Source organism: Cupressus sempervirens, chromosome 10, assembly GCF_028749045.1.
Source record: "Cupressus sempervirens isolate cs-2001-9-10 chromosome 10, ASM2874904v1, whole genome shotgun sequence".
Classification (NCBI taxonomy): domain Eukaryota; kingdom Viridiplantae; phylum Streptophyta; class Pinopsida; order Cupressales; family Cupressaceae; genus Cupressus; species Cupressus sempervirens.
In genome coordinates, this window is record NC_143127.1 from 119033375 (window position 1) to 119105463 (window position 72089).

The window sequence follows — 72089 nt, forward strand, 5'->3', positions numbered from 1 at the left end:
GGGAGAATTTGTAGAGATTCTGAAGAAGAAGAACTTGGTCTAATATCAAAGAAGTAGAGTTTGTTGACAGAGAGAGAAACTTAAGGTAGAGGGAGTTCACATTGATAGAGAGAGTTCTCTTGGATGAGAATCATAATAAAAACAAGGATATTATCCTTACTATTATTTTGATCTAAAATTTCATTTTATTATGACATGTTTTATTGCCATCAATACCAAAGAGGGAGATTGTTGAATACAATTGGTTAATTTTGTATTATCTTTGATGTTACAAAAAATGTCATATCTTTTCTAGTCATGTATGTTGAGTTCACTCAAGTGATGAAGACAGTTTCCTATGTTTTCCAAGCATTTCAATGTCTTCCAAGTTTAGATAATAATGTCTACTAAATTCACTCCAGTGATAAAGAGAATTTCACAAAAAGTTGAGTGTTAACCAAGTTCACTTAGTTAATGAAGGAAAATTTGGTCATAACCAATGTTAACCGAGCTCACTTAGTTACCAAAGGAAGTTTTTGAAGATGTAGTGTTAAGTGAGTTCACTTGGTTAACATAGGGAAATCATCTTTGAGTTTGTGTCTACCGAGTAGGGTTGGCTAATGAAGGATTTCCTTGTTTTGGCATATTGAGTTTAATAGATTTGTTCATTGGTTCTAGTTGACTGAGGTGATGAATATTAATTATTGTAAGTTTTATTCAAGCTGACTTGACAATGTGTATGATATAAATATAAGGTCAAGTTAAGGGTTGAATGTATGGTAGTGTATGCAAGAATAGAAGATGCTTAGAGGAAGCAAGTAAGAAGGATAAGCATAATATGTTAGAAACAATAGGCCACCAAGATAACTAGGGGGGTAAATCAGTTATCCAACAATTAAAAAATTTATCAACCTTAAAAAATCTTATTCATTCAGCCAAAGTAAACAACAACCATAACAAGATGCACATAGACAATTACACCAAATATGTTAACTAGGGAAACCCTTGATCAGAGGAAAAACCTTGGTGGGAATGATGCGCACAAGATAATGTACTAATATAAATATTCTTTGTTAGAGGATGGACCCTATTAGGAGTCTATTACAACATTTAGTACATATGATTCCCTATTAGGAGACTTTGAATCCCAGCTAGAAGATTCCAACTCTATTAGAAGCTGTAGTATAATGTGTGCAAGAAGACCCACTGCCCAAACATGCAATTTTAATTACAAGAAGAGATCACTACCCAAACAAATAATTTACTATTAAATTCCTCTTTCCTTTGTTTTGTCAACCAAATCAATCACTATAAAACTATATAGACTAGGTCATGAACCTCAGATCTAAATATCAAACCTTAGATCACACAATTAAACCTCAACAATGAAGTTTCCTTCACTTCTGCTCTACTCTGCTCAACTTTGCGTTCCACTCTCTTTGCTACTTACAATCTCTTCTCAATGATACACATGATAAAGGAAATTGTCCTTACTATATCAAATCTATAAAAAAATTCCTTGAGTTAGCTGTTAGACCTTCTTTATTAATTATTATAGGACCACATTAAGAACACACTACACTTAGCGATAACATTAATCTTCTGCCTTGCAACTTGAATATATTTTCATACACACAATATTATGATGAGTGAACTTAGAAACATCATTGTCAACATGCCTTATTCACATCACCAACCTTGATTCTTTGAATAATAATTTTTCTAAGAGATACAACAAGTTTACCAGAACATGCCTCAGTAAACTCTATCTCAAAATAGTGTTTACCAAAACTTGCATAACTTCTTCCAGAATCAACATTTCTTCATTTGAAATTTATTGCATATACTAGATAATCAAAATTATCTCCCATAACATTGGATAGTGAGAATAATCAACTAGCTAGCCCTACCAACTTGATCTTTCCATTGTTCTTCTATCAGATACCACAAAAGACTACTATGTTGACATCAATGACAAAGACAGTCATGAATGTAACATATCATCATAGTAATATATCTACAATACGGCCCCATAGGAATATCATCAGCATTCATGCTTCCAAAAATCTCCCTCTTTGGCATGTATGGAAACATAGATGAAAATCATCTAGTTCCAAGAATACCAACTACAAAATATGGTTAACCTTTCTTTTTAAATTCTTTTCATCAATAATTCTCCCCCATTGATATACTTCTCCCAAACTATTTTCATGTAGTACTTCTCCAAACATGTTGTACTTGTTCTTGCTTGTTTGTGCTTCTCCCCCATGATGTTTTTCATGTAGTTCTTCTCCTCCATTGACATTAATGTCAAAGGAATTTGCAACCAACAATCTCTACAACAACTAATTCTTACTAGGTCAAGTGTTAAGAGAAACTATTCAAAACAACATCCAACAAGAGTCCTAGATGACTTTTTCCATCACAAGTACTCCCCCATATAGGAAGCATCAACATTTAGTCTAGACAAACAATGGTGCACTATTACACTAGACTGATGTACTCTTGCATCTACTATATTGATTAGGAAGGACCATAACCCCTAGCATACCTCACAAATCCTCAAAAATCTCTTTGGGAAGAGGCTTAGTGAAAATATCTACAATTTTCTCTTTAGTGCTCACATACTCCAATCTAATTTCCTTTTCTAAAAATTTCTCTCTCAACATGTGATACTTGATAGAAATATTCTTGGTCTTTGAATGCAACACTAGATTCTTAGACATACTTACTATGCTTGTGTTATCACAATGTATGACAACAGGTTCACTGATTTCTATGCTTATATGCTTCAACATCTACTTCATCCAAACAAATTGATTGCAATTGTTTTCTACTGCAACATATTTTTCTTCCACTATACTTTGTGAGGTACAATCCTACTTCTTGCTTAGCCAAGAAACCAATCTTCCTCCAACAAAGAAGGCTCCACCACTGGTGCTCTTTTTATGTTCCATACTACCTACCAAATCAACATCAATATAAGTACTTAGAGTAAAATCATTAGATCTTTCATACCACAATTTGAACTATGGTGTTCCTTTCAGATATCTAAATATCCTTTTGATTATTGCATAATTTGCTTCTCTAGGATCAGCTTGGAATCTAGCAACAATTCCAACTACATTTTCTATATCCAGCCTTGTGTGAGTAAGATATTGCAATCCTTTGATCATAGATATGTACTTTACTCAATAGTAAGTGTCTCATCCTTTGTAGATAACTTGTGTCTAGTTACCATAAGTGTTCCAATAGACTTACATGTCTCCAAACCAAATTTTTTTAGTAAATCCTTTAAATATTTAGTCTGAGAGATAAAGATTCCTTCTTTATCCTATATAATCTTTAATCCTAGAAAATATTTCATCTCTCCTATCATGTTCATTTCAAAAAAATTATTCATTTCTTTTTCAAATTTGTCACATTCATCATCATTTCCTCCAAATATGATATCATCAACAAATATTACTAAGATCATTAATTCATTATCCATTTCTTTCCAATAGAGATTTCTATTTGCCATACCTTTTCTATATCCAAGCTTTGTCAAATGCTTGTCTAACCTTGCATACCAAGTTTTGGGTGCTTTCTTTAAGCCATACAATGCTTTCTTCAGTCTACATACTATGTCCTTTTCATCTGTCAAAGGACAACCTTTAGGCTGGTCTATGTACACCTCTTCTTCAAGTTCTCCTTCCATAAATGCTGACTTGACATCCATCTGATACACTTTGAATTTCTTATGTGATACATAGGCTAAGAATAACCTTACTACTTCAATTCTAGCCATAGCAGCATAGGTCTCATCTTAGTCTATTCCTTCATGCTGTGAGTAACCATTACATACTAATATTTCCTTGTTCCTTACAACTTCTCCTTGTTCATTCATCTTGTTCTTCTATACCCATTTAGTTCCTATCACATTCTTGTCTACCATGTCTCATTCTTTACTATCTGATCCAATTCCTCTTTCATATCTTTTTTCCAATGATCATCTTTACATGATTCATCTATATTCTTAGGTTCAACTTGAGATATCAAACATAGTTCTTCATTTACTCTACTTCTTTTCATCACACCTTCATCTTTTCTTCCAATGATCTGCTCAGGCAGATGATTCTTTTTTATATTCTTTCCTAAAGTAGGAGTTTCTATTTCAACTCTTGGCTCTACTAAAGGTTTCAAGCTTTGTTCCTACCTTGGTTCTCCTTCATTATGCAAATAATTATTAGTCTCAAGAAATACTTCATCATTCCTTGGTTTAGTAACATCATCATTTGAATTGTAATCAACTAATCTTTCTTGTAGGCTAAATCTCTCATCAACTCTCACATTTTGCACTTTCTATAATAGTCTTACTTCTTAGATTATAACATCTATAAGCCTTACTTTTTAATGAATAACCAAGAAATATACCTTCATCACTTCTAGCATCAAACTTACCAATATCATCATCTCTTTTGATATAACACTTACTACCAAAAATTCTAAATACTTCACTGTAAGTGAATGACCAAATCATAGCTCATAAGGGGTCCTATTTGTGTCTTTCCTAACGTGCACTCTATTCATAGTGTATTCTATTTTATTCACAACTTCTCTCCAAAACATCTTGGATACAACATTCTCATCTAACATAGCTCTTGTTGCTTCTATAACTGACTTGTTTCATCTCTCTACTATACCATTCTATTCAGGGGTTCTTAGAGCTAATAACTATCTTTTGATTCCATTTTCTTCACAAAAGATGTTAAAATCATTTGAAGTAAACTCTCCTCCTCTATCTAATCTTAAAAATTTAATCTTCATACTAGATTCATTCTCCATATATTCTTGAATATCTTGAACTTATCAAATGCCTCATATTTCTCTTTAAGAAATGCAACCCAAATAATTCTAGACAAGTCATCAACTAAAATCATGAAATACCTTTCACCACATAATCCTTTAGTATTCATAGGACCACTGAGATCTATGTGTACAATCTCCAACTTTGCTATAGTAGTAAACTTCTTGCTGGGAAAAGAAGTTCTGTTATGCTTTACCAAAACACACTCCTTGCTAATTATGTTAGTAGGTTTTACAATCTTAAGAAAATCTCTAAATGAAAACATAGTACTAGTCATCACAATATTATCAAAGTTTATATGAGAAAATATCTTATGCCATAACCAACAGTCATCTACCTTTGCAACCAAACATGTCATTTCAATAGGATTCAACTAAAATACATTACCCCTAGATTTGGTTCCTATTCTAATTACCTTTCCATCGTTGTCTTTAATGATGCATGTCTTTTTTGTGAACTACAACTAATAACCTTTATCCACTAGTTGTCCAACACTTAGAAGATTGTGTGTCAAACCATCAACAAAATATACATCCTCATTATTAGTTTTACCATCAAGAGTTATAGATCCAATACCTTTAACTTGGCATGTTGCATTGTTTCCAAATCTAACAATGCCTCTAACCTGACTTTTGAAGTCAAAAATCTTATTCACATCACTAGTCATATGATGTGAACAACCACTATCAATTATCTAGTTAGATTTATTTTCAACCCGTGAAACCAGAGCTACTTTCTTTGGACTTTATTCTTTAATTAATACAAATCCAATTTCATCATCTCTAGCACTTACTACTTGTTCATCAAAATCATCTTCTTCATTTGCATACAAACACTCTCTATCTCTTCCAGGTTTGAAATTTCTTCTATATTTTTTCTCTCTTTTAGGACACTTAGATGCATAATGACCAAATTCATTACAAGTCCAACATTTAAAGATTTTCTTACCATCTTTTTTCTCTTCTTACCAGAAGGGCTACTCCTTCTTCAATCTTTCTATCCTCATAAGATATGTTGCTGCTATAAAAATCTCCTCTAGCACTTGTGCTCCTTGATAAACTAGGTCAAAAATTCAAGGCACTAAAAGTTGTTTCAATTTTGGTTAATTCTTCAGACTATCTATGCTCATTCTCAACTACTTCAAGTCTTCCAAGCAATGTCTCCTTTGTGAAATCTTTGGTACAAGATATCAACAACTGTATCATTTGAACTACTAACTTAAATGGTGGTGTTAAGCTCTTCAATATCTTCCATATCACCTCATCTTCTTCTTTGGTTCCTCCTTGAGATCTAATACCTACAGTGATTTCTGATATCCTTCCTACATATGTTCTTAAAAATTCATCTTCCATCATTTTAGCAGCTTGAAATGCACAAATACAATTTTGTAGCCTCAACTTCTTAGAATGTTTGTCACCTTCAAAACTAGTTTCCAAAGCTTTCCAAATAAAATATGAAGTAACAAGTGACTTTACCTAATTTTATTCAATTTCAAGAAGTATAGTCGATAGTGTTTCTCTATCTCTCATATCACACATAAAAAGATCTCTTTATTCCTTAGTACAAGTTTTCAACTATTTTTCAGCAATGATTGTCTTTGTTGATTTTGTCAACATCCAATATCCCAAACCCATACAAAATAGATGTGTCTTAATCTTTTCCTTCTAGCTGTCATAATTTGTTCCATCAAACTTTGGACTATCTTTCCCAGACATGCTTTCCATGGATCTCCCAAAGTTGTTAAACTTTATCTTCAAGGACCTAATGCTCTGATACCAATTGTTAGAAACAATAATCTACCAAGGTAACTAGTGGGGGGGGGGGGGGGGGGGGGTGGGGGGGAGGGTGAATTAGATATCCAACAATTAAAACATTTATCAACCTTAAATAATCTTAACCGTTCAACCAAAGTAAACAACAACCATAACAATATGCACATAGACAATTGCACCAGATATGTTAAACAGGGAAATCCTTGATCAGAGTGAAAACTCTGGTGAGAATGATTCTAACAAGATGATTTACTAATATAAATATTCCTTGTTAGATGATGGACCCTATTAAGAGTCTATTACAATATTTAGTACATATGAGTCCATGTTAAAAGAATTTGAATCCCTATTAGGAGTTGGGCCAACCCTATTAGGAGTTTTAGTACAACCCTATTAGGAGTTTTAGTACAATGTATACAAGAAGAGCCCATTTCACAAACATGTAATTTCAATTACAAGAAGAGCTCACTACCCAAACAAGTAATTTACTATTAAGTTCCTCTTTCCTCTATTCTATCAACTGAACCAATCATAGTCAGACATTGTAGACTAGGTCATGAACCTTGAATCCAAATATCAAACCTTGGATCACATAATAAAACATTGGCAATGAAGTTTCCTTCACTTCCACTCTACTTTGCTCAACTTTGCATTCCACTCTCTCTACTGCTTACAATCACTTCTCAATGATACACATGATAAAGAAAAATTTCCTTCCTTTATACCTATAAGAATTTTCTTTAGAGAAAAATTCACCTAGGAACTAAGAACTCAAACACAAGCACAACTATAGACTAGAAAGAGAGAGTATGATCAAAATGATGATATATTCATTCAATATGCATTATAAAAGTACACTAGGAGTGCCTATATATATAGCTACATGATAAGTCATACAACCAAGCACTTGTCCACCAGATATGGGTTATCTTCCATTAAGCATAGAAGTAAGTATGATGATGAGAGGATAAGCCTACAAGGGTGTGACATGCAAATCAATGTTGTAGACACCATGTGCTAAAATAGAGTTTTGTACTTCTGTGTTGTCAACATGACAACTCAAAAAGGTGCACAAACTCTTAAGTGTCTCATAAAATAAAATAATAAAATAATGCAAAATAATAAAATAATACATTAACCTAAGTAAACTTAAGTAAGTGTAAATAGTAAATACGTATTTACACCAACAATACCAAATCCATAAAACAATTCCTTGAGTTGGTTGTTAGACCTTAATTAATTATTATAGTACAACATTAAGAACACATTACACTTAGTGATAACATTAATCTTCTAACTTGCAATTTGAATATATTTCTATAGACACAATATTATGATGGAAGGAACATAGTCACATCATCATCAAATGTCTTCTTCACATCCTCAACCTCGATCCTTAGAATAACAATTCTTCTAAGAGATATAACAAGTTTACTAGAACATGCCTCAGTAAACTCTATCTCAGAACAATCTTTACCAAAACTTGCATAACTTCTTCCAGACTTAAAATTTCTTCATTTGATATTAATAGCATATACTAGATACTCAAAAGTATCTCCCATAACCTTGAATAGTGAGAATACTCAGCTAGCCATTCATACCAACTTGATCTTTCCATTGTTCTTCTGTCAAATACCACAAAAGGCTACTATGTTGACATCAATGACAAACATAGTCATGAATCTAACATATCATCATAGTAATATATGTACAATACTCTCCCACAAGGATATCATCAACACTCATGATTCCTATAGAATATCCTCATGGAGTTGCAAAGATACATTTGATCAGAAAGGATCAAGTATATAACCCAAAATTGAGATTTGTAATCAACAATTTAGTTGCATCAAAAATTAAGTCATCTCATTGTTACTCTCTAACCACTGTAGTAGTGATCTAAATCTATTAACATAGTTGGCTTAACAACTATTTGTAAATCCTCTAACAAGGTGGCATTTCTAGATTGAAGTGTCTAAAGACCTCTAACAAGGCCGCTCCTAATAGGGTGATTAAATTGTCTAATAGGGTCATACCTAACAGTGTGTTTTGTAACCTTTAAAAAGGTTGGCTCCTAATAAGGCTCACTTCAGAAGAGTGAAAATCAGTAACTAGTTGTAATTGGTGGTTTTTTCCCAAATTGGGTTTACACATTAAATATTGGTGTCACTTGTGTTCATGCTATTTCTTTTATGTTAATGTAAATAAGTTAAGTAAGGTTAATCAAAGATAATATCTTAAGATTTGCATGTTAAACATTTTCCAAGTTACAGTTTCTATTTCAGTGGTTACCAAGTTACAACATATTATTAGTATTAGTCAAGTGCCTATGTGTTTTCCAAGCATTAGTATTTTTAGTAGTGTTTATGGCCCGTGTTGAAATCTAAGGGATTTGAAATTTATTTTAGTGGTAATTGATTCAATCCTCCCCTCTTAGTTACTCCTCTTATATTTCCAACAAAAACTTGAGAAAAAGAGGTGTAGATGTGTCTGGCTATACATAAGAGTTTCAAAAATTAAGCCTTAGGTACAAAATAAAAGAAGTTGAGAGCATTAAGGTGGCTAGGCATTTGGATGGCCTTAGATGGAACATTAAGGACAATTAGAGTAATTTTTCCCTTACAAAACTACATACAAAACTACATAGTTGTTATCAAATGGCTCTTAAGGTGGAGGAAAAAATGAAGAAGAAACAAGAATATAGAAATAATGGTAAAGGAAGAGGTAGAAATTCTAGAGGTGGACATAGAGGCAGTTCTACTGGAAGAGACAATGAAAATAGAGGCCAAGGGGACTCTAAGATAGGTGAACAGACTCATGACTCTAGTAATAGAGTAGGTTATGGTAGAGGCAAAGGTTTTTATAGTGGTGGAAGAGGAAAATTAGGAGGATTTGGGAGAAGCAAACACTTTTCTTTGATGAAGTGTTACAAATGTGGACAATTGGGTCACCCTGCCTATAGGTGTCTTAACAAGCCATCATCTTCACAAGGAGAGAATAAGATCACATATGTGCAAGAGGAGGATTGTAAACATTTAGAGATAAGCTTGAACTCAAAGAAAGGTGAAAATATGATGTTCAAAAGAAAGTTGATAAAATAACTTGTTAAGGATGAGCATAGGCAAAGGAGGGATCTCTTTAGGGTAAAATGCAAGATATTGGGAAAGGTGTGTAGAGTAATTATTGACTTAGGATCCACTGATAATGTTATCTCAAAAGAGGTAGTTCAAAAGTTGAAACTTACCAAAATATCTCATGTGTGTCACTACAAGGTCACTTTATTGAACAAGGGGCAACATAGGCTAGTTAATGAGCAAGTATGGGTTGAGTCTTTCATAGGCAAGTATCAGTTAAAGATACTCTGTGATGGCTTACCAATGGATGCATGTCATCTGTTGCTTGGGAGACCATAAAAGTATGACAACGAAGAATTCCATTATGATAAGGAGAATAAGTATTCATTCAAAAATAATGGAGTCACTTATAAGATACAATCATTACTAGAAGAAGAAATTGTAGAAAAGGTAGAAGCAAATATACTCTTGATGAGTGCAAAAGAGTTCTCAAAGGAATTAAAACAAGGAGAAGGAATTGGTTATGCAATCATAGTGAGTCCAAAGGAGGAGTCACCAAAACAAATACCTATACTTGTAGAAGTACAACAATTGTTAGATCAGTTTAAGGACATAATATGTGATGGAGCACCACCTACATTACCCCTAAAGAGAGAAATAAGTCATCAAATTGACTTTATACCAAGTGAATCTTTGCCAAATAAAGCTGCATAAAAAATGACACCTGAGCAAAAAAAGGAGATTCCAAGGTAAGTCTAGGAGTTTCTTAACCAAGGGTTGATCAGAAAAAGAATAAGCCCATGTGTCGTTCCAGTTGTCTTGGCCCCCAAAAAGGGAGGTAAGTGGAGAATTTGCACAAATTCTAGGTCAATAAATAGGATAATAATAAGATATAGATTTCCTATTCTTAGGATAAAAGACCTAATGGATTGTCTTGGTGGAGCTAGACATTTTTCAAAAATTGATCTTAAAAGTGGATATTATCAAATAAGGATGGAAGAGGGTGATGAGTGGAAATCTTCTTTTAAAACCAATGAAGGACTCTATGACTAGTTGGTAATGTCATTTGGTCTTACCAATGCACCAAGTACATTTGTGAGGGTAATGAATGAAGTCCTAAAAGACTACATAGGTGTGTTTGTGGTAGTATATTTGGATGACATCCTAATATTTAGAAAGACAAAGGAAGAACATATGAAATACTTCAAAATTATGTTGAGGAGACTCCAAGAGGACAAGTTGACCATAAATCTTGAGAAAAGTGAATTCCTGAAGGTGGAACTGGTTTACTTGGATTTTTTAGTTTCACAAGGAAATTTGAAAATGGACATGAGTAAAGTGGAGGCAATATTAAGCTAGCTTACTCCTAGGATTGCTATTAAATTGAGGAGTGCCCATAGGTTAGTCCAATTTTATAGAAAATTAATTAGGAGATCTAATGAGATTTGTACTCCTATGAATGATAGAATGAAAGGAGGCATGACGATAAAATTTGTATGGACAAAGGTAGTAGATAAGAGTTTTGAAAGACTAAAGAAGTAAGAAGCCACTCAATCAATATTGGTTTTGCCAAGTTTTGAAAAATTGTTCATTATGGAATGTGATGCAAGCAACATTGTAGTTGGAGTAGTGTTAAGCCAAGAGGGGAGGCTTGCAATATTTTTCAATGAGAGGCTCAATGAGACAAAGACAAGATATTTTGTCTATGACTTGGAACTATATGCATTGGTTCAAGCCTTCAAGAAATGGAGGCACTATTTGTTACCAAAGGAGTTTTTTGTCTATACTGACAATTAGGCACTTAGTTTTATATACACACATGAGAAGCTCAGCCTTAGGCACATTAAGTGGATGGAATTCTTACAATCCTATACATTTACCACAAAGCACAAGAAGGGGCTCAATAAAAAGATGGCTAATACCTTAAGTAGAAGGTTGTTGACTATTCAAGAGGTCAAATTGCAGAGTGTAGGAATTGAGGAGTTCAAAGATCTGTATGGAGGAGATGTTGATTTTGTAGAGGCATATAAGGTATGTAGCAATTTCAAAAACCACTTTTATAGCCAATTTTATGAATTTACTTTATAGAATGGTTTGTTGTTTAAAGGGAAACAGTTATGTGTGCCAAGAGGGTCTATGAGGAAAAATGTCATTTAGGAAAAACATAATGGGAGCATGAGTGGTCATTTGGCCTCAATAAAACCCTAGATCTAGTAGAAATATTCTACTATTGGCCCAAGATGTCGAGAGATGTAAGAAGGTATGTAGAATAGTGTGGGATATTCCAAAAAGCTAAAGGCACTTCATCTAATGTAGGAATCTATCAACCATTATCTATTCCACATAGGCATTGGGAGTGCATTAGTATGGATTTCATAGTTGGCCTACCTAGAACAAAGATAGGATTGGATACAATATTTTTTGTGGTTGATAGGTTTAGCAAGATGAGTCATTTTATAACTTGTAGAACCACACATGATGCTAGTCATATATCTCATATTTTCTTCAAAGAGATAGTTAGAATACATGGTTTTCCAATGAGTATTGTTGCAAATAGAGATGTCAAGTTTATCGGGAATTTTTGGAAAACACTTTGGAAGAGGTTAGGCACTAATTTGGCTCACAATTCTACCTATCACCTCCAAACATATGGGTAGGAAAAAGTAATCAATAGGGTAGTTGGTAATCTATTAAGATGTTTGGCTAAGGAGTATGGACAAGATTGGATGCAAGTTATTCCCTAGGTAGAATTTTCCTATAATGAAAATAAGAACAAAACCACAAGACTGAGTCCTTTCCAAATTGTCTATGGTGCACATCCAAGGTTCATTATGGAGCTTAGAGAGCTACCATGACATGATAGGATCAATTAGCATGCAAATAATTTTTCTCAATCAATGAAGGAGATTAATGATCAAGTGAAACATACATTGATGGAGCCACTCAAATATTGAAAGAAAAGAAACACGAGGGAAGAAGAGATCTCTAGTTCTAGATAAGATACTTGGTAATTATGTTTTTGAATAAATCTCAATTGAAAAAGGGCATTCCAAGTAAACTTCAAATGAAGAGGATTGGACCATGTAAGGTGTTGGAGAAGTAAGGTGAAAATGCATATAAAGTTGACCTACCCAAAGACATGTTAATCTCCCCCATCTTTAATGTTCAAGTGTAATGCCTACCCCTAGTTGAATTTTTTGCTGTATTACCAGATTCTTTTAGGCCAGCTTTCTGAGTGTGTTTTATGATTATTGATACTTGGATACCAGATTTGTTTATATGTCATTTCATACTTAGTTGATTTATGTGATGAGTTGTTCAATTATTTCATGTGTTTATGTTTATCCTTACAATGATGATATATGTATGTTTAGTTAGTGATTTTAGTTATCTCATGATGGTTAGTTAGAGGAATGATTTATATGTAGTTTCTATGGTTACTTACCCCATACTTGCATGTGTATGGTGTACTTGTCTGTTTTACTTTATGTATGATGTTTCTAATGTGGTTGAGGAAGGGAGTCATAGTCACCTACTAGTTAGGATCTACATGATGTACCACAACCTACCATTGTCTATCTAGTTTAGATTATATGTGTACATACATGCATGGATTTTATGCAGATTGAAGGTACCGAGTATTGACTTCCTTGAGTTACCAGGATAAGTTTTCCCTATCGTAGTATCTCAATGGTACAAGTGGGGAGATAATTCTTAACTTCAAATCCTAAACCATAAGCCAATTGTCCTAGAAAGTAGGAGATGTATCTGAGTTAGTTTACCCATTCAAATTTGTCAAGTGATGTTAATTCATGATTTTGATCCTAGAGTATGTTTTGGTATTCTGTACTTTATGATGAGTTTTTGTATTTCATCTTGTGGGTCTGTGATGATTTTCTATTTTAATAAAATAAAATTAAAAGATAATTTAATAATTTAATTTAATAGAAATTTTATAAATAAAATTTGATATTTAATTATATTTAATTAATTGAGAAATAAATAAAATAAAATAATTAAATTTAAAAGATTTAATTAAAGTTCTAATTTTGGCGTATTTATATTTATTTAGGAGTTTTATTTTTAATAATAAACCCTAAATAATATTATTAGTTGAGTAATAAATAGTATTTGATTAAAAAGAAAATATTAAAATATGTGAATATCTGATTAATTACAAACTAATTAAATTTATGCTTTAAATAAAAGTCTAAAATTAGAAGTCTAAATTTAGAGGTCTAAATCTAGAAGTCTAAATTTAGAAAATTGGTTAAAGAGAAATTAAAATATGATGTTATTTAATTACATTATTAAATATGTACTTCAATTTAAAATATTTATTTTAAAAGTCTAACTTAAGAAGTTGGATAAAAATAGAATTAAAATATGAAAGGATTAAAGATTTAATATTTTTTATTATGATTATTTAATTAATAATTATTAAGTTAGAGTTACATTTAAATAACAAGCTTTAATTATTCTTATTAATCTAAATAATAAACTATGATTTAAATAGTGCTTGCACTAATTAATAAAGTGGAGGAAAAGAAAGTATAAAAGAATATTTTAATTAAAAAGTTCTTTAAATGTGCATGGAAGAATTAAATCATAAAGATTTGATTTATATTCATTTAATTTAATAATAATTTATTAAAGATTTTTATTTTTAATAAACTCTAAATAATATTATTAGTTAAATTAATAAATAATATATTAAAAATGTCACATGATTTAATAAGGGAGAGAAAGCTTTAATTTAATAAAGTTTATTTTAATTAAATTTCATAAATTGTGTGCATGAAAATTAAGATTTAATAATTAAAGACAAAGAGTTTTCGCATGATTGCATGATCAAAGTCCTAATTTGGGAGAAAAAAAACTCTTTATTAAGGAAATTATAGCTCATTTCTAGATACATAGGTTTGAAGGAGCCAATTTCTGAAAAGAGGGTTTTCGAAGGAAAAGGAAGATTCTTGCGTGTTTGTGCATTCATTGTTTTAGCATCATATCCAAGTAGGATCTTGTGGGTTTGTGCAGTAGTTGCTCATTCTTCGGATTCATGTCTTCTCCATGTTTGTTGTGTTTTCTATTTTGAGAATTTCTCTAGGTTGAAACCCTTGTTTGAAATTTTTTATTTCCATTATAGAATTATCCATGATTTAATCTGAAACCTCATTGTGAATTTATTGTCTTGTGTTTCAAATTCTTGTGTCCCAAACATAAAAATGAAAATTGAAACCCTATAGTGAAATTTAAAACTCTATAAATAGTAATACTTGGAAAAGAAAATCAAAATCTTGGTTGTTATTAAATCTTTGTGTTTGAAAATGAAAAAGAGAACTTGAAAACATATAAGTTGAAATTAAACCTTTGTGTTTTCATAACCTAAGGTATTGAGAAAGTTATAAAATAGATGTACTTTATGTGACATGTGATTTATTAGTGTTGGGATTTTCAGGTTTTACTTAGCTTTAACCAGTTAGGATGTTTACTAGAGGCTTGGGGGTTTTGTCCTGTGATGTCATGATGATGTTTTATACACAATCTTTTATACCTAACCGTGGTGTTGCATTGTGCGTGTGCTATGAAGAATTTGATTAGATGTTTTGATGTGCTTTCTAGTTTCTTGTGTAGAATTGAGGTGAATGGTATGACTTTTCTGATATAATCTTTTTTGGGTCTTCAATTGTCTTTAGATTTCTTTCCAATTTCTTATATAAGACTAAGGTGATATTATGATTTGTTTTGGTGATGTCATGCGATGTCATGGGTTGATATATGTATACTTGATTTTAGATAACTTATGTTAGGATGATCATATTGGTGAAATCTATGGTTTTGATCAGTGATATTTTAGTGCTTTCCAATTGCTTATTTAAGAGCTGATGTGTGGTTTATGGTAATTTGAGATCTTTTTCTTTTTCTTAGCTTAGGGTAGTTTATGTAATGTTGGGAAGTGGCTTGCAGTGGAGGCCAAGGTTGTAAAGAGGCTGGTAGGTAACCCATTGTAGGTTATTTTAATAAGTAATAACATTTCATTAAATGGGTTTAAAATGAATTAATAAGATATTGGTACCATAGAAAGGACTTCACTAGGGGGCCAGAGCATTAAAATACTACTAGGGTAACCTTAGAGTTGACTTGTTAGTATGCCTTGTCTGTATGAAAGGATACTAACATCACATAGAGAAACTAGGGGGCAAGAGTATTAAAAGATTGCTGGGTAATCTTGGAGTTGGCTCATGTGATGACACTTTCCCACTTACATAGTTGATTTCCTACATGTCTTTGTTGCCTCTGGGATTAGTTGATACTTGTGTCTTGGTACCCTTTGAGATAGTTTACTTTTAGGTGATTCCTTGAACCTAAATGTTGGTTTTGACTTTTAAGTTTGTTATTCATATGGGACTTGAGTTTATCTCCTCAACACAGTGGGATTTGGCCATTTAGGTTCCACAAGGTCAAGTGGTAGCACATTTTCTTATACCATTGAGATCAGACTGTTAGATGTCATTGCTAGATGTGTTTGTGTGGATGTTCCCTTCTATCTGATCTTGTATTTCTATGATGGATGATTATACTCTAAGTGTATTGTATTTGATTCCATAGATCTTAAGAGATGTTGTAATCTATTTTATGATGTATATTCTTTCAGCCTCTCATACCCTATGACTTGTATAGTGGATAATTGTGCATTCTATTTATTGCCAAGTAGCATCCTGTAATTTTATATTATTTATATGGATTCATACATGTAGTTATTCCATAATGTGGAATTGTTATGTGTTAGATTTAATATTAATTAGACTTAAATTTGATTCAACATCATGGAACCCTTAGGAGATGTAATATTTTTTATGATATGTGTTTATGTGAATGTTAATTCTTTCTCTATATTATATCTATTGTTAAGTTATTATCTTTCAAAAAAAAAATGTTTGGTAAACTTAGTGAAACTTTAGGTTAATTTCTTTTGGGTCCTCTAGAAAGGCATTACATCAAGACCTAAAACCATGTAAAGGTCTAGATATCAGTGAGGCACAATATCAGACAGGGCTAAATAAGGATGTGGTAGAGCTACAAGTACATGTGAGGTTACAACCTCAAGTTGAAGGGATACTAGACTCTAGAGTTGAGTACTAGAAACAAGGTCTCAAAAGAGCATCTGGTCAAATGGAAAGACACCAATGAAGTTGAAGCAACATGGATTGTAGGGAGCAACTTCAAGAAACATGGAATCAACCTAGAGTTCCTTTCACCACAGGTAACTTAGTCTCTTTCTTGTAGGAGAGTATTGTGTAGGAGCACCTTAGGGAAGGGAAATCCCTAGTAGGAATTTTGGCTTGTAAATGACCTAGACAACCATTGAATTAATAACTACTAATCATAAATTCCCAAGGTGTGATTAGAGAGTGTGTAAAAAGGTTGAGTTCAAGTATTGTTCATGATCCACTTGTTAAGACCTAGTTATTGCTATAAGGTCCTGACAGGGTCAACTATGATCAAAGTTGCAAAATATCTCAAGATTGAAGGGTAGGTGTTAAAATATAGTCCATACATGGTTTTGGATAAAATTGGACAAGTTTGAAGTGTTAAAAGGTCACCTTTAAAAATATTGCAAAAGTTGCTCATGACAACTTTGCAATTTTATAAAGTTGTCATGACAACATTTCCACACTTTTAGGAAGAAGAATTAAATAGGTCTAGGATTTAAAATAGGGGTCTAAGTAGTTGAGAGTAAGGTATATAAGGACAAACCATGTTATTTTTGAAGGGTTGGTGATTGTCTTGTATAGATTGTTCATGAGTAAGGAGCAAAGTATTGACATAAAAATGTTATTTTGGTGTGAGATCTATTGTTTTGGATTGATACTCTAATTATTTGCATGGATTAGCTACTTAGAAACATGTAACTACACTATGCATACTTTTTTGAGGAATTTGGATACATTTTGATAGGTTTTGGAAATTAACTAGTTTTGCTTTTTTTGTTGGTCTATACATAGCAATCTAAACAAGAATGTCTATAACTTGAATTTAAATGGTTAAAATATAATGGTCTTTGGGATTCAAGTAGTAGCCTTTTTAAATTATGTAAATATGCATTTTTGTGGTTGTGTGAAAAAGTTTGGTATTTTTGCAAGCAAGCCCTAGTAAAGCTAGGAGTGGTTTGGCTAGGAATTGGAACACTTTTAGGTTAGTTTTATGGAGTTGGCTTGATTGGTATGAGCCATTATTTCTTGTGGAAATGACGTTGAACTATTCAAGTGCCTAGATGCCAGAGAAGAAGGTATGAGAAGAATATCTCAGCATATTGGGAAGGAATTATAGTCATTTCCCTAGAAACCCTCAAAAATAATATTTTCTAGAAAAATACAGTATAAACATTTTGGAGGGCTAAAACCTAGAAAATACTTGAGTCTAGGTTGATATGAAAAAAAAAATAGAAGGTGTACCAGGGGATTGTTAAGGAATTTTTGGAGTTATTGCAATTTCCTTGTTTTTAGGAGGCCTAATTGGGGCTCATAGGGGTACAAGGCCTAACTATGCTAGTTTGTGATTTTGAAGCCCACAACCTTGAAAGAAGGTACATAAAGGTTAGTAAATATTGAAGCACCATATGAGAGTGGAAAAAATATTTAGTTTCCTTGCTGGGGACCCTTGGTGATCTTGTCTTCTTGTTTAGCATAAAGTTGCATATTGGGGTTTTGAAGGGTTAGGGGAGTGACTTCAATTGAATAGGTGAGTTTCTAGGTTGGAGAGGATTAGGAAGAGATCCTCTAAAGTAGGGTATAGAGAAAATACCCTAGGAAGGCTAGGAGAAAGACTTGGATAGAGAAAGAAGGCTCTAAGTGTGAGATACTCCCCATCACAGCTCTAAGATTGTGAGAATTGGAAAAGCTTGTAATTCCCAAGAGTGGGAAAACATGCTTCAGTTACTCACTGAATATAGAGATGTCATCGTATGGAGTTATGAAGAACTCAAGACATATGATCCTGACATCATCATTCATAATATTCCTTTAAAGCTTGAAGTTAAGTTGTTTTAGCAAAGATAGAGACTAGTAAATCCCATTATTGAACCCTTGATAATGAGATAAGTCCAGAAGCCGCTAGATACCAAGATTTGTTTTCCTATTTGACACTCGTCATGGGTCTCCAACTTGGTACCAGTGAGGAAAAGGATCAAAGAGATTTTCCTTTGCATTGTAGACGTCCAAAATTTGAATGAGGCATCCCAAAAAGACAACTATCTATTGCCTTCACTTGACGAATACAAATTGCGAATGGGTTTAAGATGATGTATTTTCTAGATGGATACTCAGGATATAACCAAGTGTTGGTAGACAAGGAAGATAGATTAAAGACAATATTCACCACCAAATGGGGGATATTTTCTTAAGAAGGATTCCCTTTGGTTTAATCAACACAAGAACTACATTTCAAATAGTGATGGATGGAGCATTTAAGGGGTTGGTAAAAAAATACATAGTTATCTATATGGATGACCTCATAATCTTTTCAAAAGAAATGAGTACCCATATTGCTGACCTAAAACAAGTTTACAACCAATGCCAAAAAATATGGTATATCTCTTAACCCAAAGAAATGTTCATTCTAAGTTACCAAAAGGAAGCTCTTAGGTCACATCATTTCGAAAGTTAGTATTTCAATTGATCTTGAAAGGATAGAAGCAATTCTAAACTTGTTTCCTCCCCATAGTCACAAAGTGCTTAAATATTTCTTTGGGAAGATTAATTTTGTACAAAAGTTCATTAGTGGGTTTTCTAAATAGTTCACCCCCTCAATGACTTACTAAAGAAAGGAGAAAAATTGACTGAGACTGCTTTGGAACTAATGAATCCTGATTATGAATTTCCTTTCAAAGTCTATTCTTATGCTTCAGAACACTCATGTGCATGTAACCCCACAAAAAAGAAAAATAAAGAAGATGAAAGAACCATCGCATTTATGAATTTCCCACTAAAAAATGTCAAATTAAATTATCCCAATTTGGAAAAAAAATCATTTAGCCTAGTAAAAGAAATCAAGAGATTTTTACATTAAATACTTAGGAGTAAGGTATATGCTATTGTACTAGATCTTGCAGTCAAATAATTGTTAATGCTGAATGAGTTAGGGGAAAGAAGAGGAAAATGGATGCCTATCTTACAAGAGTTTTATTTAGAAACTTGACCATTAAAGCTAGTAAGAGGAAAAGAGTTAACAAAGATGATAACTGAAAATGAAGAACAAATTGTAGTGTCTCAAGTACACACTAATGAAGGAACAATCACAGATGTTTGGTGCCAAGACATTGTATTCTACCTCTTGCAAAATCAATTTCCTTAGTGGATGAATAGTTCCCAACATAGAGGAATGAAAATGAAATGTGAGTCTTATCTACTTCAAGGTAGAAAACTCTACAAGAAAAACTATAAGGGAATTTACTTGAAGTGTTTAGGTTGTAAAGAAGAAAGAGAAGTATTAGAATAATTCCATGACTAGTACAATACTAGACATGGATTAGTAGAGGCCACTACCCATCAAATTCTAAGATCAAGATGCTTTTGGCCTACTATTTTCAAAGACACTTATGAAAATGTACATTCTTGTCACATTTACCAAACAAGTGCCAATAGGGAAATAAACCCATCCATGCCATTACAACTAGGTTTTGAGGTTTCTCCCTTTGCCAAGTGGGGGCTAGATTTTATTGGGTTTATAAAGCCACCATCATCAATATGGAATATGTTTATTTTAATAGCTACAAATTATTGCACATGGTGGATTGAAGCTAAAACTTTCAAAAATTGGACAACAAAAGTGGTCATTGACTTCTTAGAAGAACAAATTATAACTAGGTTTAGAATGCCATTCTTCTTTGTATGTGATAATGGGTCATCTTTTATATAAATTTTTCTTACTTTATGTGTATTGGAGAATCAAGTAATAATCAAATTCTCATCCAACTATTATCCATAATGGAATAGCATACTTGAGTCCACCAACAAGAATTTGATAATTGTTATAAAACACTTGCTCATAGAAAATCCAAAATATTGGCAATACCTAATTGAAATACACGTTATGGACATTCAGGTCTAGGATAACTAATAATTTAGGCACATCCCCATATCTACTAGTCTATGACCAAGAACTAGTATTTCTACTCAACCTCAAGATTCTAAGGCTGAAATTTATGAGAGGATACACTGAGGATGCTGATAGGGTCCAAATAAGATTAATAAATTTCTTGGAATTGGATGAGAAGATGACAATGACATTAGAACATATGTCAAAACATCAGCTATGATAAAATTTTGGTTCAAAAAGAGTGCCATAATCAAATCTTTTAGAATCTTAGACCTTGTCCTTAAGTGGGATAAGGCAAAAGAAAAAACTAGGTAGTCATACCAAGTTTAAATGCTTGTGGATTGGTCATTATCAGATTGCAAAGATTCTAGGGGAAAACACCTTTAGGCTAAGTACTTTACAAGGGGGAATTCATTCCATTACTAGTTAATGACCAGTTTTTGAAATATTATTTTGAAGCCTATAACAAAAAAAATGTGTTTGTATTTAGTTGTGTGTTTTCTTTTAGTTGTGTGTTTTCTCTAAGTTATGTTTGTTTGTTTTAGTTTGTTTTGGGGTTAAGGTGTGACCAAGATTCTCCTTGGTAACCAAGATCATCCCAATCGGTCTCAATTTTAGGGAAGAGGTACTTCTTTGTCAAAGAATTTAGATAAATTTTTTTCTTGTACCAACTAAAATATAGGTGTCACTTGTAGGCATAAAATAATTTTAGCCTTATGAGTTAGAATATAAGTTGATCTCTCTCTCTCTCTCTCGACATTGCAAATTTAAAAGAATTGATCATCTAGGCTATCTTCAAATCTAAGTTGATGGTAGCAAGGGAAAATTCAAAAATTATTGGTTAAAATAAAGGGTCTCTTCAAAGACTTGTGAAGATCACTATTTGGCATACGAGCTTACCAAAAATTCATTAAAAGAGGAACGCAAGAGTCATCAAACTAGAAATTGATCTAGAAAAGGAACACCAATGCCTTGGCCACACAATCTAAATATGGGAAAGGTAAGAAGAAGAAAATAAAAGAAAAAAATTATAATGGTGTCACACACAAGATTCCAGATACTTGCAAGGGTAATCATATATAGAACTAGCATTTTAGTTGTTATCCTATTCAGCATGATGAACAAAAGAATTCAAGGAAGAATCAAGTGGAAACATGCAAGCTCTAAGAAGTAAGTTAAGAAGATTACCAAAGATTCAAAGACGAAGGAATTGACAACTCGTTATAATCGCTATGAATGGATTCTCTCATCTAGTCATACAATGAAGGATAATAGGTTTATGGGGATTTCCAATGTCTATTTTGATTAACAAAAGATTATTTCCATGTTCCTAGAAACTCATGATTAATGGCACCTAGATACATCAAAAGGAATTGAGACACTAAACACACATTGGCATAAAAATTTGAGATTCCAAGATTTTGGTTTCCAAGTACTTAAAGGCCACTTATAACATATGAAATAAAGTTGTAACTCGACAGAAATTAGAAGAATATTTTCTGATGACGAAATTATTTTTTCATTTCTTCCCTTTTTGTCGAGGCTATTTGTTGTGGTTTCACAAGGCATGACCCATTTTGGACTCAAAATGGGGACCCCTTCTTTCAAAGCATAAGATCCCTTTTAAAGTACCTAGTCAGGAGACTCTATGGATTAGGATCTCCCTCTCAATCTAACCATTTAAAAGTCTCTATTTAGGCAAGTTCAAGTAGTGCTAGAAGGTCAAAAAAATAATTTTTTTCTTCAAAGTATAAGAAAAGTGAATTTTTGCACTTGCGTACTATGTGCACATGCACATATGTACTAAGTGTGCAACATGCACACTCACCTCCAACCTAGGAGGTGCACATGCACATATGCACACCCTCAGAGGTACACACTCCTTGAGCACCCCACCTATAAATAATACCCCTTCCTTTCTAAACATTTATTCACCTCTTTGACTTTGAGAAGTGCACCTTCACACCCCTCTAAGCCTCTACATGTCCACAAAAGTGCACTCCCACATATACACCTTTTTTAAAGGTAAAACACAAATGAGAAGGTGTACACGTGCACACATGTGCATGTTCACACCCTCACAACATGCACATTATGTGTAGAGACACTTAGCCCCCCATATGCACATGTGTGCTAAGTACAAAAAATGAACAATTATATTCATTGCATTTTATAACCCGTGGAAGACATGCATTGGGCACCTTGCGCACATGTGTAGGTGTGCAATGTATGCTAGGTGTACATATGCATATTTCATGCACTCTTAGGGTTTTCATCTTTTTTTTCATAGTTTTGTTACTATTAGGTCACCTTTCTAAGGTTATACTAGTTTTTTATTGTTAATACATACTTTTCACTCTTATGTAGAAAATGGTGTCATCTTCATCCTCTACGACTGCAAATATTGCATCAAAAATAGTTGCCTTCAAATATAAGGGAGAGCCCAAGAAATCCTTATTTGGTGATAAGAATTCATGAATCTAACACATAGAGCTATGACATATCAATTGGAATGCCTTCCTACTACTATGCAAAAATCCTATGGAGAGGCCAACTATGGTATTTGCATTGATCCAAAGTGGAGTAGTGAATGTGGCTTCTCATTTGGTATTAGTCCAATCATTAGAGATGATCATGACCCTAGCACACTACTATGTACCAAAAGAGAAAGTGATTAAAAGTGTGACCGAGGAAATCATGACATCAAGAAGATATTCTATCTACCCACAGCTAGATCAATACTTGAAAATCTCTTATGACATGGTAGATAGATAGTATATAGAAAATGAGTCTGAAGAAAAAGAAATGGTACAAAGAAAGTACCTCATTGACTAGACACCATTGAACTAGAGAAGTGGAAATGTTAATACGACTCGTGTTTACTGATAGATGACATTGGATACTCTATAGTCCTTCTGAGTAGAGCCATGGGCCTCCCTATAGATGGTCACTTAGAAATATGAATGGAGAACTTAATAGAGACTATCAGAATGAGGAAATTTAGTGATAATATGGATGAGCAACTATTTTTAGTGAAGAATGATCCCCACTTCTACATGACCTCTTACATTGTATATCATCTAGTGACAAGACCAACAAATTAGTTAGGTTTGGTCAAGAAGGGGAGTATGTAGGATAAAAATTCTTGGTCATACAAAGTCTATCCTCAACTTGTGAAGAAGAAGCATCCTTAGGGAGACTTGAATATAGGCTGGTCAATGATGGATTCATCATTTCCATTATTCAATTTATAGAAAAAGATTACGCCAAGAGAATATTGGCAGAAGCAACAACATAGATAACACATATTTGAGCTCATTTCATCCAATTCAACATATTTTCTTATATTTAGGTAGTCGGTACTCTCGTGTGCCTTAAGAAGCTCCCATAATATCCATCAGATAGACTACTTCTATTAGAGATAGAAAGGCAATTGGCCTTAGCTTACGATAGGGTGAGAAAACAACATAAGAAGAAATGGGTTTGGCCAATCACCATTGGGGCTTTTGAGGTCAAATAGAAGTAGGAAATTAATAATTTTGACTTAGAATGGGACTAGTATCCTCTAGAGGATTATAAATCAGCTTGCCCATACTTCAACAACATTGGAATGGTACAACATTTGGTAGGGAAAAAGTTTGTACTTGAGATGACACTTAAAGATCATTGGATGAATTATATAGATGACTATGATGTCTAGATTAGGGACTATTTTAGAATGAGTATGATGTCTAGATTAGGTACTATTGTAGAATGAGTCTACAACTTGTAGTAAAGGTGCTTAACCTAGAAATACCCTTCAAAGCATGGAACAATAGGGATAAGATATACAAGTGGCTCATTATGAAAATAGAAATTAGGCAAGAAGAGAATGATGATATTCATCATAGGGCTACACATGTTATAAAGTTAATAAGGGAATGGGTTAGGAAACCTTTTTGTTTGGACCTAATTCCTCAAGCCCCAACCCTAGAACCCACTACTATACCCAGTAAAGGAAACAAAACGGAGATCATAGTTCCTACATAGGTTGCCAAGTCATTGGTAAGGTAAAAAAATGGTGCATTAGCATGAACAAGAGGTAGAATACTCTCAATTAGAAAGAGTGAAGAGCAAGAAGAGAAAGAGGGTCACTTGCATGAGAGACCAACAAGAGCAAGCCCAAGATGAGCTAATCACACAAGCAAAATCTCAAGAAGAGAAAGAAGAGGCTCAACCCATAGAAGAAGGGGTATTGATACAAGAAGAACCTACACTCTTGATAGATTCCTCCTTATTAGTGCCTTGAAGAGATCAAACTAAGATGATGGTGGTTGGTGAATAGAGAAAGAAGTTCAAGAAGAAACACACACCTTCACCTTAGGTTCTAGAAACCATCTCTAAGGTACAAGATGAGGAAGAGGGGGAGAAAATATAAATTGTCCCATTTAACTAGAGGACCCACTCAACAAGGGCTTTAGAAGAAGAAAGGAGGAATAGTTTGACTCAAATACCATCATCTATTTCCTCAGAGCTTGTACATGTAGAGGCCTTAGAAGAAGAAAAATAGGGATGGAAAATAGATATGGGAGGAAAAGGAATTGATGTCTTTGAAATTTCAGAATTTGATTTCATGCCAGTGTGAACTAAAATGGTAGGGCAGAAGATAAAATATGCTCCTCAAAATGTGTCATTAGGAGAAGAATGGGAATAGTGTCCTCCTTTACCTAAAGGGCCCCTCAATATACCTCCCATGCCATTAGAAGACCTTCCATACATACTTCTTTAGTTGGATCAGTAATCAATTACCCTACCTCCTTTGATAGTAGAGACCAAGAGCCAGACCATAGAGGAAGGACAATATGTCCAATTATATATAGATGAAATATCAGAAGAAGGACAGATTGTAGAGCAAGAAGAACAAGCTCTTCCTAGGATAGATACTAGGTCTTCAACTCACATAGCTATAGAAGCTTAGTCCAAATTCCTCCCTCTACACAAGAAAACTTCAGAATGAGGTGATAAAGGGAAAAGACTAGCATCAAAACCAATGTCTTCTGCATAGTATATGTCATATATGGGAATGACTCTAGCATGGTTGAAAAAAATAGGTTTTGATTTGACAAAGGAGACTTATAGAATTCACTAAAGAGGAGGGAATGATAGATCAGTTGATAAAAGTAGTTAAGATGCCAAAACCACCTAAGGAGGATGCTAAAACATTGACTTTCATCATAAAGAACCAAAATGAATATATTTTGGCACATATTACCATTCCGCCTCCACATGGTGATAAAAAAGAAATAACGCTAAAGGATTACTGGATGAAAGAGATAGTGCTAGGTAAGCCCACAATGCATACAACTAAGGTTTTAATCACCAGAGGCCTTAAAAAAGTATTCTCACACCTAGATAAAGGTGAGCCAAAAATCTTGGTTTTAAGGAAGAAAAATGAGTTGTTAAGGGGATACATGAATGGACTAGTAGGTCCTATAGACCCTAATCACCTAAAGCTTTCTCTAGGGGCTACTTTGGAAAGAAAATAGACTAAACAAGTCTCGAGAGAAATTAATTTATTTTGGGATGCTCACAAAAGGTGGTGTCACAATTTTGAGGATAGAGGGGTATGAATTATAGAAGGTAATTTGAACATTCTATGCAACATTTTGAGTAATGTAGACAAATTGGTTACAATAATAAATCAAGATTTTGGGCTAATGGATGAAGTACATACCTAGGCCAATGATCTACAAGCACTAAAAGCTATCAAAGGGTAGAGGTACAAGATGTTGGTGGAAATATATACGGTAGAAGAGTTTGACAAGATAGATGATTGAATATAGAAGGTTTTGGTAGGTAATAAAGTGGTGGAAGGATTTCATGAGGATAGCCAAGAAATAAAGAACAAATCTCAAGGGCAGTTTTTGGAAGTGGATAAGTATTATAATACCGCTAACCATGAGGTTTTTGAGGATGAGTCAAGGACTTAACATGCTTTAGTACAAATAAACATGAAATAATTCAAAATATTATTTGAGGCTGCTTCATCTAAAGATGATGTTAGATGGGTCTTCAAGATAGAAGAAGCATTACTGAAGTTAAATTCTAAATTTGAAGATTTTGCAGATACTAGGATAGAGATAAGTAATTACTACTAGGTGGTGCATGATAAGTATGAGTCATTGGATTTACCAAAAGCTAAGGAAATCACAATAATTATTGAAAAGTTCAAGAACAAACTTCCAAACATCATTTTGGTTTGAAGGGAAGAAAACCTAGATGCTGGAAATTGAGCTTTGACACTTAGCAGAGTTTTAATATTTTTTGATCTTGTCAGAAGGTGTGCTTTTCTAAAGGAATTCTTTTGAAAAGGTGTGCCAAATCAAGAGGTGCCAATTTTTTTTTGAAGATGAAGCAGTGTGTTGATAGTTAATCACCAATTGCTATTTTTGAGCATTCCATGCATCAAAAATGTGTTTTGACATCAGTTCATCTCCCAGATTCATGTACAAAAGGCCAAGCTTGCTTTTTTAGAAGTCCCGATGGCTCTCAGATCATTTCATGGCTTCTCTTTTCTTATCTTCTTCTTCTTTTATCTTTTTAAGTCATGTAAAGGCTCATGCACCTCTTAATTGATATAAACAAGGGTGGAGACTTAGCACCATTTGGAGAGTTAGTTTATATTTAATTAGTTTTTTAACATGAGTTTGCACTAGAAGAGTTCTCACTCCTAACACAAAATGACTCATTCCTAACATGAAAGGAGGAGTTGATTTCTTTTAAATTGATGGATGTAATATGTACTCTAGGATGATATTTTGATGCAATAATAAATTCTATTAGTGCTCTCATTCTAAGTGTAGTAAATCTTATTGGAGTATATTATTTTTGTGAATTCATGTTCATGAATGATAATGGAGCTAATGGTTTTCTTGCATTGTTATAATTGTGCATTCTTTTAATTTTGGTGTTTTCCTTATGTTAATAAATTCTATTGATGTGATGAATTGGAGAAAAGATCACTATTAATCTTGCATAGTATTTTGTCTCATGTGAGTGCACTTTCCATGGCCGCATGATTTGATGAATTATGAAACATATTTTGGTTTTCCTTAAAGTATCCATTGATGATTTCATTAGTGGAGTTGAGGAAGTGCTGCTCTTAATATCATTGGTTTCCTACTAGACCCTTTTGATAATTTGATTTGTAGACATGTTGTTACTTTGGCTTATGTTCGTTAGCAATTTCCCTTTCAATAATTTTCTTTAAAACTCTTGTTACTCTATCTTCAGCATTTTATTTTCAAACAAGTGGTTAAAATAGGAATTCATATAGTTGCATTGATGAGAAATTGCATTCAACATAAAATAGAAAATACAATTTTTCTTTTTTGTTGTGGTTAGATTTTAGCAAAATTGTGCAAAATTGGTACAAACCAGCAAAGACCTCCTTTTGAAAATTCACATTTATCTTTGATTGAGCTACCTAACAGGTAAAAAAAACCATCCAAAACCTTGGAGTTGGTCATTGATCAAATTTTCAAGAGACAAATTTGAGAGAATTTCTGTCATTAACATCATGCAAAATGACCTCTCAATAATTTTATCCTAAGTGAGGAACTCATAGGAAAAATTCAAGTGGATGTACACTAGGAAGTTCTTTGAATTCATAAAGTAGAGGCATAACAAATGAGTGAGGAGTTTGTTTTGGAAATTATTGGAAATCAAGAGGAAAATCAAAGGGGAAGAGGGCTCAATCTAGAGGACCTAGATATTGCTAATACTATGGAAAACTAGGGTATAAGAAGAAAGAGTGTTGGACTCAAAAGAAAAATGAAGGAGAAAAAAAAGGAAACAAGAAGGAAAATGAGGTAAGTAATACATCTGAAGAGGATTCTTTTCTTCTTTCTTTAGAATGTGTTGATGATTCATAGATTCTAGATTCAGGGGCTTTATTTCATGCTACACCCCATAGAGGTTATTCTATTGATTATATCCAAGGGAATTTTAGGCTTGTTTATTTAGGGGATAATTAACCCTATTAGATTGTTGGAAAGTGAAGAATTAAGATTAAGTTACAGAATGGGATTTCATTGGCTACTACAAGAGGTAAGGTATATTCCAAGGTTGAGTAGGAATTTAACTTTCATAGGGAAATGGGTGATGAGGGTTGCATAGTTACTTTTAATGATAAAAGTTAGAATATTTCAAAAGGTTATTTAGTAGTAGAGAAAGGTGTGGAAGTAGGAGCCTTATATCTTTGTACAAGTCATACCATTCTTTCTACTTTGATTATTTTAGAGAAAAATGAATGTTTAGGAATAGTTGTTATAGTTGATTAGGAAGAACAAACATATGTTGTAGATTTTGATACAACACTATGGCACAAAAAACTTGGGCACATGAGTGAGAAAGCTATGAATTTTCTTCATTCAAAGAAAATTTATGAGTGAGAAAGATATGAATTTTACAAGAGAGCAAGTTTTATGAAGAGTGGGAAGGAAAAGAAAGATGAGAAATTAGAGCTTGTACACACAAATGTGTGGGGACCAACTCAAGTATATCCCTTGATCGCTCTCATTATTATGTTACATGTATTGATGATGCAACTAGAAAATTATGGGTATATTTCCTTGGACAAAGATCTAATGTATTTCAAATTTAAGAAATGAAAATGCTTGGTTGAGAATGAGACTGGTAAAAAGATAAAATGTCTCAGATTTGATAATGGTGGTGAGTATTATAGAAAATAATTTGAAGATTATTATTCCACTAATGGTATTCATAGACAAAAAACTATTTCAAGGACTCCACAAGAAAATGAAGTGGTTGAATGCATGAACATGACAATAATGGAACATGCAAGGAGAATGAGGTTGCATGTTTGGCTGCCCTTAAACATGTGGGTAGAGGCTATTAATACTTTTGTATATTTTACCAATAGAGGCCCCTCTACTCCTTTGGGTTGTGGTATTCTAGATGAAGCGTAGACTAATAAGAAGGTGAGTTATTCTTTTCTTAGAACCTTTGGTTGTGAAGAATTTGTGCATATAGATTCTAAAAATAGAACCAAGCTAGAATCTAAGTTAGGGAAATGTGTATTTGTTGGATATGACATTGACAAATTTGGTTATAGGCTTTGGAAATTAGAAAATCATAAAATTGTAAGAAGTAGGGATGTCATATTCAATGAGAAAATATTGTACAAAGATCTATTGTAGCAACATGAGAAGAAAAAAAAAAGATTATGTAGTATTGGATGATACTCAAAAGGATGATGTTCCAACAATCCCTCATGCTCCACAATGACCACAACAATAAATACTACACAACCGAGTGAATGTTAGATGATCAACAAGGCTAAGTAGACTTCCAGAAAGATTGTTTTCCCTCTTTTTATTCTATTTTATTAACATATGTTATTGAACCTGAATTTTATGATGAAGTTGTGTAGGTGGATACAAAGATTTAGTGGGAGTTTGAAATGACAAAATGAATAAGCTCCTTATTGAAAAACCAAACTTGGAGTTTATGTAAGTTGTCTATGACTAAAAGACTTTACAAAATAAATGGGATTATAGGCTGAAAGAAGAGGATGGTGGTGAGAAAATATCTAAAGCTAGGTTAGTTGGAAAAGGATTTGCAAAGAAAAAGAGCATTGATTTTGATGAGATATTTTGTCATGTTGTTAAAATAACTTCTATTCGCACTCTTTTAAACATTGTACCTATTGAAGATTTGAATTTGGAGTAGCTTGATGTTAAAATGACTATTCTACATGATGATCTAGATGAAGAAATATATATGGCACAACCATAGGGATTTGAGGTCAAAGGTAAGGAGAATTTAGTGTATAGATTGAAGAAAAGTTTATATCATTTGAAGCAAGCACCTCGAAAATGGTATCTAAAATTTGACAATTTTATGCATGAGCATGGATACACTAGATGTCATTAAGATCATTGTATTTATTTTAAGAGGTTGAATGATGATAACTATATTATTTTATGTTTATATGTTGATGATACACTTATAGATGGGTCTAACATGGATCATATTAAGGGGTTAAAACAATAGTTAACAAATTTATTTTCTATGAAGGATTTGGGGGTAGCAAAAAAAATCCTTGGTATGAAAATTTATAGAGATAGGAAGAACAAAAAATTGACATTATCTCAAGTTGACTATATTGAGAAGGTGTTGCAACGTTTCTCTTTGGAGAATGCCAAAGATGCTAGCACACTTTTTCCTCAATATTTGAAGTTGACTAAGGAGATGTGTCCAAAGACACAAGAAGAGGAGGCTAAAATGTCCAAGGTACCTTATGCTTCAACTATAGGAAGTTTAATGTATGCTATAATATGTACTTGGCCATATATTGCACATGTAGTGGGAGTTGTTTGTAGGTGTATGAGTCATTTTGGGATTGACCACTGGAATGCAATTAAATGGATTCTCAAGTATTTGAGGGGAACATTCAATAAATATTTACATTTTGGGGGATGCACTACTAATTTACAAGGCTATGTTGACTCAAATTTGATAGGGGGTCTAGATACCATGTAGAGTATTATATGATATGTTTTTACTATTGGTAGGATAACAGTGAGTTGGATTTCTTGGTTGCATAAGGTAAATACATTATCTACTATAGAGGTAGAGTATGTTGCTTCTACAAAGGTAACCAAGGAGATGTCATGGCTTCAATTCTTTATGGAAGAGTTAGGGCACACTTAGATGGGTACTTATTTATTTACAGATAGTTAGAGAGCCATTCATCTTGTGAAGAATTATTCTCTACATCCAAAGACCAAACACATATAGTTGTGGTACCATTTCATTCGGTCAATTTTGGATGATGGACAATTAAAGCTAGAGAAGATACATATAGACAATAGTCTAGTATATATGTTTACAAAGGCAGTGACAAGGGAGAAGCTAAACTCTTCTTTAGCTTTGGTTGGTATTCTAGAATGAACATGTAATTAAAGAACGACAAAGTCTGGGGTGATTTTACATTCTAGTGGGAGCTACAATTTTAGCAATGCTATGATCAGTCTCCAAGTGAGAGGTTATTGTTGTGGAGTCTGATTAGTCTCCAAGTGGGAGATTTTTGTGATGTGGAGCCTAATTAGACTTAGAGGTTAATTTTTCTTGCTTTATTTGGTGTGATTTTCCCCCTAGATTATTACTACGGTGGTTTGGGGGCAGCATCCCCAAGTTGGGGTCAAGGGGCAGTACCCCTTGTGGGGTCTTAGGGTAGAGCCCTCAAAAGATCAACATACTTTTTTATTATAAAAGACACTAGTTACTATTTTTTATTGGATGATTTATTCTAGCCCTAATTTTGTACACTGAAAAAAGCTTGTATAAAATGGCTTAGGGTTAGACATTTCATAATGTATGATGATATTGTAGCTTATTGTGGCCATATTGAGCTATAAGGGATTACAAATTGTAAAAAATGGATAATAATGAATATTGGACTCGCTATTTCATGGACATAGCCTAGGGATTGGATGAACTACATTAAATATTTATGTCTTGTGTTCTCTTATGTGTGATTTACTATTTTATGATATTGGTTATATTTGTATGTAATTGTTATTTTTGTCTAGTTAATCCTAACAAATAATTTCTGCTAGGAAAGTTCACATTCTCACAGATAGAATACGTGTTCCCATGAAGGTAGGAATGATAAAATTTGTCAAAAAATATAAAAGATAGGAAGTGTTGGGTGATGCGACGCGCTCCCCTGCCCACAGGTGGTTAATTATGTGGTGTTCCATGTTCACTAAAAGTCATGGCTTTTGGTGCAATGGCAAATGGGCCCTACAATTGGTATCAGAGCCTGGTTTTGGCCTGGTCATGGGTTCAAATCTCCCCGGTGCCTTCTCGACCCGCATAAGCACCTGGTATGCGCGTCGAGGGGGAGATTGTTGGGTGATGCGACACGCTCCCCTGCCCACAGGTGGTTAATTATGTGGTGTTCCATGTTCACTAAAAGTCATGGCTTTTGGTGCAACGGCAAATGGGCCCTACAGGAAGTACATGATTTTAATTAATTTAGTATTTATGTTACCATAGGAGTAGTTTCATGTTCTCGTAGGGTCGTACTAGCATTCTTGCAGTCGTGAGTTTGCAAAAAATTGACAGTTTTTTCATATGTTGTGCAAGATCTGATTTGTGTGTTTGCATCATCAATTATTCTTTTGTGCATGTGGCCAAAAGAGATTAGTCAATTAGTCCATTAGTAAAAGATAGCAAAATAGCAAAAGGATTAATGAATTACTTGTTGAAGTGGGTCTCACTAGACATTCCAAAATTTATGCGATAACAATAAATGTGCTAAGAATACGAAGAATAAACTAAAAATTGACAGACTAATATTAATGAAACAAATGAGATTAACCAAAAGGAAACCAAATACACATAACTCAAACCTTATACCTCCATGTAGCCTCCTTGATACATTAATACGATCGTGATATGTGGATGTGTGCTCGATGGTTCAACAATGGATGAGTTGGGAATGGATGTATGAAAATATGAATAGTGCCAAATAGTGCTTTTATAGTAATTAGCTCTCAAAATAGTATAATAAGTTTACTCAAAAGGTGGATGATTTTTGAGGAGTAAAGGGCTCATTTTATAGGCAATTGGGTGAAGAGGAGATAAGAATTTTTGATGGATAGTTAACTGAGTGAGGTGCGAGATAGGCTTAATATGAGTGTTATAGGTGGAGGTTTAAGACTTCTACATTTAGAGGTGGATGATGGAGATGTGGCATGAGAGTGGACTTGGGCTTGAGTAAGAGTGAATAAATCATGCCTTAATTTGTGCAAGTGATTTGGAGAGGGATTTTAGACATGGAAGAGGAGATGATGTGTTTCAGTCAAGATAGGTGAGCTGGTTTAGTTGACTAGATGATGTGGGAGGTGGAAAAATTTGTTAGAGAAAAGGTTGGTGGATGAGCTTAATTAATTAATTAATTAATTAAATTTAAAGGAGAATTATTAGTGCATGATATTTAACTAACTAAATAAATTATTTAATTAAAAGAGAAGTTATTGGTGCATGAGTTGAGTTTGGATAATTGCTAGTTTAGAGGATGAGTTTATGGGTGGAATGATTTAATTAATTCAAATAATTAAATAGAGATGGATTTTGGAGATTAAATTAAATGAGTTTTTCATTTATTTAATTTAATAGAGGAAGGGGGATGTTATTAATAATTTAGACTATTGGTTGTTTATTAATAAATTAGACTATTGGTTATGTGTTAATTTATTAATTGAGCTATAATTAATTAATTAATTAGGGAATAGCGCTAAAATAATCAAATATTTAATACTTAATTAAAATATTCTTTAGAAGATGACTAACTTTGATTACGAATTTGTGTGATTAGATTTAGGTGTCTTCAGTAGGGATTACGATGTCCACATCCAATATCAACAAAAAAATTGTTAATTAAATTTCCTTCACGATTTTAGTCTATTTCAAGAATAAGCATAAAATGCAGTTTCGATTTACGATAATTAGTATCACAATCATAGAAAAGAAAAATTATAGGTGTAAAAGAAGGTGCATGCCTTTCTTCTATGAACACTATTCTAGAACTAACATTTCTTCTTATGACCTAAATCAATAATTTAATAAGTGACACTATTGGTGATATGAACCTTATACAAGAGGAAAACATTTTTTTAAAATTTTATTTCCTATCTTTCCAAGATAGAAATTTGATATGGTTTTGTCATTTTTCAAGATTCTGTTGAATTGTGTATGCCCATGTTGCATGTGCATCACACTTGTGGTGAAATTTACCTTGATTTTATCAAATATCATTTTTATGTTATGGGATGGTTTACATCACATCTCTTGTTGGAAAATTAAAAAAAATTCTAGATTGTTCAACACTCCCTTTAAAAAGTCATTATACATTGACATATTTGTAATAGAAACTTGCATGTGGATGAAAACATTACAAACTTCAAGGCTATTTGAAGCATGTTTGTGTCAATAGTTCATTAAGATTTTATTTTGTAATTATTAGCATTCCTTTTAGTAAAGTAAATGATATTATCTTTTAACTCTTGAAAGCTTTTTCTTATGGGATTAATATAAATTTTGCAATATTATGTGGTTAATTTTGGTATGCATTGATTGGTTTAAGTATTGATCTTGTGTTTCCTATTGATTAGTTTTAGTATTAATCTTATGTTTCCTATACACCCACTTTTTAAGTACTAATGGTTAATTTCTCCCTTTCTTCAATTCATGGAAATTAATGTCACTTATAAATTATAACATTTTATCTTTTTAATTGTTACAAGTATGACATAAGTGGAAATTGATGAGCAAGAGCGAGAGCGACTAGGGTTTCTGGTGCCAAGGATGCCAATGATGGCTGCGGTGAGGAGTCTAAGGATGACAATCTTGATGGTTGGAGGGTCCTCGACATGCCTATGTGTCTTGTTGGAGTGGTGTTTGTTGCGATGATGGGGGTTTCTTGTTTTTTTCCTGGGTTTTTTTTGGCCCAGGGGTTGTTCTCTATTCTGAGGGGTTCTATGCTCTCTATTGGGTGGGGATTTCCTATGATGACTTTGTTGGTTTTCTCCATAGTTCTGATGTTACCGTAGATACCTTTTTGGGCTTGATATGGTGTGGAAGGGTGTGGAGTTTGTGGCTGACAATATTTTTTAATAGCAACTGCATGTTCCCCACCTTGGGCTTTGGATGTGTTGGATTTTTTGGCCTAGGTGTGGTGTTGGTCACTGCCTTTGGTGGTCTCTCTTGTATTTGGAGTTTGTTGGAGATGAAGGGGAAAATGGGTTTGCTTGGGATGACTATGTGTTGTGGCTCCAACGATAGTGCTTCTCTTTGGGGTATCCTATTATGTCTCATGAGGCTCCTATGATTCCTAGGGTCTACAAGGGCTTCGATGTCAATGGTCTAGTTTGGAGGAGAAATGTTGTCCCTATCCTTATTTCTAGTTCTATTGATGTGTTTTTTCTCCCTAGACATGTCTTCACTTTCATGGGGTTTCCCGTTAGTGGACCCCCTTAGTTGGACACTATTGTGGAGTGCAGTTTTTTTTCACCATTTTGGGATTCATTTGCTTCTTGGGGGTTTCCTTTAGCTCCTTGTGCTTTGAGGTGAAGGATTCCTCTATTTGGTGGTGGAATGGTTGAGGCAATCATTTCTGGGCTTCTAATGCCTATGTGGTGGAAGTGTCCTCTATTTTATTCTTTCACTTTCTTGCTTCCAGTTGAGGTGGGGGAAAAGCTTATGGAGGCAGTTGGTTGTTGGGGGAAGTGGCAGTGAATGGGTTCAAAGGGTACTCTCGTTCTGTTGTTTATAAGTATCTCTTACTTATTGTTAGAGATCTAGTTGGACAGAACATGTTTGGATAGTGGACTTCATATGATGAAGGGATGACTCTGCAACTAAATGCTTTGATGCAGAGAGGTGTGTTACTGCCTTCAAAGATGGATTGGGTCTTCCTATTTGCTTTTATGTTCACAACTCCTATGGAGGTGGAGCAATCTCGTATTGAGGTGGAGATCATTTTTGGGTGCTAGGAAGTACAGGAGATTCCTATATAGATTTTTTCCACTTGCACTACTTTTAGTATTTTTCTTAGTGAAAGAAGGGGGAACAACTTTTATCTTTGGGGTTTAGTCTTCCTCCTCCTTGCTCCTCTCATAGGCATTATGGTGATATGAGAGTTTATGGGGGGTTGGAAGACTTTTGACTACATTTTCAAAGGCTAGAGGCTGAGCCCTGCTTGGACCCATGGTTGGAAGATATGTATTGTGTTTGCGAAGGCTAGAGGTATAGTCTTGTTTGGTTCTATATTTTTGCTTAGAGTTTTGACAGACATGGATGACCTAAGTTTTCTCCCTTGTTGTTATGGTGATTTCCTATTCTAGCTTTTCTTTTCCCTATGATTGAGTGATTGCTGGTAGTTTTAAAGGGCACACTCTGGTCCTTCGTTGTCTTTTTTGGTTTAAGTTTGCAACTATTATGGGGGTTGTCCCAAGTCATTAATTGAAAGTGTTGACCATGGTTGGCAGGTCAGTCGCTTGTGGACCTTTGTCTTTGATTGAGGGAGATTTGATTTCATTACTAGGCATTGGTATTGTTCTATAATTGGTGTCTAGATTTTTGATTGTACTTTGGGTCAACACCCGTTAATTGCTTCTTTTCTTAATAAAAGACATTTTATGTTTTAAGGAAATATAGAAGATTTAATTTTGTATCATTCTGTGTATTTCAATGATATGTTTTTTTAGGACCTACAAAAGTTAAAAACTCTATTTGAATCACAAATTGGTGGCAATTATTACTATTCCATCAAAATCTATTCATAGAAATAAGATTCTTCTAAATGATAACAAAGCCAAATGATGATCCATTAAAAGGATAATATAATACCTATTGAAGAGGAGTCCATGCAATCGAAATCCATCACAATCTACAACTCTTACAAATTCTATTCAGGCCTGTGTTAAATTACATGAAGCGAAACATGTTTGTATACTGCACATGACAAAAGAAGGATGAATATGTTTTGTCAACAATGAAATAATTTTCATCATGTGAATCAGGCGAACTTGCACATTTGAACTGTCCGACCCCACTAATAAAGTTTGCCATGATTTTAAGTTTCAAGACACGTGTGTAAATTTTTCCTTCCATTTCTAGACTATAAAATACATCATTAATATCATGGGCTATACAACTTATTTAATTTTATTATTATATAACATCGATTCAATTGTGAATGAATTGAACTTTTAGATTTCATCTCAGCAGTACGAAAACTTTCGTTTGACATATTTCACAGATGACGTCTCCTCATCAGAGTATTGTAGTTTCTATTTACCCATTTTAGGAAAACCGATGGCTGTGAAGACCACATAGCATACTTCGGGATATTTAGTAAAAAAATCTATATATATATCATGTGTTTTAATTGGCTGAATAGCCATGAGTGTATATAAAACATTAGGTTTTAAATAGCACATGTGATTACTTGAAGTTGTAGAATCCAACAATATTGTTAATAAAGACAAATCAAGAGTTTGAAGATGGACTCAACTACTTTGGAGTTCAAAGGTCAATCACTATCTTTAAAAATGAGTAGGTGATGGTTGTTAATTGTAATGTTCAAATTACATATTTCTAATGGAGATTAATTTAAATTTATATAGTTGGAATGTAAATATAGTATAAAAGCATAATTTAAATGAACAAATAATGTTGAAAAATGAACAAATAATGTTGAGGTAGGTGGGTTCTATAATGAATAGCTTATAAAGTACAAATATGGAAGGTTTAATAAGTACAATAATAAATAAAGGAGATTTGATCATAGGAGCAAATTTATGGTTGAATACATTTATAGTGTAGGACAATTTGGTTCGGTATTCAACATTGTCTAAATATCAATAAATGCTACATGAACATCTAAGATTTGTGTTCACAATAGATGAATTCTTGTGTCATATTACTCATAAAATATGCTTTACCAACAAACATGCATGCTAGCCATAGTCTTCAAGCCTAGTAGTGTACAATTGTATGAATAGCTCTTATGAGGAGATTTTGATCCGAACAAAACACACAAAATTTGCTTGAGATTTTATTAGGCTAGCCTTAATATATTTAAAATATGTCTTTACGTGATGGCTTCTCATGTGAATTTACAAAATTCTTTGGGATTGTGTTGGGCCGAGCCTTCATTTTGTTTATCTTGAAGCATTCAAAATGGCTCATTAGTACAAAAATAAACAAAGAAAATATAAAGTTCATACCTAAATCTAGTGACCCAACTAGCACCTAATTACCTTGCTCAATGTATTTTATAAAATTATAGCCATGACCCTTGCTCTTAAAATTTTCCATCTTCTTCCATGGATTATAGTAGATTGATTTCATACCATCCAGATTCATTCTGTATAATAGCATAGTATCTGGGAGGGCATGGAATGGGTATACATTTCTAATCCTCGAATGTTATTTTTCTCAAAATTGATTTTACTAAAGCATATGATCGAATTGAGTGGCCTTTTATTTTGGTTATGTTAAAAAATCTTAATTTTGAACCTCACTTTGTCCTTTCTATTGAAATGCTCTTTGCAGAAGCCTCTTATATAAAAATTATTTGCCAATCTCATACTTTTGGCTTGCAACTAGGTTATTTGTCAAGGTTTCCTTTTAGCTCCTTATGTGTATGTTTTTTCTATAGAAGGCTTTGATTTCTTTTTGCCTCAAGTATTTCCATTGGCCGAATTCAAGATATTTCCCTTCCCAATTCAAGATCCCAACTTGTGAATGGTCATTTTTCATGTATGATTCCTTCTTCACCCTCATTGAGGATAGAGAGAATATCCAAAATTCTCTTCATTACTTGGGAACCTTTTGTTTGGATTTCAGCTCAACCATTCAGTGGTACAAAACTCACAACTATCATCAATAATTTTTTCTGGCTCTTCAATGGATTGTTTAGTATGACTAGAAATGGATTGAACATGGCCAAGTTTTATAGGTTTTTGGGAATCCCTTTTTCCTTTCATAGTTCAACCACACAACTTTGGAATGTTGTGCTTTAAAAAAATTGAGACCAAATTGGCCTACTAGTTGACCAAGTCTCTCTCCCTTGATCAAAGGTTTCAAATTTGTTTGAAATTTCTTGCAACCACACATGTTTATTACTCCTCTTGTTGGTCATTATCCAAGTACACTTATAATAAGCTTGATAATTTTTCATGTGACTTTTTATGGACTTCAAATATAAAGAAACATGGTTTTCATGTAGTGGGTTAGGAGTCTCATTGTCTTCCCAAAATATTTGGTGGTCTTGGCCTCATTTCCACCTAGAAAGAAGATAATCCTTGTACCTCAAATGGGTTGTTTGGAGCACCTCAAGAAATAAAACTAGGAAAGTTCTTCTTTGTCATCACATTTCCTCCGATTTCTTTTACATTGTCAAACTTTCCTTCTAGACCAATCTGATCATGTGAGAATCAATACAAATCAGAGTTTATTTTGTTGCAAAACCATTTGACTTGCATGGGAAGCTACAAATCATTAGAATGGAGCCAACTTGTAAGATGAGTCATTTTTAAACAACACAATCTTTGGTGGACTCCATTAATTCAAATGTAAGACCCACCATTTTCTCAAGTCTTAGGTTTACGTAATCTTCACTTCCATAAGCATGGCATTCGTACCCCAAAAAACTCTTTTTGCAAGTCTAAAATGTCTCTCTATAATTGAGAGGATGTGTATGTTTAATTTTAACCGACACACAAAGATTGTGAGACTTTTGAACTACTCGTCTCAATTTCTCTAGTGGAATTATTCCACAAGATCAACATTACAAGTATTTGGCCTTGGTGGAAGGATGCCTCGATGCTTTCTTTGTTCTAGGTAGCATTATTACATTGGTTTCATTTTGTGGTTTTACTTTTTGATGATAAGAATGATGCTATCTTCCAGATTTATTTCTTCAAAAGATTAGAAAATATAAAAGTACTAAACATGTTACATCAAGAATGAATTTTGACCTTAAATATGCATAATTATTTATTATGAATTTGAAGACACAATCACAATTACAATGTTTATTTACTTCTCAATTTACTAGTTCCAGCTATATAAGTTCCCTACTTTCATTTTCATTTAATGATTTTTCATCCGTATATTTCTCATCTTTACACATTATTAATGGTAGGCTAAATAGTATTAATTTTTTTGAACCACTTATTTTGTAGTTAACTGACATTAATTATATATTCGCTTACGTATGAAATTTTCATTGAGTTACATCCAAACTAAGTTCTGCACTTGTATTGTAATTTAACAATGAATAGTTTATAGTAAAGTGAGGGTTTGACTAAAATATATATTTGGGTGTCAAAATTGTAATAAAATTTCCATTTTAAAGGGTTAGTAATAAATTCATGTATTCATATATTATTCTTGATGTTTGAAACATATTATTTAATTTTTTTATTGTTGTATCCAATTAGACTTGCTATTTCTAATGAAATTCAACCAGTGTTTGAATTTGACGAATTAATATGTCTAATCAATCTGCTTAAGAGATGTATGAAGTAAGTGTAAGTTAAATAAAATATAATGAATTCTAGGACTTTTTATCACTTATCTAAATTTTGATTGTTCCTCTTGTCCCATATAATAAATACAAGTCCAATGTAACATCCAAACATGGGTTTTTGAAGCTACCCTTGGATATGTCTCATGAGTTAGATGACATTGTTTCTCATGATAGAGCTCCTTGTCGAGCTCTCCTTTTTGTTTCTATTTTTGTATTAATAATTTTTTATCCCTCTCTTAGTTGTTAAACATGGGTTTTTGAAATATTCCCTAACAAGCATGGGAAATAGCATGTAATGGTTGAGTTTTAGAGAAACTTGAGGAAGTTGAATGAATACTAACAAGTCTTAGAGTGTTGGGCCAAAATTAAGCTAGTATAATATGAATTTCTATAAGTTTAACATGTATTTTGGAATGATCTATACTGAAACCATAGGAATAGATAAATGCAAAGTTAAATGGGTTGTAAAGGTGTAGCTGACAAGGTTTTTGGGTTAAGTTATTATTATTATTATTGGGCTATGAATTTAGCACATATCGAAAAATCAAACACAAGATTTATCTAATAGTTATTTACTTTATTATATTTAGTCTTCCGTAGAAATTGTAAAGGGTAGCTTTGCAATGAACCACAAATATAGCTTCCAATAATTTTTTGACCTCTTTTAATTAAAAATAATAATTTTGTTTAGTGCAATCATATAATTGTGTACTTATGCATTAAGAAGGTTCCAGAAGACTTAAGAAGTTCTTTTTTTTTCAAGTGTGGTGGTAATGATTTTGTTTCTTTTTCCCTATATTTAGAAGCAAAAGGACTATTTGAATGATTAATACTTTGACCACATTAGAAAAACATGGGAAAAGATTGATGCTTTATCTCCATGATGATGTAATCTACTTATATGGGACATATTTAATTGATCAACAATTTTCATTCATTGTTTAGCCATTTCCAAGTTGTCAAGTACAATCATAGGTAGTGATGTTATTGCAAAACTAGATTGAATAAAATTATTGGAGAAACCTTCCACACCATATTCTAAAGATGTCATCATATCCCATGGTATGACATTTTTTATGGGTAAACCTTACAGGTAAGAGACTCACAATTTACCATTGTGGTGTAGGCTCTTGCCTATAATTGATATTTATATTTCATATTTTGCAATGTTATAAAAGTATGCACAAAACATAAAACTGTTTGGTCATCGATTCTTTTATTATATTGAGCATCATTACCATAATATGATAATTCTTGGACTTTGACACACCACTCATCTTTATGAATTTAAGGTGTCATTAATATTACTATGTCATTTATGCCAATGATGGTCTTTGTCTCTCTTTATGTCAAAACATCTTTCAACAATTTTTTGATTACCACAAATATTTTTAGTTCATTATTTGTAATCAATTTTCTTATTAGTCCTGAAAAAAAAATCTTATTGACTCATGTGGAATGTACAAAAACATACAGCTGATAGTTTAATTTATCTGTACTTATACTTTTAAATTAGAATAACTGATTAGACTTTATCATAGAAATAAAATAAAATAAATTTCACTTACGAAATCCCTTCTCATGGACAATTCTATGATACTTCTATGATATTGAGTGTAAAAAATGAAAAACATAAGTCAATCAATTGAGTTGAACGTCTGGTAAAACATCATATAAATTTGAATATAGTTTTAAGGAATTAAAGATAGACAAATATCTCAATAGCAGCTGCTGTGTTTTGTTATATAGTTTAATATCTTCAGTAGCTTTGTACAACAATCCCATTCAAACAGTTATTTATTTGAAAAGACATAAAAATTATTAAGTCCTAACAGTTTTTCATAATGTTTCTATTTCATAAGTACTTTTAAAAATCTTTAAAAACAGATTATATGATATTTTCTTAACTATTGACAAAAACATGTAAAATAAAAGAACATCTATAAATATTGTAATTCATTTAACCAATTTGACCAATCATACTGCTGAGAACTTGTGTAGATTCCATCCATTCCTTCTTCCAATCTACTACCAGGTCTTGCATCGATTGTGACATTGTCCAGATTATAATTTGGGCAGGATAGAAAATCAACGTCCACATTTTGCATTTGATTGAAATTCAAAGAACTCCCTGATGCTTCAGATTCATTTTCTGTAACATGCTTTGAAAGTTGCAATGGAGACTCGACTAAATTGGGCATGAATGGTTGAGAAAATTGATCAGTATTTTGCATGGATGGAAATTCCAACTGAGCAAAACTTTTCTGAATTCCAGACTCATTCTCTGTCAACAGCTACTCTTCAGATAACTTGGAATTCTTCATATTTTTGGCACCAACAGGGGAATTATAGTCTTGATGATTTGAAATGCTAGCCGTGACCTCATTTTTGTTGCAGCACCTTGATAATCTAATCGCCTTTGTTTTGATGGGAGCAGATTTATGGACACGAGTATAATCTTCAGAATGAGCAAGATTCAATTTTTTGATGGGCTGGTTGTGTGGAAGGCACTTCTTGCTTAGTTTTGTGTTCCAGTAGTTCTTTATTTCATTATCTGTTCTACCAGATAGCCGTCCTGCAATCAGAGACCATCTGCATATAACATTAAATAATGTGTTATGTTTGGATCATTTGATTGTTGAGTATATTGAAGACTAATGATCTTTTAAAAGTTAGAAAAGTTTGTGAGAATCGAGTCTTAAAGAAATTATTCTATTCTTATGCCAAAAAGGTTTCGGAAATATATATATCAATATAATTGATTAAAAATCACATAAGTGGATCTTTATAATAATATAACAACTTAAACAAGTCTTCTATTTATCATATTGTATTACTTGTCTATGATGAACTGTTTCAGCTCCAATATTATGAATTATTATTAAAATTTTTGAACAGTTGATGCACTCACACCAAACTCAATACCTTTCCTTTTATTATGCTGTAGCAGCTCTTTGAAACTCTTTTAACTGCAAACTAGTTATTTTTTGGCAACAAATTGAGACTTGGCATTGTTGAAATATTTCACACGTTATTGTCCCTTGAGCCAAACACTCACCTACCACCTAACATTTGTAGAACGATCAGAAAACTTATTACAGTAGGTGAGTTTTCAAATTTGGAAAAGAGGGGGAAATTTTTTGTGGTAGAAGACAAAAGGAATGTCTCACATTCATTCATGCAGTTGAAGTTCAGCGGATTAGAGAGAAGTTGTAGAGCAGAAAGAAAGTGATCAGCATATCCAATCGTTGCAAAGACAGAAGGAAGCTTGTTATGTGACTGAAGTTGCACGTACTTCTTTGTGTCATTCTGTAAGTTTGTAGATTATTGTTTGATTTGACCTATGAAACAGTAATTGTTCTAGGCATTATTGTATGCAGCCATTAGAGCTACAAGTTTAAAGTTTTTGAAGTATTGAAATTGTTTAAAGTTTTAGAGTTTTCTAGTTGAAGCCAAATGCTCTCAAATTTTGTAATGATTTAATCAAAGTTGAATAGAAAGCAAGTAAGCATACTTGAATCCATTGTTCTTCTATTCATTGCATTTGAAAAGTTTATTTAGAAGCTTCATACTTTGGCTCTCTTTTTTTAATGGTGAAAATATTCACGTTATAAATCTTCACTCGGTTAAGTCTCGTTGAAATTTTTATCTCTGCAATGGCTACCGAGTTCACTCGGTACCTTCTTCTATCGAGCTCTACCTTCCAATGGCTACCAAGTTCACTCAGCATCCATTGGTGCCAAGTTGTTCTTCATTTGTTGAGCTCACTCGACACTCTCCTACCACTCAGCTCCTTAAGGTGCTAAGCAAAACTGACACTCGACAATAGTTTTTTTTGAGCATTATTTAGGGTTGTGAAATTGATTGTTATTGGTTGGTAATATATTTCTCACATGGTATCAGAGCTTTGAGGCCCCACATCCAAAGTGAGTTAGGGCAATTTTTTTTGGGATATTTAACATGTCAAGAGATGCAGGAAAGATATGGTAGCAACTACCACCCTTCAATAGACAAAATAATGATATATGGGCAAAGAAAATGAAAACCATAATGGTTGCTAATGATTTGTGAGATTTTGTGGTTAATGAATTCAATGATGTGACAGATCCAACTCAGTATGCTACTCTCACAAATGCACAAAAGACTCAGTTGAAAGAGTCAAGGAGAAAGGATGCAAAGGCATTAAGTCTTATTGAGGCAACAATGACAAAAACTATTTTTTTCAAGATTGCAGAAACAAATTATGCAAAGGAAGCATGAGATATCCTTAAGACAAACTTCAAGGGGACTGATAAAGTCTGTATAGTAAAGCCACATAATATAAGGAGGGAGTTTGAGAACCTTTAGATGAAGAAAAATGAATCAGTTGCAGATTTCAGTTCAAGAACCTCCAATGTGATTAACCAACTAAATTCAAATGGAGAAGACTATCAAGAGCAGAGGATAGTGGAAAAGATATTGAGGAGTTTACCTCATAAATATGAAAATTTGGTCATGACAATAGAAGAGGCAAACGACCTTACTATCTTGACAATAGATGAGTTGATGGGTATTCTTCAAACCCATGAGCATAGGATCAATAGATCTGCATCTTCTTCTTCCCAAGAGCAAACATTCAAGGCTCAGTCAAATCCAAGAGGAAGGGGGAGAGGAAGAAAAGGCTCAGGTAGAAACTCCAGAGGTAGAGGCTGAGGTAATGGAGGAAAAAAAAATGTTGTAGCAGAAAGCTCAGGAAGAGCAGATGGAGCAAGTAGCTCACAAAATACTTCAAGAGAAAGTAAGAAAAATTACAACTCAAGTAGGAGTAATGTAGAATGCTACTACTCTCATAAATATGGGCATTATGCAAGTGAATGCTAGAAGAAGCTGATCAGTCAGGACAAGAAAATATGGCTGACGTGAATATGGAAAGTGGAAACAATGCCACTGCCTTCATCATGTGTAATGTTGGTGAAGAAGGAAGCCCTGAAGTTTGGTACCTCAATAGTGGATGTAGCAACCACATGAGTGGTAATGAAACTTTATTTTCATTTATTGACAAGAGTTTCAAATCTAAGATTAAAATGGGTAACAATGGAACCCAACCAGTAGTAGGGAAAGGATCTATTATGGTCCGCATCAAGCAAGGTGAGAAGAAGGAAATAAAAAATGTGTATTTTGCCCCTGGTATGAAGCACAATTTGATAAGCATTGGTCAGCTTATTCAAAATGGATACAAAGTGCTGATGGAGAATGATAGGTGTGTCATTCATGAAAAGGATGGGAGCAAGAACTTACTTGCAACAATTCAAATGACAAAGAATAGAATGTTTCTCTTGAAGATAGAGACATGGTTCTCATCTCAAGTTGGTGTCACACCTTCCACACAATCAGCTCTAAGGAGTGTGATTGAAGACTTTTACAGCTATGGCACCTCAGGTATGGTCCCCTTGGGTATGTTGGTTTAATTTTTTTGTCAAATAAAAGAATGGTAGAAGGTTTTCCATGAATAGGAAATTCATGTGACAAGTGTGAGGCTTGTATTTTGGGTAAGCAACATAGGCTTCCCTTTAATTCTGAAAATTCTAGGAGGGCTAGTTATCCATTAAAGTTACTGCATACTAACCTAGTTGGTCCTATGCAAGTTACTTCTATTAGGGAGAGTACTTATATCATGACATTTATTGATGATTTCAGTCATAGGACATGGGTTTATTTTTTGAAATCTAAATTTGAAGCATTTGATAAGTTTCTTGAGTTCAAAGCCCAGGCTGAAGGAGAATGTGGACACTATATCAAAATCCTAAGATCAGATAGAGGAGGGGAGTATACCTCCAATTCTTTTGTAAATTTTTGTAAGAAACATGGCATAAAGAAAGAGCTCACAGCCAGCCATACACCACAACAAAATGGAGTGGCTGAAAGAAAGAACATGACCATTGTTGAAATGGCAAGGAACATGATGAAAGAGAAAGGTCTCCCAACTGAATTTTGGGGAGAAGCCATGGAAACAAAAATTTACCTAATTAATAGGTGTCTTACAAAGAAAGTCCTGATAAAATTCCAATGGAAGCATGGTCAAGAGGAAGATGGACAGTTGAACACCTAAGGGTGTTTGGATATGTTGTACATGCACATGTGCCTAAAGAGCAAAGACAAAAATTGGATGACCAAGGTGTGAAGTGCATCTTCACAGGGTACAACTTAGAATCAAAGGCATACAGATTGTATGACCCATTGAACAATAAGATAATACCGAGCACCTCAAGTAAAGTGCCAATTATGAGTGAAGAGGATGCTAATGAACAAGAAGAAGAAGGAGCAGATAGAAGAAAAGGCGAGAAATCTCAATCATTGCCGAGCTCCTCTAGGAATGACCGAGTGTCAGTGATAAGTAGTAGTGAAGATTTTGATTCCACACTCTCCTCCCTATTACCAAGAAAGACCAAGAGTCTTAGGGAGATATACCAAGATAAAAGGTATGATGATTATGATGAGAGTGTTAATTTTGCATTATTTTATCATAGTGATCCAATATATTTTGAAGAAGCTATTAAAGAGAAAAAATGGTGTAAGGCCATGGAAGAGGAGATAGATGCTATAGAAAGGAATGAGACATGAGAGCTAACTAAATTGCCTCCCAAAAAACAAGTGATTGGAGAGAAATGTGTCTACAAGACAAAATGCAATGCTGAAAGCAAGATTGATAGGCATAAGGCAAGGTTGGTAGTCAAGGGCTACAAACAATAGTATGGCAGAGATTATGATCAGGCATATGCCCTAGTTGCAAGAATGGAAACTGTGCGTTCTGTCATAGCAATTGCAACTTAGCACAAATGGAAGGTATTTCAAATAGATGTGAAGTTTTCTTTCTTGAATGGTGTATTGAAGGAAGAAGTCTATGTGGAGAAGCCACGTGGTTATGAAGTTGTAGGTGAAGAACACAAAGTATATAGATTGAAGATAGCTCTTTATGGGCTCAAGCAAGCTCCAAGAGCATGGTACAGTAGGATTGACTAATATTTGATGAGCAATGGCTTTATCAAAAGCAATGGTGAGCCTACTCTCTACTTCAAGGAAGCAAATAGAAATGTGTTGATTATTGTCTTGTATGTAGATGATTTAATTTTTACTGGTAATGACAAGGCTCTAATTGGTGAGTTCAAAGAGGTCATGAAAAAATGAGTTTGAAATAACAGACCTAGGACTTTTGAAATACTTTCTAGGCATAGAAGTAAAACAGATGCATGATGGAATTTTTATCTCTCAAGAAAAATATGCAGGGTTCAAAATGAAAAATAGTAAGTCAGCCCCCACACCAATAGCTATAGGTTTGAAGTTGAGCAAGGAAGACTCTAGCAAGAGAATGGATCCAACACTATACAAGAGCATGGTTGGAAGTTTGATGTATTTGACTGCAACTCGGCTAGACTTGATGCATGCAGTAAGTTTGATTTCTAGATTTATGAAAACACCAAAGGATTCCCATTGGCAAGTGGGAAAGAGGATCCTAAGGTATATGAAAGGTACTAAGGGATTTGAAATTTAGTATACTACAACAAATGAATTCAAGTTGGTAGGTTATATAGATAGTGATTAGGCTGGAAGTATAGATGATAAGAAGAGCATTTTTGGATACATGTTTTATATGGGATCGGGTGCAATTTCATGGGCATCCAAGAAGTAACCTATTTTTGCTCAATCTACAGTAGAGGCTAAATACATAGAAGTAAATGCAGCAGCGTGTCAAGCTATTTGGTTAAGAAGGATTTTGATAGAATTGAATGAAAGGCAAGAGGATGGAACCACAATTTATTGTGACAATATCTCCTCAATTGCATTGTCCACGAATATAGTTTTTCATGGGAGAAGCAAGCATATTGAGATCAGATATCACTTCATCAGAGAGTTGGTGGAGAATGGGGATATCAAGATGAAATTTTGTAAGTCTGAGTAGTAGCTAGTAGACATTTTTACCAAGCCATTAGACATTGGAAGTTTTGTACACTAAGAGAGTGTCTTGGTGTGGTTGATTTAGATTAGAATTGATCTTTGTTTGTTTGGCTCAGGACAAAGGGGGAGTGTTAAAATATCTCACATGTTATTGCCCCTTGAGCCAAACGCTCACCTACCACCTGACATTTGTAGAATGATCAAAAAACTTATTACGAGTAGGTGAGTTTTCAAATTTGGAAAAGAGGGGGAAATTTTTTGTGGTAGAAGACAAAAGTAATGTCTCACATTCATTCATGTAGTTGAAGTTTAGCAGATTAGAGAGAAGTTGCAGAGTAGAAAGAAAGTGATCAGCAGATCCAGTCGTTATAGAGACAGAAGGAAGCTTGTTATGTGACTGCAGTTGCACGTACTTCTTTGTGTCATTCTATAAGTTCGTAGTTTATTGTTTGATTCAACCTGTGAAGCAGTGATTGCTCTAGGCATTATTGTATGCAGCCATTCGAATTGCAAGTTTAAAGTTTTTGAAGTATTGAAGTTGTTTAAAATTTTAGAGTTATTTTAGGATTTTCTGGTTGAAGCCAAATGCTCCCAGATTTTGTAATGATTTAATCAAAGTTGAATAAAAAGTAAGCAAACATACTTGAATCCATTGTTCTTCTTCTATTCATTGCATTTGAAAAGTTTATTTAGAAGCTTCATACTTTGGCTCTCTGTTTTTTAATGGTGAAAATATTCACGTTATAAATCTTCACTTGGTCAAGTCTTGTTGAAGTTTTTATCTCTGCAATGGCTACCAAGTTCACTCAGTACCTTCTTCTAGCGAGCTCCACCCTCCAATGGCTACCGAATTCACTCGGCATCCATTGGTGACAAGTTGTTCTTCATTTTCCGAGCTCACTTGACACTCTCCTGCCACTTGGCTCCTTAAGGTGCCGAGCAAAACTAGCACTCGGCAATAATTTTTGCTGAGCATGATTTAGGGTTGTGAAATTGATTGTTATTGGTTGGTAATATATTTCTCATAGGCATTAGGTCTATGGTTTCTATACTTCAACATAAACTAGTAAACAAATTATAGACCTGTTATTACATCTCACTTTATTATTACTAATAAATAATTTGTTTATATTAGAGTGTATATTCTAACAATTATTTTCTCTAGATATTTAAGATAATGAATGATTTAAATATTACATACCAAGGCTTGATTTGTAAGCTAAAAGTTAAATTTTAATGAGTGCTACTAAAAGTTGTTAGTAATATTTTAAAATTGGTCTTTCTATAGTTTAAGCAATGCATTTCAGCTTAAGAATTGAAGTTTCAAGTAATTGATAAGTCTAGAGAATGTTCTGATGGAGCAATTTATAGCCCCATCCTAAATTCACATAAAATGATTTCAAATATTTCTGTAACATAATGTTTGTTTGTTACATAAGACCTACTCCTCTATAAAAATAGATCTAAAAGCTCTCATAGAACCATATTTCCAGTAGAAAAAGATTAAGATTGAAATAGACTTCAATCTATTTTCAAGATGGACACAGTAGAAAGACCTCAACTGATAAATTTAAATTGATCAAAAATTTATCTTTAGCTATTAAATAAATAGTATTTAAAAATGATGTTTTAGTTTATATCATACCAGTTCAAAACTCTTAAAAGTTTTTATATTTTATTCCAATCATATTCAGTGATCATCATCAGAAAAAAGATTATAGTATACCTATTGCCGAGAAGTCCATGCAATCGAATAATGAGTTCCTCTTCATCAGCAGAAATGTTTCCATGCTTAACGTCTGGACGAAGATAGTTAATCCAACGTAATCTACAACTCTTTCCACTTCGATTCAGGCCTGAAAAACCCCATTTTTTTATTAATAACAAAGCTTAACATGTCCACCTTTTGGAAATGAATAATAAAAAAAACAATTTCTTTTAGTTCACCTGCTTCTATGGGCACAGAACTCCATCTTCCCTCCCCATGATTTGTGATATATTCTCTCAAAATCATGTCTTCATGGGCACTCCAGGCCCCACGTTTGATGACAGAAATATCTTTGCAACACCCAGAAGGAGATCTACCCATTCTAATGCCTCTGTTAATTTACATCAAGCTAAGCATGTTTATTTATATGCTGCAAGTGAGAGAAGAAGGATGTGTTTTGTCAACAATGACATGACTTTCAATGTAGAAAAAGAGGACTTAATGAAGTTTCATGTGAATCAGGCAAGCCCCACTAATAATGTATGCCATGCTGTAAAAGTTAAAGATACGTGACTAACTCTTCCTTTACATTTGTGTACTATAAAATGATTCATCAATAGCATGGACTACAAAATGACCCATTTCCATTTTTTCCCCATTTCATATGGATTCCAATATGAATGAGCTGCTTAACCCGCAAACACCGTAAATTTGTTTGACAAACAGATAAATTTCATTGATTATGTCCCACAATCACGGTACCGTTTTGTAGTTTCTATTTACAGAGAAATGGATGATTGTGAAGATCTGGTATCAAAGAGAAGTACCACTCATAAAAAGTTCAGTAAAACATGAATGGCGCATGGAATACTTGAAGTCATGCAAGAGTTTGAAGACGGACACAATTACTTTGGAGTTAAATCATCAATCGTTATTTTTACTAATAATTAGGTCATGAATGTTAATTGTATTATTTTGACATTGTGATGGAGATTATTAGATGACCATGGATGTTAATCGTATTATTTAAACACATGTCTTGATGACGATCAATTTTAAACTATATAGTTAGAATGTAATAGGTAGAATGAAAATATAAATATATAAAGGAGAAATAATCATTAGGGAGGCTATGTAATGAGCAATTTATAAGGTACATTTTTTTCAAAAGTTTTAAATGGGATTTGATTGTGGGAGTAAATGTATGGTTAAATGCATTTCTATTGAATGAAAGTTGTGAATCAATATTCAATATCATCTTTAAAAGTGATCAATGTTGAGCGAACATTTAAACATTATGCAAATACGTGCTTAGTGAATAATTTATGTTCATAAGAGACATGTTCTTGTATGTTATAAAAATGCTTTGCACATAAACCTGAACAAGCTTTCATGCTAGCCTCGGTCTTCGTGCCTAGCAGAGTCTTATGTATAGCTTGTGGTATCTTGTGTAATTTATGCAATCTCATAGATCATGTAAATCCTTACTTCACACACCATTCATACAACATTAAGAATCATGCCACACAACTAAAAAGCCTCTCTATATAGCTAGACCTACCATCAAATAAATAATGATTAGAAATGGAACCTCCCACAAATAAATTTAATCAAACAAAAAAAAATTTATACTCACCGGATGTCTTGTTCTTAAATAAGGCCTTCCAAGTGACTCAAGTATATGAAGAAATACATCCCTAAGGAAATCTCAACCTTACCCCTTATCAAACATCTTGAAGTCAAGAGTGCACAAAATTCATATATATCTTCCACCATAGGCAATACAATGATTATATTGCAAATCAATATGGCCTAAGAAAATGCAAAAAATATAAATAAGCCACAATTCCTTATAAAGATAAACTATTGTGTGGGGAAGCCCTAAAGTTCCTATATTTTTATTGACATCACCACAATTAGGAAAAGCTACTATATTTGAAACAACCACTATCATAACATCAACAAATTATGTGATGTATGGTCTTATTAAGATGGTAGATAATGCTTCAATAAGTCTTTTCATGGAAGGAAACAAATCATCTTCATAGATGCTGGTCCTTGTATAGGATATTTATGTGAGGAAAAATGTTAGAATGAAAGTTGAGAAACAAATTATAGAGGAAAGTGTGGCTATGTATAATTTATGGAAACCCTCTATGACATGCATGTGAATTATTTTAAAGACCAAATTAGAGGTCACACTGAACCTTTGCAACAATAATTGTGGCAATAGGTGAAGGGATTACAAAAGCTTCTATAATGAGTGAGAAGAATAGAAAATGATTGTTGTAGATTCTCTTCCTAAATGCATTCAACATGAGAAATTTATTGTTTTTATTTATTTGAGACCAAATACATTCTCCCATCAGCAAATTTGTAAGAAAAGGAAATAGAAACACATCAAAGCATAAGACCATGACTAGAAAAAAATAGGCCCCCATTGAAAAATCTTCAAAGGAGAGGTAATCCAAAAGTGAACAAAATGCTTCTCCATCCACTATATAATTGTCAAACATATAATTTGACTATCTCAACACAGACTATTTATATGATGATAACTTCTACAATCCTATACAAAGGTTTCCTATTTACACATCCCTAACCCATAATGAGATAACTTAGAATATAATCTAACCAAAAATTTCCTAGCCTTAAATGTAATAAAGTCTAAAAAAGGTTAACCCATATTTCCTTCGAATTACTATTATATCCCATTAAATTCATGGAATTATTATTTTTTCATAGTCTTTAGTTGGAACTTATTAGTTGGAACATGTGATGGAGATTATTAGATGACCACAGAAGTTAATTTTATTATTTAAACACATGTCTTGGTGAGGATCAATTTTAAACTATATAGTTAGAATGTAATAGGTAGTATGAAAATATAAATATGTGAAGGAGAAATTATCATTAGGGAGGCTATGCAATTAGTAATTTATAAGGCATTTGATTGTGGGAGTAAATGTATGGTTAAATTCATTTCTATTGAAGGAATGTTGTGAATCAATATTCAATATCATCTTTGAAAGTGATCAATGTTAAGCAAATATTTAAACATTATGCAATAATCAATATTCAATATCATCTTTGAAAGTGATCAATATGTGCTCAGTGAATAATTTATGTTCGTAAGAGACATGTTCTTGTATGTTATAAAAATGTTTTACACATAAACCTAGACAAGTTTGCATGCTAGTTTGGGTCTTCATACCTAGCAGTGCATAGTCTTATGTATAGCTCTTGGCCTCATGCGTAATTTATGCAATATTATAGAACATGTAAATTCTTACTTCACACACCATTCCTACAACATTAAGAATCATGCCACACAACTAGAAAGACTCTCTATATAGCTAGACCTACCATCAAATAAATAATGATTAGAAATGGAATCTCCCACAAATAAATTTAATCAAACAAAAAAAAATTATACTCATCCGATGTCTTGTTCTTAAATAAGGCCTTCTAGGTGAGCTCAATTATATGAAGAAATACATCCCTAAAGAAATCTCAACCTTACCCCTTATCAAACATCTTGAAGACAAGAGTGCACAAAATTCATATATCTTCCACCATAGGCACTGCAATGACTATAGTACAAATCAATATGGCCTAAGAAAATATATAAAATATATATAAGCCACAATTCTTGATAAAGATAAGCTATTGTGTGGGGAAGCCCCAAAGTTCCTATATGTTTAGTGACATCACCACAATTAGGAAAACCTATTGTATTTGAAACAACCACTATCATCAACAAATTATGTGATATATGATCTTATCAAGATGGTAGATAATGCTTCAAGAAGTTTTTTCATGGAAGGAAACAAATTATTTGCATAGATGTTGGTCATTTTATGGGATATTTATATGAAGAATAATGTTAGAATGAAAGTTGAGAAACAAATTATAGAGGAAAGTGTCGCTATTTATAATTTATGGAAACCCTCTATGACATGCATGGGAATTATTTTAAAGACAAAATTAGAGGTCACACTGAACCTTTGCAACAATAATTGTGGCAATAGATGAAGGGATTACAAGAGCTTCTATAAGGAGTGAGAAGAATAGAAAATGATTGTTGTAGATTCTCTTCCTATCACAAATGTAGTCAACATGAGAAATTTATTGTTTTTATTTATTTGAGACCAAATACATTCTCCCATGAACAAATTTGTAAGAAAACAAAATAGAAACACATCAAAGCACAAGACCATGACTAGAAAAAAATAGGCAACCATTGAAAAATCTTCAAAGGAGAGGTAATCCAAAAGTGAACAAAATGCTTCTCCATCCACTATATAATTGTCAAACATATAATTTGACTATCTCAACATAGACTCTTTATATGATGATAACTTCTACAATCCTATGCAAAGGTTTCCTATTTACACTTCCTTAACCATAATGAGATAACTTAGAATATAATCTAACCAAAAATTTCCTAGCCTTAAATGTAAACAAGTCTAAAAAAGGTTAACCCATATTTCCCTTGAATTACTATTATATCCCATTAAATTCATGGAATTATTGTTAATTTGAAAATAGCTATCAATAAACTAGTTCAATATCTAGTTTTAGATATGGTAGACATATTTTTAATAGCTTAAATTTATTTAGTAATTACTATGTCTTATTTTATATACACATGGTGCATGCTTACACACACACACACACACACACATTTGTTTTCCAAATTTTCTATGTATGTCACATCTATGGTAGTGTTAGTCAATGTATCAGTCCCCACTTCTTACTTCTTTCTTATCCTACATCTTTAAAAAATATTGTATATTTTAATAAAAAAATTATGAGAGAATTTATTTTACTTATTTTTATTGCATACATTCTTTTGAAAGTTCTAGAATATTATCTTCATAGTTTACCAATCTAATATTATCTAAATTGCAATCTTCTTTCAAATTTTAACCAAATATCATAAATTTATTTATAATGAATATATCATAGAACCAAATTGACATCACTAATTAATAAGGTTTCATGCATGTACAAAATTCTTAATTTATGAGGCAACTTTTTCACAAAATAAATTTTAATGGTTTGGAGAAATCTTACAAGAATTTTTCAAAATACTTTGTGAATAAATTATGAAAACTATATTGCAGCTACTAATTATTGATCTCCTATCTTATATATATTATTTTACTACCAAAACTTAATCACAACTAATATTGAAAAATAAAACAACTACAACTTCACAAACAAAATCACAGAAAAATATGAAACACAATGAACATGATATTTTTGGATAAATTGACCTTGAAAAAATCCTAAAGAGTTAACCAATATTGTAGATGAGAAATAAATATATTGAGATTTTATAAAATTAAGAGATACATAGAGTATTTGCCTCTTGCTAGATGAGCTATGGTAATATCCTCCTCTAAAAATTCTTCTCCTAATTTTTTCTCTAGCTAAAATTCACTATGCTACTATCTCTAATACCATCACCACACCCTTTCTATCATTGCAATACTATTTACAAAGATTTAAAAATCATATTCTATCACTAAAAATGCTTCTCAAGTGTGTTCTCAAAATTCCCAATGATCCCCTTTTATACTACTATCATTGGAACACCATCAAATGAGATTTGATCTTAATCAAAAAATGGGATAAATTTGAACTTAACAACCCATAGAAAATTGATTTCTAGATGTTCCTATAGGAATATTTTAATTAATTAAATAATTGTCTTCATCTAATAAAAGTCTCCTGGAAATATATATATATATATATATATATATACACACACACACACACACACACACACACACACACACACACACACACACACACACACACACACACACACACACACACACACACACACACACACACACACACACACACACACACACACACAAAATCTTGGACAATGGACAAACAATTACATAAGTTGCCAAAACTAATACTCCCTCCCAGTCAGGAAGTTGTTCAGCATAACACCCAACTTATTGCTAAAGAAGATAAGATTTTCCTTCCCCAATGCCTTTGTTAGGATGTCTACTATATTCTATTTGGTAGGCATTAACTAAATATGAACAATTCCCCTCTATTCACAATCCTTGATGAAGTGATACCCAATTTCTATATGTTTAGAACTACTGTAAAACAACAAATTCTCAAATAATTTAATGTAACTTTTATTGTCCTGGTTTATCACTATACTTTCAAAGCTTTGACCAAAAAAGGGTAGACTAGTAACTTCCAAAGCCATATAGCTTTACATGTCATCGTTCTAGCTTCTATGTATTATAGTTCTATAGAACTTGAAACCAGAGAGTTATGCTTCTTTCTCAACCAAGAGACAACTCCTGATCCAAAACTAAAGCAACACCTTGAAGTGATTTTAAATTAATTTTTTATATGTTATACTTCTTTCCCAATCTACATTAGTATATCCTATCAAATTTATTCCTTCACCTCAATCATATCTAATCCCATACTCAATTGTACAACGCAAATAAAATAAGACATACACTTGGTTATTGTCCAATGCACTCTCTTTTGGCTCAACCATGAACTAACTAAAATAGTTTACTAGAAAATCTATGTTAGGCATGAAGGTGTTGAACAAATACATAATAAACCCAAACAATTTCCTATATAATAAAGGATCTACATCCTTCTCTTTGGACGTGCTTGCCTTCTTTTGATTTGTGATAATGGGTGTAAATTCTTGAATTCCTAAAGGAATTTTTGATGGTTACTTCAGTTTATGGTTTGGTATTAATATTTTTTCATTGATCTCAACATATGTGTTGGATAGGTAAATTTTCTTGAGTTGATATCTACACTAGATCATTTTAGTAAAGACATAATTTTTAGATTCTAATCATGAATAACTGGGATTATGTTCTTGGATGTGTTGAGATGATAAATATGTCATTGCAAGCATTGATATTTTCATTTGTGAATGGTACAATGAGTTTATTGGAGACTACTTGAAGACAATTTTCCTATAAAATGCTATGGATAATGGTACATTATTTTCTTAAGAAATTTTTAATGGAGTCAGATCTTGGTATGTAGAGCTAGTAATGTTTTGACTAAGTAAAACTAGGTTTTGAAGGGTCGCAAAACCTTGTACACAAGGACAAGAAATATATAACAATGAAGGATATGAAAACAACTGTGGAACACCACCTGACAAATTAGAGGGACACACTAAAGTTCAAGTTTTGAAAGGTCCCAGACCCTTATACAAAAGGACAAGAAAGATATAATAGTGAAGGATCTTTAAAAAAATGTGGAACACCACCCAACAAACTAGAGGGACACACCAAAGTTCCCAACAAGAGGGAAAATAGCCCAAAAAGCCACAAACCATCAAGTTTTACATTTTGTTCTAGTCTTTTGAGAATTCAAAGACATATCAAATGAAGGTTTGGAGGATTTGAATTTTTTTCCTTTAATTGATGTCTAACCATCCTCCACCTTCCGCCTTTTGCCTATCCCCAAGGAAAAGGGTAGCCCCACTACTAAAATGTTATTCAAATATAGATATGTATTTGCTACTATATTTGTTCATGGATTGAAAATCAAGAAGAGAAAAATTTCTTTGAATAGAATATGGTTAAGTGTCCCTTGGCCAACCCAATTCTAGGAAATGTGTTTCTTTGATTAATAATCTTAAATATTGTTGTGGTAACATGTTGGTTAATTTTTGTGTTGGATGATGTAATTTATTTTGAATTAAAGGTCCTCTTATTAGGCCATCCTAAAGGAGAGTTATGCACTTGTATTTAGGAAGGGAATTCTTTGTTGAATAAAGTATGGTGATGTGTGAGTATGTTATGATGATGATGCAAAGCTAAGATTATAAAAGTATATCCAATAAAGGGTTGTTATATACTGGAAATTAATGATTGGATATAAAAGACACTGAGAAGAGATATGAGTGGAATTTAATTAAGTTGATGCACTTTATCGGCACTATATATGTATATTTGATATTATTAATTAGTTCAGTTTTTAGTGGATTATTGTACATAGTGGATTGTAGTACATCTTTTGGGTTGCTTTCCTCATTTTAATTTGATTGTTGTCCAAATCAAGGTTTTTTCCCTTGTTGTATTTGAGCATTGAGAATCATACAAGTTCCTAAATTCATGTGCTTTCCCCATCAACCTTTAAGTTTTTCACATGGTTTTATATGTGCCAATACATTTTCCAATGGGTTTGAGCCCCCTCCATGGTTTTTCCCCTAACATGGTTTCCATGTCAAACAATATGGTGTTATGTGTTATGGTGTTATATCTCATTCAATGCACTTAATTACTCATATATATGCTATGGTGAATGGTTTAAGGTTTTGAGATTACTATAACTAATTCACACCACCACCCCTCGACTCAATTGTATATTGTGCATTGTTATTCCTAATAATTTGTATCAAGGCTATTTGGTCCTCTTTTTTCCAAACTTAACCACTTGAAGAGATCTATACCAGGAGCCTTTAATAAGTATAGTATGAAATTTGATGGAACTAGCTATGTACTATGGAAAGTAAGGATGATGAAACACACGAATAGAGTATTGGAACATTATATAAAGAAATATTATATACCTCCTAAAAATATAGCCAATGAATTTAAATTAGATGTAAATTAATTCTACTACAATATTATTTCTAAGGATTCATTATTAAGTACATTGAGTGATATGGAATTTGAAGGTCTTATGGAGTTTGCAACTGCTAATGAAGTATGAATGAAATTTGAAGAGCTTTATGAAGGAGATGAATATGTGAAGTTGGCCAATCCACAAAGTCTAAAAGGAAAGATGAAATCCATATCATTGAGTGAAGGTGAGATAATCCAGACCTGTATGAAGAAGATAACAAAGATTGTCTGGAATTAGATGTGGTAGTGGAACCATTACCAAATTGAGACTATATCAAAGATATTGATATCCTTTCCATCATTCTATGATACCAAAGTTGAAGCTATTGAGGAGATAAAAGCTATTTATAACATGAAAATAAATACATTAATTGGTAAGTTATCTACCTATGAAATGAATAAATAAGGTGATTCTTTACCTTAAGTTGAATATGCATTTAAATCTACCATTTCTAAGGATCAGCATAATATTGATTATGAAAAATCTTCAAGTCCTATAGGTTTTGCAAGATTGAGTAGATATGCTAAGGAATATGAAGAGATTGAGAAAGAAGAAACAAATATGGATGAGCTAGAAACCTTGATTGAAAAAATGAAAAATAGAGGTGAAGGTAAGTATCAAGGAAAGTTTCCCTTGAAATATTTTTCATGTAAAAAGATTGGTCATTTTGTATCAAGATGGTTTGGGAGAGTTCTTAAGCATAAAACTAGGAAGTATAAACCTATACATCAAAAGAAGTGTTATTATGTTGGTAGTAAAGAAGCTATTGATGATGTTTCTAAGAAAAGTGAGGAAGAGATTTTTATCATTGCTATTATGGATGAGATCTCTATGATTGAAGAAAAATCTTTAGTTATGACGCAGAGCCACACCTTGGAAAGCTCAGGAGGAATACTCACTCAACTGAGTTACTTCAAGGGGCATGACATCAATCAGCCGGGATCGAACTCGAACCAAACTCAAGATTGGATTAATCAGAATATATAAATCTCCATAGTTTATCTTCACCTGCACACCAAGATCTTTAACACAGAATGTCCTCAAAGAAAATATATTTGCACTTTGACAAGAGAGACCAAGATCGAATTGCTGCCAAACTCCATAGTCGATTATCTATATCCTTTCTAAGGCAAAAACTAAAACTTTCTCTATTACCCAAATTCGAATGCCTCTCTTACATAGCCAACCGGCTTATTTAAAACTGACTCTCCTTTTCTAATAAAAGGATGAGAAACATTTTTTTGTCTTCTATCCAAGAAAAGGATAAGAATCTAAAACTACCTACTACCTATTATTGGAATCTGACAATCATGCAGTAGGCCACATTTTAAATATCCACATTTTTTTTGTCTTCTATCCAAGAAAAGGATAAGAATCCGAAACTGCCTACTACCTATTATTGGAATCTGACAATCATTATCTATGAATTAAAACTATTCTAATTAAAAAAACCTATACCTAGTCCTAGGTGGCTATATCTGGAGAGCTCATCAAACTGCTACTCTAGGTATGCCACCACATGTAGGACGTTTATTGAAAACATAAAACATTTCTCATTTTATTTCCCGCTCTGCTACTGCAGCATACTCCCCTGTAGAAAGAATCTCAAGTCCTCTTGAGATGAAATTGTGTACTGATGAACCATGTTTGCTAATTTGTTGCTCATCCATCCAAATAGCCTCTGTCACTGGTTTGTTCTTCCATTTGACTAGATACTGAGTGTATTGTCGTCTGTGAGTTTTCTTTATTTTTGTATCTAGGATTTTCTCCAACTGAGATGGTGTTGGTTTAGGTAGTTTTTGCAGATCTTCTATTACTGAATTTTCATGTACAACTTGTGTTTCAGAACCTCTGTATTGTGTGAGATCACAAACATTGAATATGGGTGAAATACCAATGTCTGTAGGTAATTGAATTTTGTAAGCATTATGTCCATATTTTTCCAAAATTTGATAAGGGCCAACTTTCTTAGGTAGTAACTTTGTATTCTTCCTTTGAGGTAACCTCTCTTTCTTCAGATACACCCATACTAAATCACTAACTTCGAATTGTACTTCTCTTCTTTTTTGATCAGCAACTTCTTTGTACTTTTGATTTGAATTCTGTAGCTGCAACTTGACTTGATGTTGGACCTCTTTAATAGCTTCAGCAAATTCTTCAGCATGTGAACTACTTGGAAAAGTATTTGGAAGTTCCCTCAGCTCGAGAATTCCTCTTGGATGTGTACCATACACAATCTGAAATGGAGATTTCCCTGTACTTCTATTCACTATATCATTGTATGAGAATTCAGCTTGAGCAAGTATGGAATCCCACTTTTCTCCATGTTGTTTTGTAAGGCATCTTAATAGATTTCCCAAAGATCTGTTGACAACTTCTGTTTGACCATCGGTCTGTGGATGATATGCAGATGAAAATGATAAATTTGTGCCTAGTTTCTTCCAAAGAGTCCTCCAAAAATGACCCACAAATCTACCATCTTTGTCTGAAACAATATTTAGTGGTAGTCCATGAATTCACACTATCTCCTTGAAAAATAAATCTGCAATGTATGATGCATCTTTGGTGGATTTACATGGTAAGAAATGTGACATTTTACTGAATCTATCCACAACAACAAAAATGCTATCATACCCCTTCTGAGTTCTTGGTAATGCCATAACAAAATCCATACTAATACTTTCCCATGGTCGTGAAGGAATAGGTAAGGGCTGATACAATCCTGCATTGGTACTTTTACCTTTACCTTTCTGACAAATGGTGCATTCTTCCACAAACTTCCCCACATCCTTTTGTAACTTTGGCCAAAAATAGTGTCTACGAACCAGCTCTAAAGTCTTATCCAGTCCAAAATGATCAAATAATGCCCCACTATGTTTCTCCTATATGATATTATCTCTCATTGAACACTTTGGGATGCAAAGTTGTCCTCCTTTGAACAATAATCCTTCTTGAACCAGAAAATCAGAATATTCCCTATTGTACCTTTCATCCAGATTAATACATGCTTGATAAATGTCTTTGAGATCAACATCATCAACATACATACCTTTCAGATTTGAAATGCCTGTAGTTTCCAACTGAATTTTTGACGTAGTCAAAATTCTTCTGCTTAATGCATCAGCAACCTTATTTGTTACTCCCTTCTTGTGCTTGATAGAAAATGTGAATGCTTGCAATGTCTCCACCCATTTCATGTGCCTATGATTCAATTTCTCTTGACTGTTTATGAAACTAAGTGCCTTGTTATCTGTGTATACAATGAATTCCCTGGGTAGCAAATAGTGTTTCCATTTCTTCAGGGATTGAACAAGTGCATACATTTCCAAATCGTATGATGAATATCTCTGTTTGGCTTCATTGAGCTTCTCGCTGAAAAAGGCTACTGGTCTATCCTCTTGACTAAGAACACCTCCTATGGCTATGTTGCTTACATCACATTCTATCTAAAAGACTTTATTGAAATCAGGAAATGCCAGGACTGGTTGTCGGGCCACTTTTTTCTTAAGAAGTTCAAAGGCTTTATTGGCTTCTTCTGTCCAAACAAATTTACACTTTTGGCCTCCTTTTATGGTGTTCAAAATAGGTGCACAAATCAAGCTAAAATTTCTGATAAACTTTCGGTAGAAAGTGGCTAAACCATGAAAACTTCTAACTGTTGCAATGGTTCTGGGAGTTGGCCAAGAAAGAATTGCACTTACCTTATCTTGATCCATCTTGAGTGTTCCCTTTGAGATCACAAAGCCAAGGTATGTCAGTTCCTCTCGCATTAAACTACACTTCTCAATATTGATCATTAGCTTTTCCTCTTGTAACCTTCTCAACACCAAATCTATGTGTTTTAGATGCTCCTCTTTTGTTTCGCTGAAAACCAAAATGTCATCTAGATATACTATCACAAACTTCCCTGTAAAATCCTTCAAAACTTCATTTATAAGCCTCATAAATGTACTAGGAGCGTTAGACAATCCAAATGGCATTACCTTCCATTCATACAATCCCTCATTTGTCTTAAATGCTATTTTCCATTCATCTCTTGGCCTAATTCTTATCTGATGATACCTGCTTTTCAAATCAATCTTTGAAAAATATCTTGCTTTCCCTAAACAATCCAGTAAATCTTCTACTCTAGGCATTGGAAATTTGTACCTTATAGTGATCTTGTTTAGTGCTCTTGAATCTGTGCATAATCTCCATGTTCCTTCTTTCTTTGGTGCTAGGACTGCAGGTACGGCGCATGGGCTTAGACTTTTACCAATCAAACCAGCCTCTAGCAACTCTCCAATTTGTCTTGCCATTTCTTCATTTTGTTGTGGTGTTAGTTTATATGCCGCCTTGTTGGGTAATGTTGATCCTGGTATGAGATCAATGCAATGACTGATTTCTTGCACAGGTGGGAGACTTTTTGGTATTCCATCAGCTATAATTTCTTTGTACTTGTCCAGAATTGGTTCCACTTTGTCAGGTACCTTTTCCTTGTTCTTTTCTATCACTTCCACCTTCAAGTTTGAAGACTCCATCTCTGAATTTTCTTCCTCAGTCTGATTTTCAGCATCATTCTGCAATTTTTCCTTGAGTACAGGAATCAGTGCAAAGAGTGGGCTCTTCTTTTCTTTCACTTCTTTCAATAATTCTTTCTTACCCATCACCATAACTTTGGCTTCTGCGGCTTTTGCTTCTTCTTGACTTGGCTCAACTAAAGGTATCAGTTCAATGACCTTTTCATTCTTTGTAATGGTATATGTATTCTTCACTCCATCATGATGTGCCTTGAGATCATATTGCCAGGGTCTGCCAAAAAGTAAATGGCATGCATCCATGTTAACAATATCAAACAATAATCTGTCCTTATAGGCTCCAATCTGAAATTCCACCCAAGCTTGCTCTTGTACTATAGTATGCTGCCCTTTATTTAACCAAGATATTCTGTAAGGATACGGGTGTTGTATTCTTGGTAGCTTCAAATTTTCCACCATTTCAAGAGACACAAATTTTTTTGTAGAACCAGAGTCTACTAGTACCTTGCAAACTTTTCCTCCAGATTTAGAGGTAGTTCTAAAAATGGACTTCCTTTGTGGTGGTTCTTCTCTGACAGGCCTTTTCAATAGTGTTCTTCTCATCATAAGTGCTTCCCCTTTTTCCAGATAACCATGGTTGTCTGAATCTTCTTGTAAATCTGCTTCTTGTGCCAGATGTATTCTTCTTTCGCCATGAGTACTAGAGCTTGCTTTTGCTGGACATTTGTGTGCCATATGACCTTCCTGATTACAGTTGTAACATCTTATTGGTCCATTCGTCCTTCCTGGTGATTTTCCTTTGAAATTTGGCCTTCTACCTCTGAAACTTCCTCTGAAATTATCAAACTTATTAACTTCATTATGCATCTCCATTTGTGGCTGAAAATTTGGACTCCTTCCTGCAAATGTACCTCTTCCTCTGAATGGTTGTCTTCCTCTGCCTCTGTTATTATTTTCTTGTCTCCTTTTGATTTTCTCTTCCACCTTCAAAGCCAGCTGATAGCATTTAGCTACCGTGTTAGGACTTAGCAGCTGTAACTCTTCTTGTATGTTCATCCTCAAACCATTTAGGTATCTTGCTACCTTGATACTCTCAGGTTCTGCAAATTTTGACCTTAGACTTAACTTCTGAAACTCTTCTGTATAAGTACAGACATCCATATACCTTTGTCTGAGATTCTGCCTCTTTTGATGCAACTGTACCTCATAGTCTTCAGGGAGATACGTCTCTCTTATCATTGAAACCATCTTCTTCCATGAACAGATCTTCCTCTTATCTTCTTTTACCCTTTCTTCTTGCATGAAATTCCACCATGTAAGGGCTGCTCCCTTCATTCTGGATTTGGCCAATTTAACTTGTTGCGATTCTGAAACTTTCTCACATTCAAAATGATTCTCTAAGGCTTCAATCCATTCCAACACTAATTTAGCATCCATCTGTCCTATAAACATAGGTAAATCAATGGGTTTTCCTCCCAAAGCCTTTAGAGCTTTAAAAAATGGCCTCTCGTTCTTAGCTATTCTATCTTCTTCACCGTCGGGTACATCTTCCTCTTCTTCCATTTCTTCTTTCATTTCTTTCTTCTCAACTACACTCTGCATATATTCCAACTTACTGGCTAGTTCTGCCACTATCCCCTTCAACTCTCTATTCTCGTTCTGGAGAAGTTCTTCTTGCTCCTCGACCTTCTTTGCTAACTTTGCATTGGTCACCATCTTGCTTGACCCTACTGAAGAATCTTGATCAGGGGCGTTCAACATATAACTTCACAACCTGCAACTCTCAAGCTCTGATACCAAAAATGATGCAGAGCCACACCTTGGAAAGCTCAGGAGGAATACTCACTCAACTGAGTTACTTCAAGGGGCACGACATCAATCAGCCAGGATCAAACTCGAACCAAACTCAAGATTGGATTAATCAGAATATATAAATCTCCATAGTTTATCTTCACCCACACACCAAGATCTTTAACCCGAAATGTCCTCAAAGAAAATATATTTGCACTTTGACAAGAGAGACCAAGATCGAATTGCTGCCAAACTCCATAGTCGATTATCTATATCCTTTCTAAGGCAAGAACTGAAACTTTCTCTATTACCCAAATTCGAATGCCTCTCTTACATAGCCAACCGACTTATTTAAAACTGACTCTCCTTTTCTAATAAAAGGATGAGAAACATTTTTTCATCTTCTATCCAAGAAAAGGATAAGAATCTGAAACTGCCTACTACCTATTATTGGAATCTGATAGTCATGCAGTAGGCCACATTTTAAATATCCACATTTTTTTTGTCTTCTATCCAAGAAAAGGATAAGAATCTGAAACTACCTACTACCTATTATTGGAATCTAACAATCATTAACTATGAATTAAAACTATTCTAATTAAAAAAACCTATACCTGGTCCTAGGTGGCTATATCTAGAGAGCTCATGAACTGCTACTCTAGGTATGCCACCACATGTAGGACGTTTATTAAAAACATTAAATTTAAATATTGAAAACATAAAACATTTCTTATTTTATTTCCCGCTCTGCTACTGCAGCAAGTTACTCATGTGGTGTTCTTAGATTTGAAGATAAAATTCCTTGTTTGATCAAGGAAATAGGTTTTATAACTTTGGATGGTAATGGTAACACTAAGAGGTTTAAATGACATACAATGATGCAGGGATAAAGTGCACGAATACATAAACTAGAATTAGATATAGTTGTCTCCGCGTATGAACATGAGTTGCACTTGATATCTGTATGATTATTATTGTATTTAATCTTGAAATTTGGAGAACAACCATATACTAGGAATAGTATGTAAAATGTATTGAGATTTTTTTATTTCATGTCGAACAACTTGTGGGTAAATGAGCATTTGCAATAGATTTTAATTTTATGTTGTTCATATTATTTGGAGCAAATTTTGGTGTGTGCATATCCTTTCCCAAGATTGCACTATATCCTATGAGTAATATTTGACATGAAATTTATTTTTAATGGTGAAGTATTTATACAACTAAAGTAATTTGTATGAAATTAATTATACTTTTTGAAAGGAGATAAGGGTGTAACCTTTGAAGAAGTTTAGTTTTCTCTTGAGAGAAATTAGGATAATAGATAAAGTAACTACTATTTCCAAATTTTAAGGATTTGAGTTTCATACTTGGAATATTAAAATAGAACTACTTTTGATTGAGAAAGATTTATGGGACATTATTAATGGAACTATTAAGAAAGCCCATGATGTGGATGGAATAACTAAGTGGTTGGCTAAAGATTGTAAGGCCACAACATTGATTGGATTTGGTTTATCATATGCATATTTTCATCACATTAATTTGATAAAGATATCCAAAGAAATTTGGGATGGTCTCAAGACCTTATTTGGTTCTTAGGCTTCCAATGCAAAAATGTCTAGAAAGTACAAATTGTTTGGTTTAAAGATGAATAAAGGTGATAATTTTATTCAGCATATAAATACTTTCCATTCTCTTCTTAATTAACTTGTAGGTGTAAACTCTAATTTTTTTGGTGATGATGCCAAGGCTATGTTACTTAATAATACGCCTCCTATATTTGATCATTTTGTCTTTAGCTTAAAAAAATGAACTCTAACTAAGAAATTGTAATTTCCTCTCTAATTAATGAAGGAAGAAAAGCCAACAAAGGTCATCAAATTTCTAAGGAATGTTCTTTGGTTTCTATAAATAATTCTAATTTTCATAGTAGAAGAGAATTCAAATGATTTTATTGTCACAAAAATGGACATTTGTAGATGAATTGTATTTAGTGGGTCACAGATCTCATCCATGGAAAGTTGAAGAAAGATACAAATTTTGCTGCCATAGAAAGTGAGACCAAATTTTGTGGATTTTTAGTACATAAAAATGACTTATCTTATGATGATAACCCATATGATGATATAGGGGTTGATACAACATTTTTTCTTTATAAAATAGGAAACATTCAGGCAACTAGATGAAATGGAGCTAGGGGGATTTTCATCATCTTGAGCTAGCTTCTCACTCAAAGATGATAATTGCATGAGAATCAACTATTAGTGTCTCTTTAAAGCCAAGGATTCATAGATTCATCCTTGAAGAGAAGAGAGGACTTGACATACTTGTGCCCCTGAAGAGAAGATTGGTCTTGGTAGTGTGATTGTCCTTAAGATTTGAAGAAGATTTTTCAAGCACTTGAGGAGGTTTTAGACACACTTAGAGGATATTTGGACTTGTAGAGGAAAGATGTGCATGTGGAGACATATTGCCCATGGATATTTTTACAACACTGGAGGAGGCATTAGACACACTCAGAGGAGATGTGGACTTTTATATGAAAGATATCTCATGTACAAAACTGGAGGAGGAATTAGACACACTCAAAGGAGATGTGGGATTTCATAGAAAGCATGTCTCATTGTGTAGAGGAGGGAACACTCCCATTGTGAAGATAGTTTCAAATTTTGTGGCCAAGAGATGCACCGATGCAGTTTGTTTTGTATTTCTTGAGTGAGAAAGGAGGATTGGTGAAGGCACTTCATCAAAGTCTTCATAAGGTTGGGTTAAAACCGTTGCAACTTCCACTCTTGTTCAAATTAATGTTATAGCGGGGAGAATGTTGGAGTAATTACATTAATAATAGAGTTATAAGTTAAATAAGTAAATTATTTTAATACATTAAATGTTAGTTTCAAGAAGTTACATTCCTGTAGATAGTTATTCATGGGAATAATAAGGCTTTACAAGACAAGGATATTCAATTTAATATTCACCAAAATATATTGAATACATTGAAACATATTCTTGAGTCTTTCGTTTGGTAGGTATGTTTATGAGCCTTTTAAAATGAAGAACAATATGTTGGTTACTAGTAATGGTTCAATATTTTGCTAGATAATTTTTTGATAAACAATAATGGTTTGGGGAATCCAATTTTTGATATTAAGGAGCAAGGTTGTGAATATGCTGGTAGTTTAGTTTTTGGTCTTGTGTTATGAATGGTCTAACCATTGTTTTAAGGGTCAGCCCCTTAGTTTTTTATGATGGTCCTTAATTAAGTGCTTGGGATTTAGATTTTATCTTTACTTTGGTAGTCTCCTCAATTGTCAATTTCATTAACAATTTATGATAATACTCTTAATGTTCTATCACATTGAATATTAGATATCCTATAGTTTGAAAAATTACATCTTTTCATTCTCAAAAGACATTTTACTTCATATAAGAGTATAAATTAAAATTAAGTCATTATAAGAGAATATTTAATTAATATTTAATATCTCATTTACTATTTTAAATATGATTTATTTCATATATCTCATTTTATTTCGTTATTCATTAATTTATAATAAATATATTATGATTTAAATGATATCATGTTATAATATAGCTAATTTCATAATAATAAATTATATTTTATTTTATTACTATATATATATATATCTTGATTAATATCATTTATGAATTAACAATAGTAATAACATTTTTAATATTGAATTTCTATTTTAATTATACTTATATTGCATACACTAACTAGGACTCATGACATTTTTGGCTGCTTTAATATGACATTTTTTTAGTGGGCTAACAAAAAATTAGGCACTATCTCATTTTAGTGATGTCATACAATTTTAACATGATTTTATAACTTGTAATTTCCATCCAAGAATAAAAACAACACTTACTTTAATGGAATTAACCTTTATATATGCACAACCATTTAAATCCTTCTCTTTGATCTAATAAAAAATGAATGGACAATGATTTACAATATCAAGACAAATTTAGTGCGGATTTTGTGATGTATGAATGACATTATTCTCTACTATTTCTATTCAAGAAAATAACTTGGATAAATTCATCTAAAGCACATAATGTAAGAATTAAAACTAGTGTATTAACAAATAGAGATATCCTCTAATTGAGATGGGTGTTTCCATTCCCTTTATTCATGTTGGAAGTTTATGAATTTCATCAAACATTACAAAAAAGGCAAACTAGCAATCACATGTTTTTGTGCATGTAACAAGTGTACCCGTAGAAAATTAAATTTAAAAAAATAAAAATGGTGTAATGTAAACTAAAATTTATAAATGATTATTCATATTGTTTTCACACACAATTAAAAGGTCATGACCAACATATAACTATTAACCTAATAGTAATATATATGTAACATTTATATAAATTTAATTACATAAAACATGAATTCTATTAAATAAACATATAATTGGTAATTTTTTAAAATATTAAAATATTAAATATAATTACATAATAATTTGATCATTATTAAATTTTTAAAAATATTATTTCATTTACCAAAATATAATAAATAATTCATATTTTAAAATACTAATATAATTTAAAATTATTTTTATATATAAATTAATTTTGTAAAATAAATCTAAAATAATTTAGTTTAAGATTATCAACATCATTAATATCTAATTATTAGATAAATTATATTAATGTAAATTTTTTAATATTAATAATTTTTTACATTAGAATGTAATTGGTTTTTAAGAAATTTTCCATATATAACACTAAAAAGTGTTAAATTCCATGAATAATATAATTTTTATTTCGAAGATAAACAAAGTTTCCTCCAACATATTCTATAAAAAAGTGAGAAAAACAATAATAAGACTTTATTCATATTAATTATATTTATTTTTAATATAATATAAGATAAAAGTTCTTTTACTTATATTTAATAAAATTGTTAATAAATAATAATTGGATCATATTTTATAATACATTATTTTTCTTATAAAATGTAATTGTATAGATTTTCAATAAACTTTTTCATTTAATAGAGTAGTTAGAAAATAATATGAAAACTAAATGAAATTAGGTTTTTAAAAATTTATCTACATAACATAAGTTACATTTGACAATAAATGTAAAAAAAATTAATAACAATAATATAAATAAGTACATCTAAATTATATTCAATGAATGTTATAACATTAAATTTTAATTACTATTTCTTTCCTTAGATTTTGTTGATCAAGGAGAAACTGAGAACAAACTTTAGTTTTTAAAAGACTAATTGATTTATATCTAACAATTTCATAATTTAACTAGATCAAAAGTGAATTTTTTTTCTACTTGACATATCTTATAATAGATAAGTTTAAACTAAGTGTAAACTAAATGCAACCTTGCAAAATCTCCTCATAGAAAACTGATTTTATTCAACAATAAAAACACCCATATAGACCTTATTTTAATTTACATTATCTATTTATGATTGGTTTCTTAATATCAATATTTGATATCCAATGAAATGTTCTATTGAACCTAGTGATTGAAATTCATTTTTTGGAAAATCATTTAAGCTCATTCTCATTGGTAACATGGGGAAATTATTGAAATTCAATCTCCAAAATCAAATAAACCCATTGTTATGGGTAACAAAGGAAAACTAGGAGTGTAAAAAGTTAAGCAACATCCTTTTATAAAAATGGTGCATGCAACAAGCACAATCTTCATCCAATTTTCTTCCAATTGCTCTACCTTAAAACAAATTTAAATATTATATGTAAATCTACCTTTAATCTATTTTGATTGGATGGTACTATAAAAGAAAAGAATATCATCAAAAAACCTTTTCATGTCTCATTACATAAATGCAAGAATACAAAGTAAAGAAACTAAGAAAAAATATCATTTCCTAGATTTATTTTTGGTTAATTCAAATATTGAATAATATATTTACTAAGAATGATTTTTTAGTCCCTGCCATTAAGGTAGGAGACTATAGTTTTCAATTGTCATTTTAGTATTAGTTTGCTTTCGAAAATTGTGTAAAATCTATCAAAACTATAGTCTTATATTATTATATTTCTATTAAAGTAAATTTTTAATCAACCAATTTCTATTTTCTCATTGGTTATATAAAATTTTCCAAGTAGTCTTTTCTATTTTTCTTACAAAAAATAGTTAAAATTTTAGGCATACATTTGAACATTTCATGATTATTCTAATTGTCAAGATGTGTCTTCCAGCTATTAATGTGTCTTCTCCATGCATCAAGATGATTTACAAAGGTAATAACTGTATAAAATATGAACAAATAACATGAAAGTGTTAGAAGGGGTAGGGTTGTCGTTGCACCAAAAGATCAACATGTTAATGCCTGATACAACCAATGGTCTTATAGAACCATAAGAGGTAGTTAAGCCATGTCAAAAACCCTATGAAGGACATTGGCCCACAGCCAAAAATCCCCCTCCCACCGCCATGGTGCATCATTACTCACCATGGCTTGTAGGATTTGAACTTGTGACCAAGCTCTAATACAAATTGTTAGAAAGAACAAGGTTGCCATCACACCAACATATTGACCTATTAGTGCCCAATACAACCAATAGTCTCATAGAACTATAGGAGGC

General features: G+C 32.8%; 1 pseudogene; it reads right to left on the reverse strand.

Annotated features, from left to right (window-relative positions):
- Positions 1-42824: 42824 nt before the first annotated feature.
- LOC149532881 (uncharacterized) lies at positions 42825-50905 on the reverse strand (annotated as a pseudogene).
- Between the last annotated feature and the right edge of the window lie 21184 nt (positions 50906-72089).